Here is a 71,267-nt window from a genome sequence, read left to right on the forward strand (position 1 = left end):
AGGCTTGGCTATTTTAGAGAAATCGGGGATGAAGCGACGATAATAGCTAGCCAACCCCAGAAAACTCCAAACCTCGTGCACCGAGATTGGAGCCTTCTAGTTCAACACTTCTTGCACCTTGGTGGGATCAACCATAATTCCACCATCGGACAACACGTGTCCAAGAAAAGGTACCTCATGAAGCCAGAATTCACATTTGCTGAACTTTGCATAAAGTTGGTGTTCTCGCAACCTAGTGAGAACCACTCGCAAATGTTAAACATGGTCTTCTTCATTTTCTGAATAAACCAGGATATCATCTATAAATACCACCACAAATTTGTCCAACTCGGGCATAAACACCGAATTCATCAGATACATAAAATGTGCGGGGGCATTGGTCAATCCAAAAGACATAACAAGGTACTCATACAGACCATATCTTGTAGAGAATGCAGTTTTTGGGACATCCTTAGGCCGAATCTTGATTTGATGATAACCAGATCTCAAATCAATCTTGGAAAAGACTTTCGCTTTAGACAACTGATCAAATAAGATATCTATACATGGCAGAGGGTATTTATTCTTGATTGGAACCGCATTCAAGGGTCTATAATCTACGCACATGCGTAGGGATTGATCCTTCTTCTTCACAAAGATAGCTGGGCACCCCCACGAAGATGAACTAGGATGGATAAGGCCTTTCTTTAGAAGTTCATTCAACTGGGTCTTAAGTTTGGCTAGTTCATTGAGAGGCATTCTATAAGGCCTTCTAGAGATGGGCGCTGTACCAGGAAGCAACTCTATCTTGAACTCCACTTCTCGATCTGGGGGCAATCCAGGCAAATCGTCGGGAAAAACATCCGGAAAGTCACATACGGCAGGGATATCTGCCAGCGACTTTGCTTGCACCGCATTAGTCATGCAAGAAAGATTGATGTCCCTAGGTAACTATACTAGAAAACCCTCCTGATTACCCGGATCTCTGAGCATAACTACTCTAGTCGATGTATCAATAAGCACTCCATGACTTCTCATCCAGTTCATTCCCAATATCACATCGATACCCAACCCCGGCAAAACTACCAGATCAACCTGATAACTTCGCCCCTCTATCACAAATTATACGTCCCCAACTACAAGCTTGGTTGGGATAATACCACTGGTAGCCCTAATGCATTAGCCCTCACCCTCAACAGTGTATATTTTCTGCATAAACTTGGATGCAAATGCTGGACTAATAAAAGAATGCGAAGCACCCGAATCAAATAGTACAACTATGGGGTGTTGATCAACTAGGAACTTACCAGCAGTTACTACCTCTCCTGAAGGAATATTAGTAATATTAGTGTGGTTCACCTGCCCCTGACGACCACCTTGGTAGTTATTCTTCTTAGGGTAAGGACACTTCCTCGACCAGTGGCCTAGCTTGTTGTAGTTCCAGTACGACATGTTGCTTGGCGGAACATTGGAACTACCTTGACTGGTAGTACCCTTGGGAAGAGCAACCGTAAACACCTTGTGAAACCTAGTCTTGCCTGGATTTTTCTTCTTCGGTGGGCGGAACTTAGCGGCTGATGCTGGAGGGTGGACTAGAGCCCTCGGTGCGACAGGAGCCTTGGATTGTGAGGCGCCCACCTCATAGGCCCTCTTACAACTTTTTGAAGCAGCATACACAGCATTGTTGTTCTTTTGCGATAAAGCATCACTCACAAACTCATTAAAATGAGCACACTTGTAATTTTCCATGGTCTTCATCAATTTGGGGCTAAGTCCCCGCTTGAAACTAGTAATCTTTTTGGCATCAGTGTCAATAAACTTGGTAGCATACCTTGCAAGGTTATTGAAAGCCTGCAAGTATTCATTCAAGCTCTTGTTCCCCTGGGTCGGCTTCATGAACTCAGTATGCTTGCTTGCCATGAGACCAGGAGGAATGTAATTTCCCCTGAAAGCAGACTTGAACTGATCCCAAGTGATTTGGGCATTAGCGGGCATAGTGGACCGATGATGACTTCACCAAATGCTGGCTGGCCCATGCAGTTGGTGAGATGCATACTCAGTCTTTAGCACCTCAGTCAAGCGAAGCAGCCAGAACTTCTATTCGAGAGTGTTCAACCACTCATCAGCTTGTAGGGGCTCCTCAGCCTCCTTGAAGATCGAGGGTTTCGTGTCAAGGAAATCTTTGAAGTCACTGTATTGATTTGGTTTCGGTCCTTGGCGTGCACCACGGCCATCACGATTCATAATCGTACAGAGAGCCTCAGCCATAGTGCGCTGTCCTTCCGCAAGAATTGCCATCAATTCCGTTGGTGTGGGTGGTGGTGGCGGTGGAAGATCATCATCATCACCAGCCGCACCGGTGGAACGAGTACGAGGCATCTGCAACAATGCGCAACCAGTAATTATTGATGATGTTAGCACATTGGAGAGAAACAATGTAATTGTGCCAAACTGAATTTACTGACGAGAATGAAAACTTCATACAATAAATAGAGGCAATAATTCATTCTCCAATCGCCACATCATCAATTAGCTTACTAGCGCCATACGCAGTGCATTCCAACATGACAAGTTTTAAACTTAACCATCAAGGTACGCATCTTTAAGGGAGCAAATTAAAGTACATTACATGCCAAGTTCAAATTAAAAAGGTACATCCAACATCAGTCATCATACTTAAGTCCATTACATCAATGACTGCAAAAGCTTAAACTAGTGAGACTTGCTAACTAACTACTCATCGAAGTGATCGCTGTCCACATCGGAGACACCTTGGACTTCTTCTAGGTCTTCCTCTTCTTCTTCATCTGCAGGCTCAGTTGCATTGTCATCCATCTGCACGTCCTCTTCTTCCTCATCGGCCTCAATCACTTGAGGTCCACCCACATTAGGATACCTCAGTATGGGGTGAGGAATAGGAAATAGACGGTTGTTCAGTTGATGGTGCTCAACCTGAAGCTCTTCAAGCTGTTCTTGGAGTGCTTGCTCCCTATGGAAAGCATTTTGGTTAGCCATAATCCAACCCCGACGTCTTTCTTCTACTAACTCAAAAGCTACATCTCTGTGATAGGTCACATGATCCAACTCTTGTGCTGGGCTTCCACTTGCCTTGCTGGCTTCATCTAGCACACTGGAAAGGGTGTTTTGCCTGACTCGACAAAGCTTCAAGACTGCCATCATAGCACTCATTCCAGCATTGTCGCTCTACACACGTTCGCCACAGCCTCGAACCAAGGCCTGGCCAACGTCCTAAGTCCACTCAGCCTCAGTAGGAGACACTCGGGGAATGGATGAAGCTAGTCCACCCACTAACTCATCCCCAAAGCTCTATGCTATATCCATCAGCACATCAAGGGCAGCAACCTAAGTGGCTTCCCATGGGCTTTGCCCATCAGTCTCAATGCTCCACCCATGCCACAACGGTCTTGTGGGGTTTTGCGGCACTATAAAGGTCATGACGTACCATGGTACATCTCCCAATGGTACCGCCTGCCTCCACATATAGCTGGGTGCCTCTGGGTACCCACCTGAACTGAGCACCCTCCAGAGCAAGGTGGGAGTACCGAACTGGTCCAAAAAGGTGCTGCTACCAGAAGGAAACACGGGCGCGGCCATCTGTATCAAAAAGGGTTGCAACTCATGTGAGAGGATTATTTTGCTGAGAGATTGCACTTAATACTTGGGATAAGCAATTATAAGGGAGGGAGTAATGCAATATGAATGCCATGAGTGAATATGATGCATGCTCGTTCTGTACGTCCTCACAAACCTAAGAAAATTCAAGTTTTAGCGGAATATACGGTGGCATACATACGTTCTCTCAATTAGCGGTAACTAGTCGATCTACATGGTGCGTTGTTAGCATACCTGCAGAAAACTTCATTGCAGCCCAACCCAACAAGATATAATGCTAATTAACACAAGTAGTAACTAAGATACTCTCCATATATACATCCCCAGATATATATACTTTGGTATCCAAACTACCCGACAGATGTACCCACAATTAAGTACCTTCATATATACATGTATGCAACATGTAAATACTCCAGTAACCACAATTAGCTCTACCCTAGACCGACGGTTGGACGATCATGCTCTCGCAACTCACACTTACCTTGGCGTAGAGGCAATTGATCCATATATTACCATTCAAACGAATGGCACCCATGCAATATCACGCCGCATGGTCGACGAAATAGAAACAATCAATTTCCCCCAAGTTAGTAATTATATATAAGCCACCTAGAAGTCCTTAAGTGGGCTAGAAGGGATGTGATTACCAGTACACCATAAATTTTTTGATTTTTGAACACTTATATATAACTATAAGTTGGAAAACCGTTTTCACAACAAAAGCTTTTGTTTTTAAATAGCCGTAAGACATGTTTAATGTTGAATCTAGCTCTAATGCCAGTTGTCATAGAACCGACTAATTTATAAGAGCACAAGTACAAAAACAATCGCCGAAACGATCAAATTCTCGAACTTGAGCCCATATAAACCCGGTAGTCAACTAAAATCTTGAAGGATTTCAAACCAACTTGCATACAACCAAGATCACAGTAATTCAACATAACATATCGTACGTTACAACATTTCGCAGACATTTGCAAATAGATTACATCATCACAGAGTCATCATTATTACAAAACAAGTCTTATAAAGTATGTAGAAGCAAATAGTTTAACTTGCACACCCAAGTTCAAATACAAGTACTGGTTCGTTGATCACAACCCGCAAAAGCATTCAGATAAGAGAAATGGAGATCATGCCCATGATCTAGTCTTCATCATCCACCGGGTGGAGACAATACTTCAGAATCCCTGATATAGAAGGTCATCTGCAACAAGAGGGAATAAACCCTAAGTATGAGAATGTACTCAGCTAGACTTACCCATCGGAAACCAAAACAAATGACACCAAGGATTATGCATAGCTTAATTTAGTGGATCTGACTGACACTTTCTTTTTGTGGAAAAGCATAAGTAATAATGATCAACTCTTAACCTGAACTAGCAGTGACTTTTAGCCATTAACCTGTCATCTATATTAGCACCTATACTAAGCAATCATTTTATTAGGATGCAAACATTAATAACCATATCAGGTATACACTGTGGCAACATTATCATCATCATCCATTTAACCATATCGTTAAATTAATTGAATCTACATTGCCGCTGCTCAGTCAAGTTCTCACTATCCGGGAGAGACGGCGATTCAAATCGATTCCTATCTAGCTGGAGGAGTATTCCTAACACAAACCTTGGTTCCCCCGTCAGGGTTGCAAACAAGTCACCGTTGGTACAATTTAGGAGTCGTGAGTCCGAACAGATCAACATTCTCAGAGAACCACTCTGCCAAGGTTGTTCGGGACTCTAACCCGCCTTGGACTTATGCCAATGGCTCTCCGCACATCCTTACTACCTCCAGAATACATGCCACTACTCGCGTCCCCGGCCTGAGTCGAGCTACTAGGCTTCACGGTCGAAACGACTTATCCGGCCAGCTAAGTGTTAGGCTGCATTCAACATGACATAAGGACGTATAGCGTATCGGTCCTTAAATGACTCAGACGGAGTCACTATGTCCAAACCTACACAAGACTCAGCCCGATCTTAATTCATTATTAACATGGTTCTTTTCCACGATAGCAAATATAGCCAGCCATGATCCACCTCATCCTAAAGCTCACAGGTGACAGGAAATCACCAGACTTCTACCGCACTAAGCCTGACTAAGCATTTAACTTGTTCCTGAACTTAAATAGGATTCCAGTGCAATATCTGGACAAGGAGGGATATATAATGCAACAATTGGTTCCAACCAATTCCTATACTTAATGCATCATCAACGAATAAAAGATACTCAATGTATTTGTAAAAACATGGGAGGCTTAATATGCTCCGGGGCTTGCCTTTCAGGAAAGAGGAAGGCTGGTGGTCAGGGCACTCGGGCAACTCCTCCGTGGCGGCTGCTTCGTCGGCTTCCTGCACCTCGGGCTCCTCCTCCTGGTTGGCTCCCTCGAACTCCAGCAATGTCACTCCCTCTGGCACACCTATTGCATGAATGCGCAAGATAAATATCATTGATGCACATGAATGAAGTCAGGGATGCTCGGGGAATGCACATGTTCACTGTAGTCCGCACATTCCAACTTAAGCCCTATTCAAATTACATTAACTTACCAAGTTTATACAACCTAATGTATAATTGCTCATCTTCAGTTAAGGACCTAGCACCTGCACCTAAGCATGTTCTCAAGTTAGGCTAGCTCCTAAACAATCAACGAGAACATTGCAACAAGGTATACACTCAAGGATTTGTATTTCAGCAAAGTAGAGACTATATAATGGTACAGTAATTCGATAATAACTGAAGATCTACAATTCCAAATGACATGCAACAAGACAATTTGGAAAGCTCATGAAATTGTCTACAATTCATTTTTAGACCTCAAAGCATGATTCGAACCTTTACTAGGTTGAATTCTTTAATCAACAGAACTGTGTCCTCACAAGACAGGGAGTAGGCAAAACTGGAGCCTAACTTTAAACAGCTATAGTTCCTAAACTACTGAGCCAAATGCCATCAAGTTTTGACAGGAGCTAGATACATAATTTATCTACAACTTTTGTGTTCACCACATTCACATCCAACCAAATTATCATGGGGAACTTTATAAAGTCCCCAGATCTGTCCAGAGGGACATAATGCCAACAAAATAATTATTAACTTATGATGTAAACACATAATTGGACAAAACTAACTTTACTCACTTATTACACATATCACAAGAACACCAGAAAGTAGAGTGTTCCTCACCAAAACATTTCTTTTAATATCTTTCATAATTTATTTAATTAATTAGAGGAAATGGTAAACTTATATGAAAACTACACCATTAAATCTACAAAAATTATAGTAAATACTAAATGCTCTAAGTAGACCCCCATAAAAAGGTTACACCATTTGCACAAGTATCACAGCCTACACAAAAATGATAAGACATAATGGCTTAAAATGACATAATTAGTAAACCTTAGTGAAAAGTGTCAAGCAACAGATTTCATATTTTTCCTAGAATCCTTAAGGTACTAGGATACTACCCACAAAGTTTCATGGTCATAGGATTCCTAGATAATTTACAAAAATTTACACAAGTATCAATCAATGATAAAAGGAAAATCTATAACTCAAAAACCATACGTGTAATGACTCAAATTTTTACCAGAGCTTCTACTAAGCAAGAATAGCTTACCCACAAAATTTCATAATTTTTGGATCATAGAAACTCAAGATATAATTTAAACAAGTTTGCATGCATTTAAAAACATATTTCAAGTTCCTATTTAATTCATCCAAAATTTCTACATCATGTGCTCATGTCATATTTTTCTTAAATACTAGACTTCACTATGAGTCTACCAAAATTTGAATCACACCATTTAGATCTACACATTTGGAGTTACAAAATTCACAAAACAACATCCAAACAGGAATTAAATGAACTGGCTTTTGAATCTATAGTCACTGACGCGTGGGACCCGTGTGTCAGCAGGGCCCGCTGGTCAGTGAGACAGAATAGGGGAGACGACATGCGATGGCGCGGCGATGGTCTAGCTCGCCGACGGTGAGGACTCCAGCGACATCGAGGACACCTATGTGATCTACGTGATGAGGTGAGTCGATTGGTGCTACCGGCAAGACCCAAGGTTCATCGAAGGTGGCACGACAGAGCTCCGGCGCGAGGCGCCGATGACGGTGAGCCTTTGCTGCCTCATCTGAGCTTGGTATGAGCTCCACGAGGTCACTACGGAGCTATCCAAGCAGAGAGAGGAGGACGAGAAGGTCTCGATGGTGGTTGGCCGCGGTGAGCTCCGCTCCAGCGAGGCGCGGCCATGGAGACGGTGGCAGGAAAACGGCCAATGGCCCTCACCTAAGGCACGGATGGCTCGGCTAGATGGTCGACGAGGTAGAGGGAAACACGGCGGAGCTATGGTCGAGCTGGGGTTCACGTTTTTGCGGTGGCGATGGAGCTAGGCGACGGCGGAGCTACTCGACAATGGCAGAGCCGGTGGTGCTCTGTTGCTGCGCGCGGTGGAGGCAAAGGAAAACGAAAATGGACTGGCGAGCTGGTCGGGCAGGCGCGTGGGGGGTTCAAGCAATGGCCTGCAACGCCAGGACGGCCGCGGCGCGTGGCTACACGGTCAGGCGGTTGGCGACGGGTGGCGCCACGCGGCGGTTGTTTTCTAAAACCGGTCAACACTGTAGCAAGTCTGAAAATTCGATTCAGTGATCAATGAGCCGACTAATAGGCACTTTTCAACGCTACACAGTTCCTAAACCATGAAGAATTAGTGGAAGCAATGTATATGAAAGTTGTAGAGCTATGATAGGGCTACAACAATGCTTCAGAAATCACCAGCTAAAACTCAACGGATCACGAGTTATATCAAGCCAAAGTCTGCTCGATCAAACTGACATTGCATTTAGGACTTAGAATTTTTTTCTAAGTGTTGAATCAGCCCTCAACACTGACTTGTGGGACCTTTTTGAGCATGTTGTGCACATTTTCATGACTTGGCTTCTAAACAAAGTTTGTTCCTTATAAAATTTGCTACAACTTTGTTTTAGGTTGCTCAGACATGCAAACACTCTAAGCTACACTTTTTAAACAGTCAAACAAAAGGGTTTAGGAGTCAAAACAAGTCAAACCACTATTTGAAATCATAATTAGGCAACATGATCAATATGAACAATGTTCCAAATGACATTCTAGGTGTCACTAAGTGGTTTAAGAGAATTATTAGCCACACCACACATTGGTCACACAAGAATCAAGCATTGTATGTACTGAAACAATGAAAAACCCATAAAATATTACATTTGTTTCATAGTCATGTTCACATGTTTCATTATCTTGTTGCATGGTACTAACTAGCTTTGTTTCACTAAAGTGAGTTGCACATGTTGCACTTAAGTGTTGCACACTATTCATTTCATAAAAACAACACACATGAAATATGCAACATGTTGCAATGTTTCGAAAACATGTTTCATGTGTAAGTTCATGAATGGATGCATGATGCTCATGTTCATGAAATGCAAGTGCAAATGTGGAAGCCAAACACCTAGGGTGTTACAGGCAAGCATGTGAACCTTGGGAGAAAAATCACCATGTCAACTTTGTTCTTCCCGTTGATTTGCATCCTCGTTACACAAGCTTGTAATTACTTTCATATACATTGTGCTTGTGTAGTTGCTTTTGTAATTAGTTAGCTTGTGTAGCTCACTAGTTACCTTCTTATTTATGTAGCATAGAAGTAGCTCCCTTGCGTGGCTAATTTAGTTTGTGTGACCTTGTTAGTCACATTACTTAGTTTGTGTAGCTAAGTATTTGCGCTCTCTAATTTAGCATTGGTTGCCTTGTTATTGAGCATTGCTAGTAAGCTTAGGTGGTTTTGTGCTTTTGCTTACTAGCATGTGTAGAAGCTCCCTTGTTGCTTGAAGTACTAGTGGCATAGGTTGTGTGACCTTGCTTCTAGAATTGGTTAGGTGAGCTCTAGCTAGCCCGATATCTTTGTTACTTAATTAGTATCTTTGGAAGGTGCTAGAGAACATTGATAGAGGGGTGTAGTCTTGGCTAGACCGATAGTTTTAATTCCACACTTGTTTCGGTTAGCCAACGCGATTAATTTTAGAAAGGACTATTCACCCCTCTCTAGTCCGCCATCTCGACCTTACACTTGTACACCCACTTTAGGCCTATCAGACGACATCCTAAAGGTGGATCGATGAGCTCCCAAGTCTCATTTTCCTCGATCACCTTCATCTCCTCTAGCATCGCCCGTCCCTAATTTGCATCGTGCTCGGCCAGTGCGAACGTGGGTGGTTCCTCTGCACTAACGAGAAGCAGCTCTGGGTCATTGAGCTACCGACCCGCTAGGCCTGAGGGCCCTGTGCCACCGATGATATCATCCAGCCTGCGGAACCGCACCTCCTCACCATTGTGGAAGGCATCCACGAACTCAGTGATGTCGCTTGGAGGTGAGGCAAACTTGATCAATGTCGATGGAGTTCCCTATTCCATCAGAGTCAGCACAGCACCTAGAGTGCTCGGCACCCTAGTTGCAGTGCTCGACACTACTCCTGGAGTGGTTGGCACACTGCAAGAGTGATCGGCACCAGTCTTAGAGTGGTCGGCACCACTGCAAGGCCTCTCAGCTCCGCTACGAGAGCGTTCAGCACCCGTCCTGTAGTGGTCTGCACCACTATAGGACCGCTCGGCACTACTCCTAGAGTGCTCGCCACCCCTCCTAGAGTGCTTAGCACCACCCTAGGAGTGCTTAGCTTTGTTGCTAGAGTGGTTGGCACCTTCTCTCCAGCATCTCCACCACTGTGGATGACCAAGTGCTCGACGACAAAGGTGCTGATGAAGCCGCCAGCTTCCCCCATGCTCGGATTGTCCCAGTCTCAGGCCGCCTTCTCATCGAACATGATGTTGCATAAGACAACCACCTTGCCTCCACGTGGGTCGTAGAGCTGGTATGCCTTGGTACCTTCCTCGTAGCCTAGGAGCACCATCAATGTGCTCCTGTCCTTCAGCTTGGTGAGGACCGGCTTTGTCTTCCTGACGTGGCTGATGCAGCCGAATGTTCGAAGGAAGGACACGCTCGGCTTGCGCCCATACCAAGCTTCAAATAACGTCTTACCCTTTAGGGCCTTGGTGGGCGCACGGTTGAGGATGAACACCGCCGTGGTCACCATCTCACCTAGAACCTTGCTGCATGCCCTTGGCCTTCATCATGGATCGAGCTATGCCGACCACCGTCTGGTTCTGCCGCTCCACCATGCCATTCGCACGACACCCTGATCCACATAGTATGCAGCGAACTCCACTAAAGTGAATTCACCACCACGATTAGTCCTTAGCACGCACAGCTTCTTGCCGATCTCCGCCTTCGCGCGCTCTTTGAACTTCTTGATCACCGTCGCCGCCTTGTCCTTGCTCGTCAAGAGTTGCAGCCACATATAGCAACTGTAATCATCCATGAGCAGGAGGAAGTACCGCTGATCACCATTTGTGGCTAGCATGATTGGCCCGCAGAGAACGCCGTGGATGAGCTCGAGAGCATCCGCTGTGCGGTACTTCATCGTCTTTGGGAACGGTAGCCTCCTCTGCTTCCTGGCCAGGTAGCTGTGAAAGGTCCTTGTGTGGTTTTGGTAATTGAGTGACAACCTAGGTGGACTAATTGTGTTTATGTGAGAGACATAGGTGATTAGTCCACAAGTACATATGTGTGAGCAACATATGCCATGAAGGTGAAAATGGCCTGGAGATATTGCAAAGCTCACACATGTGATGATGAAGGAGCTCATTACACATGAGACATAACATTGAGTCATGTGATCAAGGTGGAGAAGATCAAGACAAGACTTGGCTTGATGGACCGGTTGCAAGCGTGAAGGGCAAGTCGGAGGCTTTGGAGCGATGGACCATGTGGCGGTGAAACTTGAGCAAGACTTGGCGCCGATGGATGAAGGCAACGGTGAAAAGCAAGTGATGTCAAGATCGATGAACCAATATGATCACATGATGATATGAAGTGGATCATATCATTGTTGATCGTGTTGGTGCATGTGTTGCAATCAACATTGGAGGAGATGGAATGGAATGCGCAAGGCAAAGGTATAACCTAGGGCATTTCATTTCACCGGTCATAGGTGTGTAGAGAAGGTGATGACCGGGTTTAAGATAGATGGCCGTACTATCAAGAGGAGCAAACTTGTTTGCATATCGGTCATCTATGTGCCACTCGAGTGATCTAACTTTGCACCGTCGCTAGGATTGAGCGACGTGACAAGTTGAGTGGCTAACCCTTTGGGAAATGATTGTGAAAAGCTAACACACATACACATGGTGGTGCACACTTGGTGGTGTTGGCACATTTATAAAGGAGATGAAGTTGGAGTTGATGTGGATCAACTCGGTGAAGAAACGGAGATGAGAAAGGTCCCACAGAGTGGACCGGACTCTGGTCACGCAGTGACCGGATGCTCAGTGGTGGCAGTCAGCGTGCAGCATCAGTCAGTCGACCGGACGCTGGCTCTGAAAGTGACCGGACGTTGGAGGCAGTGTCCGGTCCTGTTGTCGGACAAAGCAGTGTCACTGGAGAGTGACTGGACGCTGGGGCTGCATCCGATCACGTCCGACCGGACGCGTCCGGTCGGGGTCGGTACCTTACTGTAAATGACCAGACGTTGAGGGTCCAGCGTTCGGTCAGTTGAAGCTGCTACGTCTGGTCAGAAGATGACCATTGAGATCAGAAGAATGCCATTGAATGCAGGTGACACGTGGCTGTCATCGGGTGACTGGACGCTGAGGTCCAGCGTCCGGTCGGCTTGACTTTGCCCAGTGAAGGGGTAATGGCTAGTTTAGCCCTTGGGGCTATAAATAGAAGTGGCCTTCGGCCATGGCTGAAGCTGAGCACCTTGGGGGACTTTGTGTCCATGCTTGAGAGTGCTTGGGAGCCCTCCATCTCACACATACTTGATAGTGATCATCCAATTGTGTGAGTAAGCGATTCTAGTGCGATTGCATCATGAGGTTGCATCGAGTGGCACTAGGTGATCGAGTTGCAAGCTGGTGGTGCTTATTACTCTTGGAGGTTGCCACCTCCTAGATGGCTTGGTGGTGGTCTCCGTTGAAGCCCACAAGAAGCTTGTGCGGCGCTCCAGAGAAGTGCTTTGTGAGGGGCATTGTGCTCACCCCGCGGGAGCCGCGAAGAGCAACTTTAGTAAAGCGTGTCATTGAGCTATCCTCACTTCCAGGGTAGGTTCTTGCGGTGCCCGACGTGTGGGCTTGGCGGGTGATGCCAATTAGCCGCTGAACCACCAAGTGAGCAGTCGACACAATGGGGACTAGCGTGTTGGCAAGCACGTGAATATCGGGAGAAAAATCATCGTGTCAACCTTGTTCTTCCCGTTGGTTTGCATCCCCATTACACAAGCTTGCAATTACTTTCATATACATTGAGCTTGTGTTGTTGCTTTTGTAATTAGTTAGTTTGTGTAGCTTGCTAGTTACCTTCTTGCTTGTGTAGCATAGAAGTAGCTCCCTTGCGTGGCTAATTTGGTTTCTGTAACCTTGTTAGTCATATTACTTAGTTTGTGTAGCTAAGTAATTGCACTCTCTAATTTGGCATTGGTTGCCTTGTTATTGAGCATTGCTAGTGAGCTTAGTTGGCTTTGTGCTTTTGCTTACTAGCATGTGTAGAAGCTCCCTTGTTGCTTAAAGTACTAGTGGCATAGGTTTGTGTGACCTTGCTCCTAGAATTGGTTAGGTGAGCTCTAGCTAGCCCGGCACCTTTGTTGCTTAATTAGTATCTTTGAAAGGTGCTAGAGAATATAGATAGAGGGGTGTAGTCTTGGCTAGACCGATAGTTCTAATTCCGTACTTGTTTCGGTTAGCCGACGTGATTAATTTTAGAAAGGACTATTCACCCCCTCTAGTCCGCCATCTCGACCCTTTCAAGCTGTCACATAGCTCGCCTCCGTGCTTGATATGGGGCAGCCTTTGGACCATCTTCTCTAGCCGACCAAGCGCGTCGAAGCTGAGATGGTGGAACCAAGCATGCCACAGCCATGGCTCCTCAGTGTGCCATGCTGCTAGGCACACCGACTGCTCCACCTTCAAGTCGAGTAGGTACAACCAATTCTAGGACCTCTTCACCTTGGCAAGAAGCCGCTGCTCCCGGTCCCTGATCCTAAGGACGCCGTCCTTGATCATTACCTCGCTGCCGTGCTCATCTAGCTGGCCAATGCTGATGATGCTTGAACGCAGTTGCGGAATGTAATATACATATGTTAGCGCGCTGTGCTCATCGTTCTGGCACCTGAAGATGATGGTGCTGTGCCCTTGGATCGTCACCCTTGAGCCGTCATCGAACTTCACTGTGTCGGTCATGTCGTCGTCGATCTCGGAGATGGCTGCCTTGGAGTCCATCATGTGGTTGCTGACGCCGGAGTCTAGATACCACCGCTTCTTCTGTCCGCCGCCCACACATCTGAGGTGGACTTGGGCGTGTGGTTCATCGAGGTTGACAGCCTTCAGAGCCTTCCTAGGCTCTTCCACTGCCATCCCCTCTCCCTTCTCTTTGGCCTCAACATCGTGCAGTGCACAGAACATCGCCATTAGGAGAGTGGCCTCATCATCCTCATCAGCCTATGCTAAATGAGCCTCAGCCTTCTTCTCTTGCTTGCGATTTAGACAATTCTTTACTCAATGACCCATCTTCCCATAGCGCCAGCAGGCGTTGGGGTCGACCTTCTTCTTCTTCTCTGAAGAAGTCTTGCCGCGGCGCTTGCCATCGCCACCGTGGCTGTAGGAGGCTTCTCCGGACTTCTTCCTCTAGGTAGCCTACTCCTCCTCTATCAGCAGCAGCTTGCCACTGTTCGTCGTTGTTGTTGCTAGCTCTAGGCGCTCGTCCATCACCCGCAATCGACCAGTCACATTCTCAATGGTGAGTCTAGACAGATCCAGCATCGTCTCTATGGAGAGAGCGATCTGGATGTACTTCATCGGCACATAGTGGAGGTACTTGGAGACCGCTTCTTCTTTGTCGATGGTGACGCCGTGGCTCCTCAGCTTGCTAATGAGCGTCTGTAGGCAGAGGGAGAAGTCCTCCACCGATTCACCATCCTTGAACTTGAGGTTGGCGTACTCCTGCTTCAGCAGCTGGGCTGTCGCCTTCTTTGCGTGGTCGGAACCGACGCGCATCGTCGTAATGGCCTCCCACGCCTCCTTAGCAGAGCTCTTCGCCCCCAATGGCACTATGGGGGTATGGCCCCCGGTATCCACAAGACAAGACATGGGCCGCACCATCAGAGGTGGCCCAGCCCATAAGATCAAGACGTGCATGGCGCTGCTCGGCGTGCACCGCAAGCTATTGTATAGTACCAAATATGATACTTTCCTTGTAACCCTACCCCTCCAGACTATATAAGGAGAGGCAGGGGCCCCTAGTGGACAATGATCCATACATCTCAATGCAATATATCAGAACACAGGATGTAGATATTACATCATACTGACGGCCGAACCTGTCTAAATCTTGTGTCTTGGTGCTTGTATTACCATCTCGCTCCTGATCTCGCTCACCTCTATGACAAATCTACCATCGTGGGATACCCCTCGGTGGACTACCAAGCATCTTTTATCGATAGTTGGCGCGCCAAGTAGGGGTGTGCGCTTGATCCCATGGCGAGCCAGATGGACCTCAAATCAACAACGTGTTCTCGTCGTCAATCTCATGGAGATCCATGTCGGTCCATGACGATGATTCATCGCTGGCTACACTAGCCCCCGCGACAGCAGATCTGATCTCGGAACCACCTCCGAGGTCGTCTTCACCAACAACTCACCACTCGCTAGGTGCTCGCCGTCAACACCAACCAGATAACGTCATACGTCGCCGACCAGACTTTCTGTCTAAAGCTAAGTCACATTTAAATATTATTCTAAATATTCTCCAATCTCCGTATATCACCATGATGTTTCTCTGAGCTATTTTCTCCATGTTTGCTCTCCAAATGATTTTCTGAACCCCCGAATAGTCCCGTTGATGCTCGGACGCCTCTAGAGACGGCCCTGTCTCCGGCTCCTCCCTACACATGCACGAGCATCAGCCCTTTGCGTTATGGGTGGTCGGCAATGGCTTCTTAGCGACGCTTGTTCCTCCTACACGTGCATAGGCTCCGTGCTCTGTGTTATGGTTAACAAGCTAGCTAGGGCTGGAGACTCAGCTACACACTAACTGTTCGGGTGGTTTATATTTAATACATCTTTGCTCCAACTGATCGCCAAGCTACATACGCTATTTTTTTCTCCGGAGTTCATATATTTTTACATCATGTACTACCCGTTCTACATGTTTGTATTGCAGGATCATCGTCCAGGTGATCGGACCACCTGGTGCTTGGACTTCTCCACCGATCAACTGGTTGGACCGCTAGGTTCATGGACTTCGTCGCCGATAAGTTGATCGGACTGTTCGCCGGTTGCTTCTATTCAATGTTCACTTCGCCGCCGACCAGTTGACCAGACTGTTCATCACTCATGCTTCATCGCCAGCTACGCTGGTTACTCCTCGGTGCTTGGATTCTTCGTGCTCGAGGACTAAGTGGGCACACTTCACCGCACGGACATCGCCAGCTACGCCGGGGACTCCTCGGTGCTTGGACCTCGCTAGCTACGCCGGGGACTCCTCGCTCCTCGGTGCTCGGACATCATCAGTGACGTCGGGGACTCCTCACTCCTCGGTGCTCGGTCATCGCCAACGACGCCAGGGACTCCTCGCTCCTCAATGCTCGGACATCGCTAGCGACGCCAGGGACTCCTCGCTCCTCGGTGCTCGGACATCACCAGCGACGCCGGAGACTCCTCGCTCCTTGGTGCTTGGTCATCGCCAGTGACACTGGGAACTCCTCGCTGCTAGGATGTTGCCAGCTGCGTCGAGGACTCCTTAGTGGTCGGACATCGCCAGCTGCGCCGGGAACTTCTCGCTGCTCGGACGTCGCAAGCTGTATCGAGGACTCCTCGGTGGTCGGACGTCGCCAGCTACGCCGGGAACTCCTCGCTGCTCGGACGTCACCAGCTGCACCGAAGACTCCTCGGTGCTCATACCTCGCCAGCGACATCGGGGACTCCTCGCTCCTCGGTGCTCGGCCATTGCCAGCGACGCCGAGGACTCCTCGCTCCTCGGTGCTCAGTCATCGCCAGCGATGCCGGGGACTCCTCGCTCCTCGGTGCTCGGACATCGCCAGCAACGCCGAAGACTCCTCGCTCCTCGGTGCTCGCCAGCGACACCGGGACTCCTCGCTCCTTGATGCTCGGACATCGCCAGCGACGTCAGGGACTCCTCGCTCCTTAGTGCTCGAATATCGCCAGCGACGTCGGGGACTCCTCGCTCCTTGGTGCTCGAACATCGCCAGCAACGCCGGGGACTCCTCGCTCCTCAGTGCTCGCATATCACCAGTGACGCCGGGGACTCCTCGCTCCTCGGTGCTCGGTCATCGCCAGTGACGTCGGGGACTCCTCGCTCCTCGTTGCTCGGTCATCGCCAGTGACGTCGGGGACTCCTCGCTCCTCGGTGCTCAGATATCATCAGCGACGCCGGGGACTCCTCGGTGCTCCCTTGGTGGTCGAATCTTGCTATGTCTCGTCGATGTGCTATCAAGCTGCTCCATGCTGTTCGGATCAGGGTGCTGATATTGGGCAGTACGTCTGGGGTCTTGATACGCGCATGTCAGACGACGTCAACAAGCTTTTAGACTTCTTTTTCTTTGACCCTGCTACAAGATTCATTCTTCATCTTCCAGCAGGCTCAGGGACTAAGTGGCCACACTTCACCTTGCGGTGAATGTGCTTGTTCTCATCTTAAGGCTATGCCCGGGGACTGGCTGCCTGCTTGGCTAGTCTTCTACTTTCTGACCCTGGCACCACGTGACTACGTCACCCACTGTCAAGCTCGGGGACTAGCTGTAGGGGTATGGCCCTCGGTATCCACAAGACAAGACATGGGCCGCACCATCAGAGGTGGCCCAGCCCACAAGATCAAGGCGTGCACGGCGCTGCTCGGCATGCACTGTAAGCTATTGTATAGTACCAAATATGATACTTTCTTTGTAACCCTGCCCCTCCAGACTATATAAGGAGAGGCAGGAGTCCCCTAGCGGACAACGACCTATACATCTCAATGCAATACATTAGAACACAGGATGTTGGTATTATGTCATACTGACGGCCGAACCTATCTAAATCTTGTGTCTTAGTGCTTGTATTACCATCTCGCTCCTGATCTCGCTCACCTCTACGACAGATCTATCATCGTGGGATACCCCTCGATGGACTGCCGAGCATCTTTTGTCGACAGACACCCTGCACTCTGCTGGCACAGCAGCGAGGATAGCTTCCAACGCTGACATGTCGTCTTTTTCGTTGTCGGTGCCCTTGTCAATAGCATTCCAGAGCCTTCGGGCTCCGAGCTTGACCTTCATGCTCACCGCCCATTCGTCATAGTTGGTGCGAGTCAGCGTCGGCCAACTGATGTCGCTAACCTCCCACACCGTGCGCACAACGACCTCCTATCGTGGCTGGGCAGCCACAACAGCGCCGCTGCTGTCGCCCATCTTCAAACCGTCCGTCATCGCCAGCGGTTAGTCCGGCGACTGCGCTTATACGGCTCTGATACCACTTGTTGGCCTCTAGATCTTCGGAACGGATGAGCCGACCACTCACCAGCGTTGCCGACCACACACTATGGCTAGAGGTAGAAGAAGGGAGGGGAAACGGAGCGCACACACATACATCACAAGCACCAGCGTTGGTCGGAGCAGGAGATGGCAAAACTAAACTGGCTCTCTTTACTGAGTTACAGTGAAAAACTATATATACAACTCTACCTATCTAATCCTAGTGCACAAACATGTTAGGCTGTCATGCTGCTACAGTGACTAGATGTGACAGTACGACTGATTTTGACGCCTGCCCCTGCTGTGAATACAGTGAGGCAGGGAGCCTTTCGACGTCTGTTCCTGCAGCGGCTATAATGTAACCGCAGGAAGCTTTTCAACAACTATCCCTACCGCACGTTGATACAGGGAGCAGCAGATTACTTAACAAAGTCACAGCACTCAGCCGTATCTGTTTTCCTCATTCAAGCAGCCACAACCACGAAACCAACACGACGAACCTAATAGTCCTTAATTTAGCCAAGGCATCAGCTTTCTCACTACCTTAATTTAGTCAAGTCGAGCAAGATAATACGGAAATCACTTATGGCCCCCAAAAAATGGTTGAGGCAGCGCAAAGGAAAGGACAAGAGAGAGCGGGCCAAATATGGCTTCGGAAACGTCCTACGCCGCCGTCGGCGTCGGCGTCATCCTCTCCGTCTTCGTCCTCGCCGCGGCGTCCGCAGACCCCACGGCGGCACCTACGGCCGCGCCGTCGTCAAGCAAGCACTCGCTCGAGGAGGTGTGCAAGCAGACCACGGGGCACCAGGACTTGTGCGTGGCGACGCTGTCCGCGGACCCGTCGTCCAAGACGGCCGACACTGCGGGGCTGGCCCAGTTGGCCATCCAGGCGGCGCAGCGGAACGCGTCGGAGACGGTGACCTACCTCTCCAGCATCTACGACGACGACAGCCTCGAGAACAAGACGGCGCAGCTGCAGCAGTGCCTCGAGGACTGCGGCGAGAGGTCAGTGCGTCATGTCTGTCTCTGCCTGCTGGCTGCCTTCCTCGAGTGCTATGTGTGGCTGACAAGCACTCCCGGTCGAGTGCATGCAGGTACGAGTCGGCGGTGGAGCAGCTGTCGGACGCGACGTCGGCGGTGGACACGGGGGCGTACAGCGAGTCGGAGGCGCTGGTGGTGGCGAACCAGGCGGAGGTGAAGCTGTGCCAGCGGGGGTGCCAGGGCGTGCCGGACCACCGCAACGTCCTCACGGCGCGCAACCGCGACGTCGACCAGCTCTGCAGCATCGCTCTCACCATCACCAAGCTCATCCGCGGACCGCCATCGTGATACTGGACGTGATCAACATATATATATATATATATATATATATATATATATATGTATATGTATATGCATCGTAGGCCCTTGAACTTTCTCGTGATGCCACTTAGGTCCATAACTCATCGGATCAAGATTTTTGCTGACGTGGCGGGGACAGAGCGCACTGCAACAACAGCGGGCACCGAGGGTCGCCGGCGTGGAGCGCAAGCTGCCCCGTGACCACCTCCAGCATTAGCGCACCGAACACGAACACGTCCGTCTCCCGCGACGCCTTGTGGCCGACGGAGTACTCGGGCGCGATGAAGCCGCACGTGCCGGCGACGTGCAGCTGCCCCGAGTCCTGCGCGCGGCAGACGGTGCAGAGCAACGAGAAGATGACGAGGCAGCCCAGCAGAGGCGACAGAGGAGAGCGACCACGTCCGCCGCCGCCGCATGCAGCAGGCGCCATGGTCACGGCACGACCACACGGGTGCTGGAGCCTAGAGAAAAATCATCTCCTGGTTCTCGTCGCAGTAGCCGATGAGGGACACCAGGTGGCGGTGCCGCAGCTTGGACAACATCTGGATCTCGGAGAACGAGAAGAACCGCCCCAGGCCCATGGTGGAGGAGAAGGTGTTGCCGCTCTTGTGGGACCCGTACCCGCCCTTGCCGCTGGCGGTGAAGGACTGGCCCCGTGTGGATGGGGGAGCAGCCACAACGAGAAGCCCATGTCCACGCCGAACTCGCCGTCCAGGCTGCCCACGGAGTTGCTCATCTTGAGCACCTCTATGCCGTTGAGCAGCGCGTCGATCCGCCCCGTGTCCTGCCCCATGGGCCCGACCTAGACACTCAGCTTCCCCTTGCCGTCCGCGCCCTCCAGCGATGACGAGTTCACCACGAAGTCCTTGTAGTAGGGCGCCGCCAGCTCGCCGCCGGTCACCGTGGACAGGTCCAGCCCAGACACGGCCTTGCGCCCGCTGATGTACACATCGAAGTAGAGGTCGTTGGTGGCCTTGCTCATGATGTCGGAGAAGAAGAGGCGGACCAGGTAGCTAAAGGACGGGTCCACGTCCACCTTCCACGTCAGGTTGAAGTTGGGGCTCCCCACGTCAGCGTCCGCCATCTTGGCGGCGCTCGCGTACACCAGCGTCGGCGCCACCAGCCGGGATGTCCCGTCGGGGAACTTGATGGTGCTGGTGGGCACCGACACGTCCTTCACCGCCTCCTTGGTCTGCACGTACGCCGCGTCGGTCTCCCACCGCCGACCCAGCGTGTCGTTGGCGGGGCCGATGGCGGGGCCGTCGACGTTGATCCGGTATAGGACTTGGTACGCGTCGTGCATGATGCCGGTGATCTCGCCCAGCGGCGCGACGGCCAGCGCCGAGTCAGTGATGAGCTCGTCGGGCGTGTTCACCACCTCGATGGCGTTCACGAAGGCGGCGGAGCCCTTGAGCGGCTGGAACTTGAGCACGAGGTGGTTCTCGATGGCGTTGATCACGTACTCCTTCATCACCGGCTTGTTCTCCAAGGTGAAGCTGTGCAGCAGGACGTTGTCATCGGTGACGACGCTGAAGGTGGTCGACGTGAGGTCCACGTCGCCGCCCTTGATCGGGAAGAGGTAGATGCGGATGAAGTGCCACCCCGGCACGGTGAGCGGGAAGCTGTAGACGGCCTCCTCCTTGAAGACCCGCGCGGTGGCGTACAACGGTGACGGCACGTCGGCCTTGTCGTTGGCGGCGACGCGGATGGCGTCGTTGGCGGAGAGTAGGTGGTTGGCCTGCGCATCCGTCTTGTACGACTTGACGTCGGCGGTCACGGGCGCCGTCCCGCCACAGTCTATCAGGAAGCTGTCCTTGGGCGTGAAGCTGGACGGCGTGGGAGGCGTCTCCGCGCCGCCGTGGTGCTGCCGGGCGCTATTTGTATTGCCATGGCCCATGGCGGCGTTGAACGGTGCCTGGAGGAGGTGGGAGACACCCAACGGGTCAACACCCAAGAGGGGGAGGGGTGCTGGGTTGGTGGCGGTGCGCGCGCACCACGTGAACTTGCCGGGCACCTGCGGCCGTCTCGGCGAGGCACGAAACGTAGCGACCACGACGGCGTACGGACGGACGGACGGTTGGACAGCGACGTGATACTGCTAGAAGTAGAACACACGTAGGGACGGGACGGCACATGCACCTTCCGTGCCATTTCTGCCGGCCGGTCGTAGCGGTCAATGCGAGCGGAAACCTTGATCCGATGAGTTATGGATTTAAGTGGCATATTTAAACAACATTAGAGTGCCAGAAGTATGATTAGAGAGTTTGTGGATCTAAGTGGCATATATATATATATATATATATATATATATATATATATATATATATATATATATATTGATGGATTACTCAGCTCTCGATCATGGCACCTTGCTAGTTTGTTGTACAACCATGTCGCGGCCTGTAGCTATCAACTTCCACTGTAAGCAGATCGGGTAGTCGGTGGTTAATCAGATTAAATTACCTGAAAGTTTTCTGATCCATATATATTCTGTGAGGAGAATGCACCGTACCATAGCGATGGCATAGTGGAATGCATTAGATTAGATGATCTTCAACCGTGAATAAAACGTGCTTCACTAAGGGCATCCGCGTGGCGTCGGCCAATGCCGTTTTGACACCTGCCAATTTTTACCGTCTACCGGCCGCTATTTGGTCAACGAGTACCGGCTAATCCAGTTCTGTGTGCGCCGCTCGGTGCATATCCCCCAGCCACACACGCTTGGTCTCACGCAGCCTGCGACTGGGACCACCAGTCCGCCATTAACAAATCGACCAACTCAGCCACTCAGCCTTCTCCACGTCGTCATTTCTCCCTCGCTCGCTCCGTCGCCTCGCCATGGATCCGCGCCAACGCCGCCCGTCTCACCCGGCCGGGAGCGTCGCCCCCTTCCTTCCTGATGCAGCTGCAGGCCCTGCTGGCTCTTGCGTGCGTGGATGCAGTGACTGTCCTTGATGGCGGCTGCGTCCGGGGATCGACTATGGAGACGCGGCCATGGCGTCCTCTCCCCCGGCGGCAGCACCGGCAGATACGGCGGCCGGCTTTGCTGGTGGCTGCGTGCACAGATCCATGATGGAGACGCGGCCACAGTTTTGAGCTTACACGCTTACTGCCTTCCCCTTCATCAGAGTCGTAAGGATCTGGTGCATTCATCCACGAAATCTTCCTCCTTTTCCCGATTCGTTTTCTTATTCCACTATTTGTTTGAGCCTATGATGCGAACGCGATCAATATGGTAGTCCTCTCCATCAGTTTCCAATCTCCCAATCCTTGCTTCTGTTCTCTGCGTCTGTGAGAATGAGAATGAGGAGCTGTTGCCAGTGAACTGTGCACGATGCAGTCACTATTTGGAGCACAGCTGATGCCTCTGATCTGATATGGACCCACTGCTTATTTCAATTCTGCTCAGTTGTGTTGCCCTCCATTAACATGGTTTAGATCATGGCTACAGGATGAAGCGTCCAGTACTTGCCTGCAACCTGTTCGATGGAATGTGGAACACTAGGTCGGGGCATCGTGTGGTATGTTTTGGGGCAAATAATTTCATTTTTAGTTCAAAATTGTTGTTCCATGGAGTCTGAGTGGATTCAAGTGCTAGCTCCCAAATAAATATGATCTTAGTTATCACCAAGGGACAAAGGAAAGTGACATTTCAGGTTGTTCTTTTTAACTATCATGCTATTTTGTTGGGCCTCCGCTATAAAGATTCATGTCTTATAGTGATTTGCAACAGTGCTCTACTCTGAGACATCAACATTAGGTAGCAAAGGTGAATTAGCAGTTTTAGTTGTCTTAGACGGCTGCTGCTGCCACCTTTTTATGCAGGTATCGCTTGACACAATTTCTGACACAGGTTGTCTTCCTTCATCTTATTTATACTTTCAGATTCCAAGAAAACCATCTGACCATGGAGGTAAAAATGGAACTCGCCACCGCACACCCTGCCTCTATATCGATCGAGAGTTCCAGCGAGGAGAGGCTCCAGTCGTTCTACAACCACCCCCAACTGTTTCTGCGCTTCCTCCAAATAACAAAGAAACTTCCTTTATAGATTATTATTCTTTCTCGACATAACTAATGTGGCATCTACATGCAGCATCAATTGCAAGCTATTTCAATTCTACTCAGGTGTGTTGCCCTCCATTAACATGGTTTTAGATCATGTGTTTGGTCTATGATTTTTTAGGCCACCAAACTAATTTGGTAACAGCTGCTGTTAATCTGTACAATATGCTCCACTGAATACATCCAGAAGCTTATTGACAAGCTCAACAAGGCATTCTGGAATGGTAAGGACTGCTACTGTCTAAATGGATGTAATATTCATGCTTTCTACTTGTGTTGTTACATTTTCAAACCGTGGTGAAACACTACATAAATATTCTTGCCATACCAATTTTAGTTACCTGCTGTAGCTTTGCCTAGGTTCACATCTTAAGAAGGAACCCCTGTTTACTAAAATCTTAATAGGGAACGATGTAGGCTTACTAGAAAATTCTCACTGCAAAGATTTGTTGTTTCTTTCTTTGGTCTTTGGGGGATATAACCTTACTCTGATTGTATTGCTTTTGATATGAGCTTCTTTTGTAGTATCGAATATGCTGAACCAAGTTATATTCTCTCTCGTTCAGAGTTAAGGTTTAGTCTACTTTCTTTGTACATGCGTTCATCACCAAGTGAAGTTCATATAGGACCTAGATTAGCTGACCATTATTGGAAAACTGCTTCCCATGGTGCTCCTTCCCACTTTATGGAATTTAGTTCCTTCGCAGCCAGAATATCGAAACCACCCATTCTGATCGATGTGTGCATATTTGCCTTTGCTTCCTTTGGTCAACCAAAAGGAAGCAACTGTCAGTCCAAAAACCTTCCCATTCTCAGTTGCCTCATTTTTCTATATCATAAGAATTTAGGTGTAGGCATTCATGTTTCGTCCTTATTCTGCTTGCCTTTGCTTTTGTATAATTCCCTCCTTTTCAGGTTTATAAGATCAAATATGATCTTATTGCTTTTGCAGTGTGTAACATCAACATCATGTCTATTTCAGTACCCATATGCCTATTATTTACCTATACTGTATTCACCTTTTTTCTTTTGGAATTTTCCAGCAAGTCAACTATGAGTGGGTGTGTACTTGCAGCCTTACAGGCTCGACAATGGACGTAGAGGAGATTACTACCGGTGGACATGGATATGTAAATAGAGAATATACTACTAAGGACGTCCTATGCTTTTTTTAAGATGATCCTTTGTAGTTATTATTTTCATGAACCGAATTAACATGTATGTTTAGATGTCTCAATAGGACGTGTATTGTTTACAGACGAATACATGGTTTTTTAATTCTATTTGCATTTTTTTGCATTGGGTCTGTCTACTCAACAACCATGTGTTTTATGCAGTTTGAACACATGATTTTTTTTGCACCATAGAATTAAGATCCAACAGCCTCCACCCTCCTTCTACCTCCAGTTTTCTTCTACCTCTAGACAATCATAAATCACAAGATCATGGATCTATAGATCACAAGAAATAATTTTTTTCTATGGAAGGACAAATCACAGATACCTGGAGCCAAATCCGTTCTGAGTCACTGCGCGCCATGTACACATCGGAACTGCTGCCGAGTGACTGCACTGTGCGACGCCCTGCACCAGGCCCGAGGCGCTCACCTGGTACCCGCCTGAGGCCGTAGTGGCGTGGCGTCCACGCCCTGCAGCTCCGACAAGATGGCTTGGCGGGACACTGATTGGCAAGGGAAAAAATCCATGCGTATTTTTGTGTTAAAACACATGTGTGTTGTATAGCATTTCTGTTTTACATTTCTTTGGCATGTATGGCTGGCTACGCCGTGGGTTTCCAAATTTTTTGGTCCACTGCACATAAAACAATTTCGGCTTGGACTGGAGCGGGCGCAGCGGAGCTCGCCTCCCATCCTAGTATATATAGACGATAGACCCATACTATAAGGAATCCTTGGCTTTGCTGAAATAGTGGCTACTTCAGAACCATTTGAGGCATCCTTAAGATCGAGGGTGTGTGTAAAAATCGTTAGATCATCATGCATTAAGATACCTTTAAGACGTGGATGATTATCATAAGAAAATTCTCACCATATCATATTCGGGTTCTTGAAAATTTTCACTCTTCCAAACCCAGAAGGGGACTCTAGGATTATCCTTTTGTCAAAAGAAGACTTTCATGCATACCGCTTCTAGGTATCTATACCATACTATATTCTCATAAGATAATACACGCTAGCTAAAGATCTACCGGCTGCTACGTCTTTAACACATTGGAAACATAAATAACCATAACGATTTTGAAATTTATGACGAAGGTGGAATCTTCCATGGATCCATACAGGAACGAGTCAGATAGAAAATAGTAGCTTCGATTTACATTATCCTTGTGACACCTTATATTTATCAAAATTGATGTAAAAAAAAGATGTACAATCCAATTTCTCAATTTAATAGAAGCCCAAAAGATGCATATGGTACCCAAATAAGGATAGGATGCATATGTCACAAGGACAAGACCCATCGCACGTACTCCCCTGTTAAAAAATATAGGGATCTAGAGTTCAAAATTTATACCAAAATACAAGTTATTTTGGGTCCGTAACCCCCTCTCTCCTCTGTCTTTTTTTTTTTTTTGCAAGAATGAGGTTCCTTTTAAACTTGGGGTCACCCAAAACAGACAACCAACGACTAAGGAAAATAACAATCTCCATCCTAATTAGTGAGAGGTAAGATGTAGTTTTGCCGAGCTTCTTATTTTATCTGAAAATCACTTAAATACTTTATATTTTAGGACCGAGAAACTACTATCGTGAATCATCTTTCCTAGCCTTTCCTTTTTTTCATTTGGTTTATGATATGGAATGTGCTAAATTACTACCACTTCATCTCTAAAAGCAAGTAATTGGTATACACATTATGAATGAAATATTTTCACTAAAATTCATGGAATGAACTACTGATAGACCACCTCGTCTAGAGAAGATTAGTCTTTGTCACATGGTTCCATTTTAGATTCTCTTAATGCCATTAGAATTTTTATGGTTTCCCTCACTGCCATCAAAATTCTTCGTTTCCTCTATGTGCCATTATTTGACATTTTACAGTTTTCTAATTCTCATTGTCGTCACAGAACTATGAAATTGTTGTTATGTTCATATCGAGATGACAATTTCGCCCCTCCCAACAAATTTTTGCTGCTACCATCATTAATAATAAACACATTCAAGCTATCTTTTTATGCAGTTTTCATCTCATTCTTTTTGTTGTGGAAAGTTCTTAAAACACATTTAGTAGTCAATTCGAATGTTTTAAGTTTTTTCTAGATTTTTTATTTTTTTTTCATTTTTCTAGAGCTAAATCTATTTTAGAAAGCGTCTAGAGATATTTTCACGAGTTCTAAATATTTTATTTGAGTTTTTTGTGTCCTACCCTATCTCTAGGATTTTCTCAGAATTTTTAGAAGCTAAGAGACATTTTTTATAGTTTAAAAAATATTGTCATGTACTCCCTCCGTCACAATAGAAGTCGTTATAGAATGCGTGCAGGTCAAACTTTCTCAACTTTATTATGAAAGTATATTTAATAATTTATCTAATGATACTAATTATGTGTTATAAATATTAATATTCTTTTATATATAATTGGTCAAAGTTAAAAAAAACTTACTTTTTGGGAAGCGAGGGCGACTTCTATTTTGGGATAGAGAGAGTATTTACCAGTTTTTTTTTTATAAAAAGGATGAAACTGCCCTCAAAACTATTGTTAGTTTACCGGAGGTGATATAAATAGTTTCGAAATTAATGAAGTAATATTTGGGTTAGAGTTCAAGGAAAAAAATTAGTCAATAAATTAGTTAAAAAAAGCTTATGGAGGTAAGAAGACCCTTGCTATTTCTTGCTTGTGGGCCACAATTCCAGATGTGAAATCGCTTGAAAGTAAGCATGGCACGATAGCATAGACTCCTACACATTGGCACACTCGACGTGGTTGACATACAGCGAGAGGCCATTTTTAGCTCCTTGTGCTCTTGGGCACCAGGTTTTCTTTATCCGCCGATATATCGTACTCCCTCCATTTGAATTTATGGTACATCGATCTTGTTACGTCTCTAGACATATTGTAATATCTAGTGTCCTGTTTGCTTGGCTGATAAGCTATGGTTGAAAGTACTGTTGACTGATTTGTTATGAGAGAAAAATATTGTTCATTGGCTGAAAAAGTACGGCTTATAAGCCAAGCAAACAAGGCGTATATATATAGCAAAATAAATATACCCAAAAAAATCTAAGTAACTTATAATTTCGAATGGAAAGAGTATTTATCTGTAATATAGGAAATAACTACTTTTATTAGTATTTTATTTAAATTTATTGAATTCAACTTGAACCTTATTTGGATTTGTCCGATATTTCTAATTTATCCCAAATTATCTTTGACCTCCATGAATTTTATTTATGGATAAATAAGGCGCTACTGATATTATTTATAATTTCTAGACTATATCGTTTTTAATGAATTTCTTTTTTTGATAGGGTATAATTTGGACGCACACTACTCGCACACTCCACACCACACGCGCGTGCGCCACACGCAGAGAAGAGATTGGGATGCAATAGCAACGCCTCCATGCGCAGGAAACAGGCAGGGCCAATGTGTAGGACCCTGATGAGTAGAACCCTGATGAGTAGCATCCACTGGACTAAACCCTGATGAGTAGCATCTCCAGGACTAAAGATGGCAAAGGTAATTTCCGCATGGATACTGGTAGCACAAACCCGCACACGCGAGAAAATTTCTGTGCCCGCGCCCGCCATGGGCAGCACTTTGCCCCCTCACCCGCTATCCACTGGGATGTTTTGCCCGCGGGCATGCCCGCATACTCGCGAGTGGAGGAGCCGCCGAGCGACACCGCAAGAGGAGCGTCGCGGCGGGTACGACGCCGGGGAGGCGGGTGCCGGGGTCGTGGCCTCACGAGGTGCCGGGGTGGCTTGCTGCCTCCCCGATGGATCCACGGCGCCGAGCGGGGATTACAGAACAAAAAATACAAAAAAAAACGCATCTTGCAAGCTCCAATCAATAATCCAAAAGCATGAAAATACAAAAAAAAACGCATCTTGCAAGAGCGCTGATTGAGGACCACACAAGTTATAGACTCCTTTTACAGGTCACAACTCTCTATGCCGCCAAAAGAACAAAGCAGATCCACAGATCAATAATGGGAATAAGTACCTAGATGTTGCACTCTTGCAGATCGAGCACACAGAGAGAGAGGAGATCCTACAGATCGAGCAATGAGAGACACATAGAGAGAAGGGAGATCCACAGCAAGCCTACAGCTTGCCATCCTACTCTCGTCAGGCGTCAGCTTTGCTCTGCTAGAGGAGTCGCACAACAGGGGATGGAGGAGCCCGTGTTGGCCTTGCACTGGTTGACGAGAAACGGAGAAATGAGATGAGTGGAGGAGCCCGGTGTGGACCGCAGGAAGCTAGAAGCCAGGAAGGCAGCGGCGGCGGCAGGAGGGAACGGGTGGGGTGGCCGGGTGGGGATGGAATGAAACTAGGGTTCCAAACTTTCAATATATACTTGGTTGGCTGTGACCCCAGCTGTCAGGTAACTAAGACGGGTTTGCGGATATGGATAGGCTATTTTCTTACCCATTAACGAATACTCGTTGGGTTTATACCTCTATCTGCACCCGTGCCCGCGGATGCACTTTGACGCCCGTATCCACCCCTGCCGTGTTTGACACTGACGGAGCTATGTGGAGGCCATCCTGGGCGATGGCCCCCCTTGCTACGTGCAATTTGTAGAAATTCTGTCGATGTGATCACTGGCTAGTAGTAAAAGTCTGCACTCCCTATTTTCTTCCTTCCCTCTCCCTCCTCTCTCCCACGCGTCAACGGCAAGAAGCGAAGAAACTCCACGCGCTCTCCGCCGCATCACCTCGCAGCGTGGAGGCCGCCGGCGATGGACCTCTTCCCCGACGGGACGCACGTGCGGCTGCAGAGCCGCGAGCTCAGCACGTACCTCTACGCCGACAAGGACGGGGTCAGCGTCTCCCTAAGCCAGTGCCACGTGTCGCTGAATGCGGCGTGGCAGGTGCACCAGATCATGCACGAGGGGGTCGCCTACGTCCTCCTCCACGGCGCCGCCTACGGCCGCTACCTCGCGGTCTCGCCCAACGCGGCGGCGCCACGCGGCCACCGCGGCCGACGCGTCGTCCAGAGCGACCATAGCTATTTTGACCCGCGCGCCATCATGTGGAGGGTCATCAGGGCATGGGACGGCGGCAACCCCGACGACATCATCGCGCGCCACGATTTGCACCGCAACCTCCGCTCCAACGGCAGGTACCGCCGCTGGCACACATGCGTCACCGTCGATGACACCTTTGCCGAGTGGATCACGATGATGCGTTGGACGGTCCAGGCCATCCCCCGAGAGCGACGCCACCGGAAATTCAACTTCCAGTTGCAACTCCAGTGAGCAAGAAGTCCCCATTCCTCGCATTGATTTGGGCGGAGCAGGGTTCTTGGAACCTCTAATTTTTTATTTGTGAAACTTGGTACTTGGAGCGCCAGCCCAGAATGCTTTCTGTCTGCGTCCATTTTTTGCAACAACCGCTAAATGTTATTATTGCCTTCTCTTCATCTCTTGGGATCAACTTTTGCAACGACCCCACTTCTTTCGCTCTGCTTGATCCAAGAACCTATAGATGGCCATCGGGCCGTGTCGGCCCGGCCCGGTGGCACGGCGGGCCGTGCCGGCCCAACGCGGCGTCGTGCCTCACCAGGCCACCGTGCCGTGCCTATGGCGTGCTCGTGCCCGGCCTCCGGCCCAAGGCACAGCCCATGGGCCGTTTGGCCGTGCCGTGCCGCCCGTTGGGCACGACCATTTTCACCAGGCCTTGCCGGCCCATAGCCCGGCTCACAACTCAGAACACAAGGACAAGAGACAAAAGACTAGATTATATCATTATATGAATATGAGCTGTTTTATGCAATGCTGCCCCATTAAAAACCTTTCTAGGTAAAACTCACCCTTGTGAGAAATCCTAGAAAGGAAAAAAGAGTACAGCCAGCTCTAAAGTGTCAAAGTCTTAGTTCTTCTATCCTATTACAATAGCCAACATCAGTGGCAAAGTCATTGTGACAATGTGACTTAGTGAGTTCACAGCAGCAAAAGTTCTATCCTATTACAATAGCCAACTGCCAACATCAATGGCAAGGCAACAGTGACTCACTGTCTCACTCTATCGTCTGTCACACCAAAAGTACCTATAAAATTGTACAGAAGCAAGCAATGTTAGTGAACTTGAATGTAAAGAAGCAATATGGAACTTGAAAGTTTCAGTGGAGTGAGTGACTACCTCTCCTCTTCTTCTTCTTCTATCCACCACCAGCAGTACCGCCGCTACCGCTGTTGGTGCCGCTGCCACTGCCTTCGCCTTGTTCATCGAGGAAGAGGTTCTTGAATGCTTCCTCTAGGTCCAGGTCCTCAGGTGTATGTTGTTCCCTTCTTGCACCTTGCTCCCAGTCCTTGATGCAGGTGAGCATCTCCAGATGCTCAGGCAACAAGCACTGCCACCGGTCTTCAAGTATCCTGGATGTACAGCTGAAACAAGACTCGGAAGAGACAGTAGATACAGGGACAAACATGATATTTCGAGCCATAATAGATAGGATTGGATAGGTTAGCTTGTGGTCACGCCACCAGAGGAGTATGTCAAAGGATTCCTCATAACATGTGATAGGGTCACTGTCCAAGTAAGCTTTGAGCTCACTGACAGCAGATGGAGTAGATGAAGATGAGGGGGAACCGACAGGGGATTCACTAGGACCTCCAAAGATCCTTCCCCATGCCTGTTTTGTCTTACCAGTATGAGCTGAAGGCACTAGAACCTTCTGAGACCTAACTGTACCAAATTTCTGTTCATACTTGGCAAACAATCTATACAATTCATCTTTCACATCACCATAGTATACACTATAAATGCATCCAGTTGCCTTACCAAGCAATTCAAGCACATTAAAGAACCCTTTCATCTTAGCTCTAGGATCAAGAATGAATGCATATGAATAAATCAGTGGAATTTTCTCCCAATATTTAAGGAATTTAAGCTTCATGGGAGTAGCAATCATTCTAAAATTAGCATCTCTTTTAGCATTTTGCAAATGCTTAGCCATGTCAAGCATATGGTGCAAAACAAGTGGAGCTATGGGATAATAAACACCAGATAGGACAACAGTGGAATTATAGAAGAGTTCCAGGAATATCATTATTTGTTCAGCAACATACCAATGCTGTGCAGTCAACAAAGTAGAACCATAATTAGAGGTAATGAACACATGAAAGACTTCCTTGTATGGCAGCAAGTGTTTGAGCATCAAATAAGTAGAATTCCATCTAACATCCATATCCAAGCCAAACTTTCTAGGTCTAAGACCCTGAGCAGTGCAGTAGTTCTTAAACAATACAATTCTTTGATTAGAGGAATTTAAAAAACTTATTGCAGTTCTGAAATCTTCAGTATAAGGTTTCAACCTCTTCATGACAGATTTAATAATCAGATTAATGATATGGCATGCACAGCGCTGATGCACAAGCAAGTACTGCACCTTGTTAGGATCATCTCTTGTAGGTGCAGGATAAGAACCCAAATAACCAAAGAACATAGGTTGCAAAATCTCATAAGCCCTAGAATTAGCAGAAGCATTGTCTAGAGACACCGAAAAAACCTTGTCAATCAAACCAAACTCCTCAACCACACTAGAAATCCTATCAGCAATGTTTTCACCAGAATGTGAAACATCAATCAGCCTAAGACCAACAATTTTTTTTTCTGTAACTCCCAATCTGCACTAACATAATGAGCAACAACAGAAATATAATCCTCCTTAGCATTACCAGACCAAATATCAGATGTCAAAGAAACATAAGATGCAGCAGGCAACATAGATTTCATAAGCATAGCACGTTGTTCATCAAAAAGTTTACACATATCTCTAGTGGTGGTCTGCCTAGAAACCTTCTCGAACAGAGGATTATGAGCATGCTTAATGTAATCCTCCCAAGCCTGTGTCTCACCTATCCCTAAAGGAAGGTCTAGCCTAGCAATCAAACAACACAACTCAGTGCGAGCAAGCATAGGATCATACACCCAATTTTTCAAACCATTAGGATTCAGAGCAAGCTTAGACTAGACCATACTGGCATGATTACGTTTTCTCATATAGGAATACATGTGCCGTCTCAAATGGCCAGTGCTAGCAGACGATCTAGCAGTGTATCGCACCCGACAATGTTTACAGATGGCAGCAACTCGAATTTTATTCTCCTTAATCTCATGGAAGTAATCCCAAATAGCAGAAACTTTCTTACCAGAGGTGGTTGAGGTACCATGAGTGTCAGTGGAGACCTCAACTCCACCATCACCATCGTCGCATCGAGATCGATGGGCTGGTTGCCGTCACCGAGGTCGATGCCGAACAGACCGGCTGCATCATCACATAGGTCATCGTCGTCCTCAACTTCCAGCTCATCATCTGGGTGCGGCGCCTGGTCCTCGCCATCACCGAGGGGATGCTGATCCTCCCCCCGCGTTGCGAGGCTGGAACCACAACCACCCATGAACGAGCCGGACAGCCGTCCACGACCTCGACCTCAAGTAGCTCCAGCATCGTCCCTCAACGGGCGCTTTGGTGGCCTAGCCATGTCTACTCCAGAGGAGGAAGACACGGCGTTAGGCACCAACCTGCATGCAAAGAAGAAGAAGAGTGAGAGATGACACTTGAGAGACAGAGATCGGAGAGAGACAGAGCATAGAAGAGCAGATCAAGGGTTAGGGAAAGTGACGAACCTACTTTCCCAGAGCCCGGTGCCGGAGAAGAAGAAGAGTGAGAGATGACACTTGAGAGATAGAGATAAGAGAGAGACAGAGCAGAGAAGAGTAGATCTAGGGTTAGGGAAAGTGACGAACTTGCTTTGCCGGAGCCTGGTGCCAGAGAAGAAGAAGAGTGAGAGATGACACTTGAGAGACAGAGATCAGAGAGAGACAGAGCAGAGAAGAGCAGATCTAGGGTTAGGGAAACTGACGGACCTGCTTTCCCAGAGCCCGGTGCCAGAGATGAAGAAGCCAGCGAGCCAGCCAGAGGATGAGATAGACACTGTCATACCAATTAGAATCGACGACGAGGTGCTGAGGTGGAGGAGGAGGGAATGACATGAACACGAACTCACATGGTTCACCGATTCCGAGCGAGAGCGAGAGGAAACAGGAGAGGAAAAGGAGGGAGGAGACAGGGTTAGCGAACTCAGTGCGAGGTGGAGGAGCACCGACGAGGTCACCGGTGCCAAAGAGGATGGACGATGATGGTTGATGGAGAGTGGCGGCAGCGGTGGATCACGAATGCGAGAGCGAGAGTGAGGCAGCGAGCGAGAGCAGACGGCTCGGCGGATGGTGGGGGAGGAATGGAGATTAGGGTTAGGGATGGAGAGGGAGGCAGCGCCATGGCGGGCAGCGGCTTATATGTGTGGGCATGCAGCGGTGTGGGGGTATTAACCCCTATACCCTTATGGCTAGGTTTGGGCTGACCCAGACCAGGGGGTCTGGCCCACTAGAAGACGACGCGCGGCCTAGCCGATCTGCTCGGAGTCCCATGCAAGGAATCAAGGCAGACTTGGAGATCAAGCAAGATCCTAGTCAGTTAGAATAAGAATCCTTATCCGGCCACCTATGGCAATTATAACTGGTTAGGATTAGTTTCCAGATCTGTAACCCTGCCCCCCAGACTATATAAGGCGGGCAGGGGACCCCTCTTGAAAATCATCTCATTTACATATAGCAATACAATCAGACGCAGGACGTAGCTATTATGCCTTCACGACAGCCGAACCTAGATAAAACCTCGTGTCTGTCTTGCGTCACCATCTTGTTCGTAGCTTGCGCACCTGTCTGCTGATAATATACTACCTTGGGTATACCCCTAGGTAGACTGCCAACCATATTTCATTGATAGTGGTGCGCCAGGTAGGGGGTGTGCGTACTGCTCCCTAGACGAACAAGATGGTCATCATCCCCGGTTCCATGGCTACGTCGAACGGCCTCACGTTCACCATCGACTAGATCACCTGGACCACTGGCTCCGACAACTTCATCGCCATGACCACGAAGGAGGCACAGATCCAATCTGCGTTGACCACTACTTCACCAGCATCAGCTACGGCTCCGACCACGTTGGATCTGGCTCCGGCCACACCAGCATCGTCTTTAGCCACGCCAACAACCCATCGTTTGCTTCCTCGCTACAAAGGGAGGCAGATCAACAACACCGACCTGCTCGACTCCATCGATCAGGTCAGCACCAAGCTTGCTGAAACCCTAGCTCTGGTAGATTCGATTCAAAATCAACCTACCGAGCAGGTAAGCACTACCCACAATAGATCTACCCGACCAGCTCGGGCCAGTCGTCCTGCACGACTCGGTATGGATCTCGTGGTCACATCTACTCCTGAAGGGCGCTCTGTTCATCGCCGACCAGCCCCCGCAATGGGTCTCTGGCTCTCCGAGTGTGAAGCCTTGATGGAGAATTACTAGGCTCAGCCCTATGGCCTACGAAACACTACTTCTAACTACGCGTACAATATACAATGCTGCTCAGATCTATGTTTTATACATCGACCTCGACCAAAGCCACACAACTTCATCAACATGGTTCGGATTGAGGAGTATCAAGAAGGATCAATCCACACAGTTCAAGAGGGCGGCTCAAGCTCCCCGTCCGACATCGCATCTAATGGCTCCGTCCACACTGAGCTCTAGCATCGTGACAATGAAGAAGTTGAATACGATCTAGATATCCCAGACCACTCCTCAAGGTTCCCACGATTCCCATCCTTCCCACCAAGGCGAGGAGACTTGGGTAGTGTAGGTACTAGGCTTTCATTCCTCGATCTGCTCTGTTACCCTCAACGCTGAGGTGTTGCCCTTAGCAGGTTTAGCGCTCGGAGCACTTGTGCCTGGCTCGGCTGGTCCCTCGACCACCTGCTCGGGGACTGTTGTCTGACTGCTTGCTTGCTGAGGCCCCGATGGATCTTCTACTATGGCTTCCTCGGTGGTCGGCTGCTGGATAGTCTGCTCTGTACTTATTGGTGGCGCCACGCCACTTCCGGCTAGCTGGTCCGGACTTTCTGTGGACGCCGAGCTAGTACATCTGAGATAAGTTCAGAAAGCAATCATATTAAATGCAAATTGCTAACTTATATCAAGGTTACAAATACTTACATGTTGGAAGCATGGAATGATATGGAGAAGGCGCGTCTCTTCGGCCGTACTTGCTCCACGTGCTGTGTGGATGACTCCTGGTCTCCCTCTACATCCAGCACAGTCGCTGGGCCTTGGTGCTCGACCTCTCTACCGCTTGTCCTTCATGTTGCAGTGGTCGGTGGCATGCTCAGTTGAGTTGTCGCTCCCGTCGCCGGTCGCGTTCCTTGCCCAGGTACTCCCGAGGTCGACCCGGCTGCATCCTTCACCGCCATCGGCGATGTGGGTCCCACAGGTGCAGAGGACCCACCTTGCTCCATCGACTCTAGTTGCTTCCTCCTTTTTTGAGGGACAAGTTGAAAGGTGTCTGCATCTTTTCCCTCCTATACGCCATCGTCCGGCCAGGCAAAAATCGCATGCCGACGCTTGCCAGCTGGGTTCTCCTCCGGGCCCCCTCGGGCTCATTGATATTTAGCACTCCCCCGGTGAGCAGGGTGGTTACTGATCTCTTCTTTGACTATTTGGGGGCAGCCGGCCGCTTACCAACGGCTTTGACCACTGCCTCCTCTCTAGCTCCGAGCTCCGCCCAGTCGACGTCCTCGTCCTCGATCTCGATGCTGGTCTGGGTGGTGGGATCAGCTCCTTGTGGCCACTCTACTCCAGGGGGTGGCGACACAAACACTGTCGCTCTATCCTGACCATTAACCTAGGTAACAAAAGGGAGTGAACACAGTAAGTTTCCACTTATCCTACCACAATATAAGACTACGGGTACGCAGCAAGACGAATTACCTTTGGGGGAGGTCGGGCAAGCTTGAAAGCATGCTCGATGTCGCTCAGTCTGGCATAATTTGGATTGGCTAAGTTAAATAGCTTGCCAATTCTAGCTTTGACTTCGATTTTGTCAAGCGCCCTCTGCCTCGTCCTCGTTGGGTCTGTACTCCCTTGATACTCATAGCCAGGATGTACCCTCCTCTGGCAGGGCTGGACCCGTCGGCTGATGAAACTCCCGACTACGCTCGGACCATCTAGTTTTTTCCATGGGATCATTCCAAATATTTCTGGGATCTGTCCCAGATGCTCGGGCTTTTCCGACCAGCTCGTCTTCTTCTCCGGAATGTAGCCCGCGTCGCACAGCGTGATCGTGTTCGGCTCTTCGCGGATGTAGAACCATTTTTTGTACCAGTCATCGAGCGACGTGTTCCATGAGCAGTGTAGGTACTGGGCTTTCATGCCATCACAGAGGTTGAGGTATACACCCCCGACTATCTTCGAACCACCGCTTCCTTTCTTCCGTAGACAGAAAAGATGGCGGAAAAAATCAAAATGGGACTGGAAGCCGCCATACGCTTTGCACAGATGAATAAAAGTGGCGACAAGGAGGATCGAGTTGGGATGCAGATTGCAAATCCCAATCTCATAGTAAAGACAGAGCCCCCTAAAGAAACGGATGCCACATAACTCCATATCCCTGTTTAAAGAAATCCTCAAACACCACGATCTCACCTGGTTGTGGATTAGGGTACCTCTCGCCCTCCGGCGCACGCCATCCTGCGAGCTCCTTGTTGTGGAGTACCCCCATGGTAATGAGGTCTTCAATGGTCTGCTCATTGCTTTTTGACTTCCACCATTCCTTCGCCATGACCCCTGTTGTGTTCTGCGCATCACTTTTTGCCATTTCCTTTCGTTTTCCACCTCAGACTCTGGCCTTGCTAGTGAACGGGGAGTGTTATGATCTTCAACAGCAGCGGGGGATTAGCAGAGGCGGCAGTCGAAGCGGCGGCGGATTGATTGGTGGCGATTTCAGATGTGTTAGGGTTGGTTAGCGAGAGGAAGATGAAAGCTGTGGTTGCGAATGGCAATGAGGTTCAGTAAATAGTAACTGACCTATCATATATACCGTATTTAACCCAAGAGTTATGCCGTTTCGTCTGCCCGGGATTCTTGGGGGACGTGCGCACGCGCCGCAGACAGTTGTTTTCACGTTTGTAGTATTACTCAGCCTCGAGATCTACGCCAATATATGCGCCTCTTCGTTGCCAGTATGGGAGGGCCCACGCTGACGCACCTACTGATAGGTGCCACGCAACTGTTTGCTTGACAAGATAAAAAGGCAGTATGACATGCTATACCCGTCTACTTTTTTGACCAGACGTGTCAGACTGGACTTGTCAGAACAAATAAATAAATAAATACATAAAATAATAGTACAAGTGGCATATGATTTTTTTGCCACACTTTTTGTGCTTGGGGATTGTCCCGACCACCCTCGTGCTCGGGGACTGTCCCGACCACCATCGTGCTCGGGGACTGTCCCGACCACCATCGTGCTCGGGGACTATTTCGACCACTCTCGTGCTTGGGACTGTCTCGACCACCCTCGTGCTCGGGGACTAAACCGACTACGGTTATTCTCGGGGATTCGTCGTTTTCCCCATGCTGTGCTCGGGGACTGCCCCGACTACTCTCCGACCATTGCTCGGAGACCGCTCTCCTCGGCTACATGTGATTTGTACTCACATACAGTTGAGAGGCATTTATTTTTTCTCACTTAGACCTTGGTACAAGGCTGATACCTCGCCTTCCAGCAAGCTCGGGGACTACATCGGTACGATGCACCTGCCGGTGCAGCTCGTATCGCTTGTACGACGATTGGATTCTCAACTTAACTGTGAATTCTTTTTAGACCCTGGCACCATGTGCCTACGTCACCTACTACTAGGCTCGGGGACTAAGTGGGCACAATTCACCTTGTGGTGAATGTGCTTATTTTATCGACCCCTACGCACTGACTGTTGGCCATAACTACTACTGTACAAGGGCCACTTACATTTCTTTTCAGAAATACAAGTGGGCACATTTGATCAGGAAAGAAATCTTTTTCTTTTTTCTTTAGAACACCATGCATTCTTCGGACAACCTGAATCTTCGGCTATAATCGTGATCTACTACTCTCTGTGCTGACCAGAATACTGACACATTTGCTTGGTCAATGTTTCAACTAGTTGGAGATGACATGAAGACAGACCGCATTAGTCAAAGAAGATCAAACGGCGTGTCGCAACATAATACATGGTGCTCGGGGACTAGCTGTGGGGGTATTAACCCCTATACCCTTACGGCTAGGTTTGGGCCGGCCCGGACCAGGGGGTCCGGCCCACTAGAAGACGACGCACGGCCCAGCCGATCTGCTCGGAGTCCCGCGCAAGGAATCAAGGCAGACTTGGAGATCAAGTAAGATCCTAGTCGGTTAGAATATGAATCCTTATCCGGCCACCTATGACAATTGTAACTGGTTAGGATTAGTTTCCAGATCTGTAACCCTGCCTCCCAGACTATATAAGGCGGGCAGGGGACCCCTCTCGAAAATCATCTCATTTACATACAACAATACAATGAGACGCAGGACGTAGGTATTACGCCTTCACGGCGGCCGAACCTGGATAAAACTTCGTGTCTGTCTTGCGTCACCATCTCGTTTGTAGCTTTCACACCTGTTTGCCGATAATCTACTACCTTGGGCATACCCCTAGATAGACTGCCGACCATATTTCGTCGACATGCGGGGTGGGCTGGCTGCCTGGCTTCGTGGGCTGCCTTGCTGGGCCAAATGCACCGGGCCGCCTCTTTGCACCGGGCCGTGCCCGTGCCGTGCCACGGGCCGGGGTGGCGGCCCAGGCACGGCCTGGTGCCTCGGGCCGTGCCGGCCCGGGCCCGCTGTCTAACGGGCCGTGCCGTGCCCGTGCCGGGCCACGGTCCGGGCCGGCGGGCCGCGGGCTGCATGGCCAACTATACAAGAACCTAATTTATTTTGGATTTCTTCGTGAGAAAACGACCCAACAGTTAAAAGATTAGGATTGCTCTGTCTATCGTTCGTTGATCCGCGTCAGATCAAAGTGTCCAGTAAGCATGAGATTCATGATGGCGTGAGAAATTCAGTTCATGTTACCGTCTGCCACATCACCGTTGCAGTTCTTTACTTGTATCTGACGATGCATGTCTGAATCATAATTTAGAGCTGTTTTTCCTTTTTATGCATAGTTCATTTTTGCTAGTCCAGACTTAACAATGTCTGTTTTCTCTGAAGTCTGAAAATCTCTCTCCCAGTCCCATGAAGATGTGTGATGTGTCATCAGATTTGTTCATTTGTCTGCCTTGCTAGTGATGTCCAGTCGCTGCAGTTTCCTAAACACCAGTGTTTTCATTGCAAAAAGAATGTAGGAACCCGGCACGGCCTGTTCCGCCGGCGTACCGTGCTCGCCAGCGAGCCTCAGTGGATGATCTGGTACGTGCTGGCGGACGACGACGGGAACGTCGACGAGCACAACTGGGACAACTTCATGTTCTCCGGCCGGTCGGTGTTCAGCCTGATGGCCCGGGTGGCGTTCCGTGAGGGCCATAGGGATGCCAACCACTTCGTGTTGTGCGTGAAGGCCGGCCACGACGCGCGGCGAACCCCTCTGGTCATCGACCTGCTGCCTTCTCAAGTGCAGCCCATGAATATCGTCGCTCTCCCCAGCGGGTCACCAGGTGAGAACTGACTTTGTAGTTTCGCTTTCTCCAGGTGAGAACATTGCAAATGGTCCGTGCGGTAAAGTTGGTATTCGCAATAGATCATACCTTGCATACTTTGCAACTGGATTGTAACTCACAGTAGTTCTGAATTTGCTATGCACAGCCATCAGTAAAAATATCTCCACACTGATGACAACAAGAAAGAAACATACTGATGACAACAGAAAATGTAACTTGCACACTGTGTGTCCATAGCTCACATGCTCAAACTACTTCTGCAATTTTGTTTCTTTTTAGTTTCTGTATGTACTATCCTCAATTGCAGACTGGTGAGTGAGAAAATGGTTTACTTGTTTGGATACAACTAGTAGGAAACATGGTAAAGATGATCAGAAGCAATTGAATGGAAACAATCTCAGATCTGATCTTTATTTCAGAAAATTCATTAGCTCCAATGATACTATCTTTAGTTCAGAAAATTCAGTTGTTAGCCAATACGGAGTAGAGCTAATCTTGTAACTGATTGCCGGCCTCCTTTTTCATTTCGTTTCTTTCTTGTTTGTTTGGTTGACAAAAGTGAAAGTGTTAGAATACTACCCATAACATTGTTCCTAATTATAACTGGTGTTTTGCTTGTTCCTTTGATAATTCAGGTGCTGCAGCGCTAGTGTACCCAGATGTTGATGCAGAAGCACCAGCTGCTGATGCAGAAGCACCTTAGAGGACTACGAGGGTAGAACTTCTCACAACAACTTCGCAGTTCATCTCTTCAGAAATCAGAAGGCCCAGTACTCCGGATAAAAGAAAATTGAAATCAGTTTATCTTCTTTTGTTCAGAAAGCCCAGCAACCCTTTTGAATTTGGTCGTTGGATTTGACAGTCTTCTGCTGACCGGAAGCGGTTTGAGTTGGCCTTTCAGTTTCAGAACTTACAAACCGCTGAAATCATTACGTGGAATGGAAATATGGTGAACGATTTTGCAAAGCAACATTGCTCGTGCTGCTGCTTTGAACTGTACCTTGCTCATGGAGTCCTGCTACGTAAAAAAAAAAACAGAGTCCATGTTTGTTGGAAATATAGACTTCACTGAGAATCATGGTTAAACCGCATTTCTGTAACTGTTATGGTCAACGATTCAGCACAGAAATGAATATAACTGTTACTGACATCCGAAAACAGAAAGTCCACGAAGAACGGCAGGTTTGAATTTGCTCTTGCTTGTGTCAGGCGGGGCAGTAGGACAAGCTGTTCATTCCACTGAATGTTTAGGGCTTGCCAGCACCTTCTAGGAAAGGTGCAGGTGAAGAACAGGTGCTATATATCCTCTACTGTCCCTTGTGAACAAAGGACATAGAGATCATATCTTGGGTACTGCAGTGACGTCTTCTGAGCATATCTTTAGTGTTCAGTCTATCCACTAGTACCAGCCAAGCAAAGAATTTTATTCTTGGTTTGCACTTGGCCTTCCAAATCCATCCAAAGGCTGGGTGAGCATAAGCGTTGGCAAATACTAGCTTATACAGTCGTTGGGATGTGTAGGTGCCATTGCTCCAAATGTAACTCCAGACATCATCCTCATATTGAGGCCCTGGCAAACCGATCAAGTGTTCCTGAAGGTCTTCGAATTCAACAAAGGCTGCCTTGAGATAGCGGGAGATAAAAGAGGTCCTCAAAATCTTCAGCATTCATTACCTCCTTGACTGAAATCCTAGAATCCTTGGAAAAAGAGAGCAGCCTTGGGTACTGCTCAGATAGTGGATGGCCCGTCCAGATGTCATTCCAGAAAAGGACAGTGGATCCATCTCCAATAGTTCAGCGGGCTATCCGTCGAAAAATGTTGCTTAGCCTGAGGATATCTTTCCACCAGAAAGATCCGATTTCCCTAGCTGCATGGGGAACTTTTTCTTGATAATATTTCCACCATATGAGTTGGACCCAGGGTATGTCTCTCCTGTTATAAAACTCGTCCAAGTGTTTGAGAAGCAATGCATCATTTTGTAGACGTAAATTTAGCACACCAAGGCCTCCTTTGTCTTTGGGCGTAGTGACTACTGGCCATGCTACCAAGTTGCCTCCCCTTTGCTGATTTGAATTGCCTCGCCAAAGGCACTGCTTTCTAGCTCGGTCAATGTTGTCAATGATCCCTTTAGGCAACTTAATTACACAGGAAGCGTAGGTGGTGATTGGCGTGATGGCAGACTTGATCATCTCCAGACGTCCTGAGTATGACAGTAGGGAAGAGCAGGCTGAGAGTTGACGTTCAACTCGATCCATGATTGAAGTAAGATCCTCAAAACGTGGTTTTATGGTTCCCATTGGGAGACCCAAGTAAGTGAAGGGGAGGGAACCAATTTGGCAGCCAAAGGTGTTCGCCAGAACTTCTATCTTTTTAGGCAGCACATTTATCGAGATAATCTGGGATTTTCGGTAATTCACGTTGAGCCCAGTAGACTGTGAGAAAGATTCGAATATGCCTTTTAAGAAGAAGAGCTACATGGCATCTGCTTCTAAGATCAAAAGTGTGGGGTGTACGACCCTAGATACCCACGGCAGACCACATGGGCTGCACCCCTAGGGGTGGCCCAGCCCATAAGAAGAAGCCTTGCGAGGCACGACTCTGGTCGACGCCTCTCGCAAGACATTGGGAAGATATCCTGAAGATATTACGAGTTCTGTTAGGATATGTATGATCCCAGGATTCCTGTAATCAGTTATTACTTTCCGGTTATCTCTTAGATCTAACTGACTTATAACCCTGCCTCCCGGACTATATAAGGCGGGCAGGGACCCCCTCTAAAATCATGGCATATCATACGATAGCTAATACAAACCAACAGACCACAGGAGTAGGGTATTACGTCATACTGACGGCATGAACCTGTCTAACTCGTGTGTCTCTGTTGCCTTCTTGTTCTTGATCTCACGCTCCTCTGCCGATCAATCTACCTTCGTGGGATACCCCTCGAAGGACTGCCGACGATTAACTGTCGACAGTTGGCGCGCCAGGTAGGGGTGTACGTGCTGTTTCCTTATCGAACAAGATGGCTTTTCCGCAGGCTCTTCGTCCCTTCCGTAGCCCGGCCAGATCTTCACGGTCGGATCCATCTCCTGGGTCATCAACGCTGATGGAGTCGGAGAGCTCCTCGAGCCGGGGCAGATCGGTTCTGCGCCGGTCACCACCACTCCTGCAACTGCAGATCCGATCTCGGAGCCTATTCCGAGGTCTCCCTCGGCAACGACTCGCCGTCCGCTTCCTCACTACCAGAGGAGGCCGATCAACAATGACGATCTGATCGAATCTATCGATCGGGTCGGACTAAAGCTCGCCGATTGTCTCTCCATCGCCGAATCGGCACTGGACACTCTAGTTCAGCGCCGACCACCCTCCGATCCAGATCTATCGGATGGTGCTCGAGAAACTGCAGGGGCTACGGCCCTACCCTTCGTATTGTCCAACGCCGCCGCCGCTTACCAGCATGCCCTAAGGGGCAAACTCGCCGACCAGGTCGTCGTCCAGCTCCCGCCGACCGTCAACACGCTACACTTAGGCCGGAGCCCCGGGGTGCACCTCCAGACCATCCCGGAAGAAACTCTGGGCTCTGAGTCTCAGGGCTCTACGGAGACCCTCGCCGAAACCTTCTCCGATCAGTTTCTCCTTCCACCCTTCCGGGGTGGTGCGATCTTCAACGTCAGCATCGATAGCCCTCCTTGGAACGGGGAAACCGAGGAGGAGCGCGTTGCTCGGGAGAACCAAAACGTCAACCGCGCGCAACGGCGAGAAAACGAGGCAGCCATCGCGAGGGCCGAGGCTGCTCGAAATAATCGGCTTGACTCTCAAGGAAGACCGCTCCCGCTCTACCGCGACCTCGACGAAGAATTCCTCCGCGTCGACGGCCACGACGTCTTCAAGACTCCAAGCGCCAATTTGGCAGTAGCCGCCAACGAGCTCGCCTGTTTCCCTCAAACGCCCGAGCTCGACAAGATCGCCGCCATGCTTAAAGCGGCTCACTGTCAGGTCAATGAGATCCGCGAGGATCAGAGACCTTCGTGCTCTACGAGCACGATTCACCGATCAGCTGTGCCGAGGTCCAATCGCCGCCCAAGTCAAAGCCGTTTCGCCGACCAATCGCTACCTCTCTAGGGGGGACCTGGGGGGCATCGCGACGAACACCATCGCCAACACGACCAGGAGGTCGAGCAGGATGCTAGAGTACATCTTAGCAACCTCCAAGATGCGCGGCGGCATATCGAGCAACGTCATTTTGGTCACCATGAAGACAAAGTACATCGCCGCCAGGATTACGAAAGGGAGTACGGCAACCCGGACTCAGCCCTCGAGCCTATCCCCGACCACAACGCCACAGACTACAGTGTCGACAACCCTGAGGGGCCTCCGGCTTTCACAAGGGCACTCCGAACGCTTTGATGGCCCCGTGGTTTTAAGAGCACCGGGGTCGAGCCCTACGAAGGAAGAATGAACCCAACTCAGTGGTTGCAGGCTTACGCCACTACCGTCTGTGCCGCGGGAGGAGACACCAGCGTCATGGCAAATTACCTCCCTGTCATGCTCACGCCACCCGCCATGAGCTGGTTCATCAGCCTTGCGCCAGACTCCATTGGCTCATGGAAAGAGTTGAAGAAAGTCTTCACCGACAACTATATGGCCACGTGTACTCGACCCGGCACAAAGCATGATCTCAGCCGCATCAACCAGAAGCCATCCGAGCTCCTCCGCAGCTACATCTGGCGTTTCTCCGAGATGAGGAACTCTATCCCCAACATCACGGAAGTTGAAGTCATCACCACCTTTATCCGTGGACTCCACCATCGCGAGCTTCGCTCCAAATTCAACCGTAAGCCGCCGACCGGTATCGGCGAAATGATAACTACCGCCAACCAGTATGCCGATGCAGAGGAAGCCGAGGTGTGCTTCAACGAGGACACAGGTACTCAGTGACCACCTCACTGATACGATGATCGCCCCGACGACCGATGTCACAGCGACCGCCGTCCCGACGATCGTAGCTATCATCACGATAGCGGCCGTGATCGAACAGGAGGACACAGGCCTAGCCAAAATCGCCTCCGCCGCCCAGAACACATCTTTGCCGCTGCTAGTCAACCTCGCGCCAAGCGTAACTACGACGAGTAGTACCAAAAGATCCTCGACGGCCCGTGCCCTCTTCATAAGAACGCCAAACACAAGATGAAGGACTGCATTGGTCTCGCCAGGGAATTCCAGGACAAGAGGCTCGATGATGATGCCAGCGATGGAGCGGAAGGTTGCCGACTGCCTGGGAACAACAACAACGCCTTTCAGGACCACGATAAGGTGGTCGCCACCATCTTCGGGGGCCTCGCCTCCATTGAGAGTCAAAGGGAACGAAAGCTTGCCGCCCAACGAGTGCTCGCCGTCGCTTCAGAAGAAACTACCGCCGACCCCAGCTATCGCCCATGGTCTGAGATCCCCATCACCTTTAGTAGGGCTGACTAGTGGGCAGATATACCATATATAGGGCGTTTTCCCCTCGTCCTCGATGCAACCGTCCAGAAGGTGCTCTTCAGAAAAGTCCTCGTTGATGGTGGCAGTGCTTTGAACCTACTCTTCACCAAAGCCCTAAGGGAGTTGGGCCTCGCGATATCAGATCTCACACCCTCGGACTCCTTCTAGGGTGTGGTACCTAGAAGGGCATCCAGACCACTTGGAGAGATTACCCTACCAGTTCAGTTCAGCATGACAAGCAACTACCGCGTCGAGCATATCAACTTCTATGTCGCCGACTTCGACACCGCCTACCATGCCATACTTGGCCGGCCAGCTCTGGCCAAATTCATGGCCATACCACACTACGCGTATCTGGTGTTGAAGATGCCTTCGCCTGCAAGAGTCCTGGCTCTGCGGGCCAACCTGTCCATTGCCTACGCCTGTGAGACAGAGAGTCTCGCTCTCGCTCTCGCCGAAGCCACCGGCCTCTCCATCCAGATGGCTAGCGTGGTCGCCGAAGCCAAGACAGTACTCGCCGATGTCATGGAGATTCCAGAGCTCGAGCTTCCCTGTGACTCCGCCAAGTCCAAGGAAATCAAGGAGGTCGGCCTCGGCCTCGACGAGGCCTCGAAGACCAAGAAGATTGGGGCTCACCTTGAACCCAAATAGGAAGGCGCACTCGTCTCCTTCCTACATGCAAACGGCGATGTGTTTGCTTGGAAACCTGCAGACATGCTGGGGATACCATGGGAGAAGATCGAGCACTCCTTGAATGTCTTGCCGACCACCAAACCGATCAAGCAGAAACTCCGCTGATTCATGCCAAACAAGAAGGAGGCTATTAGGGTAGAAATAAAATGGCTCTTAGCTGCTGGGTTTATAAAAGAAGTGTATCATCCGGATTGGTTAGCAAACACTATTCTCGTTCGAAAAAAGAATAAAGAATGGAGAATGTGCATCGATTATACTGATCTTAACAAACACTGCCCTAAAGACCCCTTCGGCTTGCCTCGGATAGACGAGGTTGTAGACTCTACCACCGGCTGCGAACTACTCTCTTTCCTTGACTATTACTTCGGCTATCATCAGATTTCCCTCAAGGAAGAAGGCCAGATAAAGACGTCGTTCATTACACCTTTCGGTGCATACTGCTATAAAACTATGTCCTTCGGACTCAAGAACACCGAGGCTACCTATCAAAGGGCCATTCAGATGTGCCTCGACCAGCAGATCGGCCGCAATGTCGAAGCCTACATCGATGATGTGGTCGTCAAAACCAAGACAGCCGACAACCTTATCGCCGACCTCGAAGAAACTTTCGCCAACCTAAACAAGTACCAATGGAAGCTGAACCCTTCAAAGTGCATCTTTGGAGTTCCATCCGATATACTGTTGGGCTACATAGTCAGTGCTCGAGGTATCAAGCCTAATCCTGACAAGGTCTCCATCATCACCAATATGAAACGGCCAACATGTGTCAAGGATATACAAAAGCTTACACGTGCATGGCTGCTTTAAGCCACTTCATATCACGCCTCGGCGAAAAAGGGCTGCCTTTCTTCAAGCTCCTCAAGGCCTCCAAGCACTTTTCCTAGTCGAAGGAGGCAGACTCAGCTTTCGAGTAGCTCAAGTTGTTTTTGATAAAGCCGCCGATCATGACAGTGCCAAGGCCAGACGAGACTTTGCTCATATACATCGCCGCCACTTCTCGCGTCGTGAGCACAGCTATCGTCGTCGAACGTGAGGAAGCTGGGCACGCTTACAATGTACAACATCCGGTCTACTTTATTAGTGAAGTACTTAATGAGCCAAAAACTCGTTATCCTCAGGTACAAAAGCTGTTATATGCAATTTTGATTACGTCGCGCAAGCTCCGACATTACTTCGAATACTACAATATCGCCGTGGTCACTGAGTTTCCCTTGGGGGACATTCTTCGCAATAAAGAAGCCAATGGCCACATCATTAAATGGGCTGTTGAGCTCGGCACCTATTCCATTGAATTCAGAAGCAGACCTACCATTAAGTCACAGGCGCTCGCTGACTTTGTCATTGAATGGACCGAGATCCAAGAGCCCATCGTCGCTGCTTGCCCCGAACACTAGGTAATGTACTTCGACGACGCCCTTAATATCAACGGTGCCGGTGCGGGCATTCTGTTCATTACGCCGACCAAGGATAAGCTATGTTATATTCTTTGGATACACTTCCCGACCTCAAACAATGCCGTGGAATACGAAGCATGTCTCCATGGTCTTCATATAGCCGTCGCGCTCAGCGTCAAATGCCTCATGGTGTACGAGGACTCTGCACTGGTTATCAACTAGCTCAACAAAGACTGGTCCTGTTCCAGCGAGAAGATGGACACTTACTGCGCTAAAATTAGGAAGCTTGAAGGAAAATTCTATGGCATCGAGTATCACCACGTGGTACGTGATCAAAATCAACTCACCGACCAACTATCCAAGCTCGGTTCTTCTTGCACCGTGATTTTGCTAGGGGTTTTTGTTCAAGATCTCCTGGCGTCATCCATCAAAGAAGATAAGGAAGTTGAAGAAGTTCCCCCTGTCGAGCAGTTGGTACTTGCAGTACCTTTGCCGGTCGCCGATTGGAGGGATCAATTCATCAAGTACCGCACCAGCGCCGAGGTACCTACAGACAAGACTGAAACTGAATGCCTAGTTCATAAAAGCAAGCTTTATGTGTTGGTGGACGGTAGCTTGATGAGGAAAAGTGCCAAGGAAGGGATACTACAGAAGTGCATCACCCAAGAGGAGGGAGTGAAGTTGCTTCTTGAAATTCACTCTGGTTCCTACGGCAACCATGCGGCCTCGAGAACATTGGTCGGCAAGGCCTTCTGAGCTGGTTTTTATTGGCCCACAGCCATCACTGATGCAGAAGATCTCGTCCGACATTGTGAAGATGCCAATTCTTCGCTAAGCAAATACACGTGCCGACGCAAGAGCTGCAAACCATCCCAGCTTCCTGGCCCTTTGCATGCTTGGGACTAGACATGATTGGGCCTTTTAAGCCAGCACCAGGTGGTTTCCGGTACGTATATGTCACCATTGACAAGTTCTCCAAGTGGATTGAATATAAACCGCTCGCCTCGGCTACTGCAAAGAAGGCAGTTGAGCTCTTTGAAGATATCATCCATAGATTTGGTCTACCAAACAGCATCATCACCGATCTCGGAACTACATTTACTAGACATCACTTCTGGGATTTCTGCAAAGACCGTTGCATCTCCATCAAATATGTTTCCATTGCCCATCCAAGAGCCAATGGCCAGGTCGAACGAGCGAACGGCATGATCCTTGATGCCCTAAAAAAGCGATTGTATCAGAAAGAAGAAAAGCACTCGGGCAGATGGCTCAAGGAGCTTCCAGCTGTAGTCTGGGGACTATGTACTCAAGCTAGTCATAGCACTGGTGTAACTCCATATTTTTTGGTCTACGGCTCAGAAGCCATACTACTAGCGGACGTTACTTTTCGAGCACCTAGAGTGGAAAACTATGATGAAGAGCAGGCCGAGGCTGTTCGGTCTGAGGACGTCGACAGAGTCGAAGAAGAGCGCCTAATCACCTGTGTCCGTATAGCTAAATATCTGGAGGGCTTGCGAAGGTACTACAACCAAAACATCAAAGGTCGTTCATTCTCTGTCGACGACCTCATTCTCCGCAGGAAACAAAGGACTGAAGGTTTGCACAAGCTCTCTTTCCCTTGGGAAGGGCCTTATGTTGTCAAGGAGGTTACTCGACCAGGTTCTTATCGCCTAAGTGACTTAGAAGGAGTCGATGTTCCCAACTCGTGGCACATCGAGCACCTTATATGTTTCTATCCTTGAAACACTACATATATATACTCTACAAATTTATATTTAGCAATGTTTTTTGGTCTTCATAACTTGTCTCCATTTTGTCTCTATTGTGGATTAACAACCACTTGTGGTCGCCGAGCTATATGCTACTTCATAACGAACTCCAATACGTAATCACCGTAACTACGCCGAACACGGTTTCTTCAAATGGCCGAACTCATTTTTCTCCAAAACGCCGAACTCATTTTCTCCAAAACGCCGAACTCATTTTCTCCAAAACGCCGAACTCGTTTTCTCCAAAACGCCGAACACGATGTCTCCAAAATCGCTGAACTCGTTTCTCCAAATTGCCGAACACGATTTTCTCCATATCGCCGAACATGATTTCTCCATATCGTCGAACTCGATTTCTCCAAATCGCCAAACTCGATGTCTCCAAATCGCAGAGCATGTTTTCCATATAGTGGAAACATTTTTTGATCGGAGAGCAATATTTTTTCTTTTCTGTTCTCTTCGGAGACGACCCAATCTCCGACTTCTCCCTACACGTGCTACAGGCTCCGCGCTCTACGTTATGGGTGGTCGGCTGCGGTTCTTTGGTCACCTCTATTTTTCCTATATGTCTATGGGCTCCGCGCTCGGTGTTATGGATTATGGGTTAGCCAAGGCCGAGAGTTCAACATAGAATACATTGCTCGGACGCCGCTTGTGTTGTTTTTATCTCCAAGTTTGTATAACAGCTGCCGACCAGAACACGTTTAGCGTTGTTTTTTATGGAAAAGACTCATCCACCAATTTTTCCCTACACGTGCCACGGGCTCTGCGCTCTACATCATGGGTGGTCGGTTGCGGTTCCTGGGTCATGTCTATTACTCCTACACGTGCACGGGCTCCACGCTCGATGTTATGGACTATGGGCTAGCCAAGGCCATAGGGAACAGCAGCAGACCAACTGGTCGGACGTTAGTTGAACTACGCATAACCGCGTCATGTTTGAAACTTCAAAGATTATTTCGCCAAAATATAAGCAAACTGCATATATTACATATACAAGCACCTTATGACAAATATTTGATAAGTACTTGTTTTCTTGCGCTATCGCATTTTCTAATACACAGTCAAGGTTTTATAGATGGTCTTCTATAATCAGATTAATGAGCTCTGCCATCACCATCCATCTCGCCAAATAGATCTATGTCGCTGGCCAGCATTTTTGCTGCATCCTCCACTTCATCCTCCAGCTGCTGGGTCTCCACGTTGCTCAGCCCTTCTGCGAACCCACCCTCTATGGACTGAAGGTTGATGGTCGGATAATGGGACCAAACAACCGCAAGGACATGGGTAGCGACGGTAGTAATGGCATCGCGGTTGAAGGTTTTGAAGTTTTCCCATGTTGCCTTGCACCTCTGGATGACGGTGTCAGGGTGTTGCCGCCGGCCGTTGTGCTGAGTGGCCGTTTTTGGGTTGATGCAGTCAAGAACCAACTTAATTGCGGTGACTACAGTATCAAAGTTCTCCTTCTAGACCTTGGCCTCCTGCATCAGCACGTCGAATTGTGCCTTGGCTTTATGACGATAATCTGCAAGAGTTACAATGATCCGTTATATGAGGAGCTACTACAACAATGATACCGACCAGAAGGAATTCACCTTTCAGCTCCTCAACAAGTTTGGTCGCCCGCTCTGCTTCCTTTGCTTTTTCCTGGCGAAGTTGATCGATGGTCTGGCGCATCTGGCTGAGCTCAGCATCTTGCTCTACAAGCACAGCAGTTGTTAACGGAAATGAGGCTGTTCAGCAATACTAAAGTACATTCATTGATGTACCATACCTGCTTTCTATTTGGATACACTGTTGAGCTATTCGCTTTTCCTCTCCAGCCGCTCCGAAGCACATTTTAGTTGGTCGGAGATAGCGGCCAACTGCTCGGACTGGCTCCGCACTTGCTCGGACGCAGCCGCCAGCTTTTCGGTAAGGACCCCCTTTTGGTATTCTAGGTCCCGCACGTTGGACTCAGCAAGGTCTCGTTCGCGTTGGGCTCGCTGGATATTCTTCTCCGAGAGGTTTCTGGCCTCTTTGAGTTTTTCGTTCTCCGTTGCAAGGGGCTCCATTCGCTTTATTAGCTGGCGGCGCTGCTCGGCAACTCGAGATATTTCCTGCAACAAATATGATGACATTATTGTTAACCACTGCCAACAAACGACTATGACTTTTCTAGAAAAAGTATTCACCTTGATCTGTTTCATCACACCAGTAAGGGAAGTCTCCAATCTCTTGAACTCCTTGGTGGTGTCCTCCTCTTCAACAATAACTATTTCTTCACCGCGCTTTCGGAGGATCCAGACTGCTTGAGGTCGAGGTTCATCGCGCATGATCTCCTCCACCTTGTCCTCTTCCATCGCAGCCGGAGGGACCACCTTGGGGCTCGGTGGTCGGATAGTAGTTCCGACCATGCCCTCTAGAGAATCGGGGACTGTCGTCTGTTCATTTGACTCTGAGATCTTTTCCGCCCCCATTTCCACTGTCATAGAAGGAGCTATCGCCTATTCACTCGCCATTGTAGGCAGTCGCTCGCCGCCAGGAAGATCACCAGGGGCAGCAATTGGTTCCCCAGTGTGCTCCCGAGCACTCGGGGACTCCAGGATGTGGTCTGCTATCGTCTCCACCGCTCCAGGACAAGTTTCTAGTCGCCGATCAGTCTGAGCGGGTGGGGCTAGATCTGTTGCTCGCCTTGCACTGTGTCAAATCAGTTATTCAGTAACAACATAAGTAAAGAAAATACAGCAAATTAACTGCAGCACAAGAATACTTACGGTTTGGTCTGACGGTTCAATTTCTTAAACCGACGGTGCCGGCCAGAGCCTCCAGGCGTAGCCACGGGGTTAACTCCAGTGATTGGCGGGGGAATTCTCATCTCTTCCTCGGACAGCCTTGGTTCAGTTGGCTGCTCTAGGGCTGCTGTCGTTTGTTGGCCTAGGATCTCCGTTACCCGCTCCGCGGGGATTTCCGACGTCTGCTGCGCAGCAGTTCCCTCCGCTCGATGCTCGGGGACTCTCCTTGTCGTAGCCTCAGGGACTTCTTCACCTACACCGGTTTGTTGCTCCATGCGTGGGTAGAGCGGAGGCCCTTTTGTGCTCGAGGGAGGGTTCGTGCGAATTTCATCGTCGTCAGACCAATCGAACACCGTGGTTCTTCATGTTTGATTGGTCTGGTCATCATCTAGAGAGATCCTGCCTGGTTTGCGGGGAGCAGTCGCTGCTGTTTTCCTCTTCTTCTGTGCCGGCTCATCTTCTGCCGGCCTCTTTCCCTTATTTTTTGCAGGCACCGGGGGAGGACTCTCCGTCCGACCAGTGTCCATTCCTCTGGATTCCGAGGAGACACCGATGGAGCTCTCCTCAATTTGAATAGGTCGACGTGCATCCACTGACGGCGGCCAATCGTTTCTCAGTACGCCCGAGAAATACACTGCCCTGTCCTGCGAATGGATCTTCACATGAGTAGGATCAGTTTATTGCTCAGCAGTATAAATAAAATTCTCAGAAACATAAAGTAAAGACTTTTACCTGAGGGGGCAGATTCTTGTAATTGAAGGGCTTCGTGTACCCTGACAGCCTGAAGGAAGATAGCGGAGCAAACAGCTCGGCAGTTCGCTCTTCGACGTCGCTCCTGGAAAGGATTTTGGGCCTCTCTCGAGTCCCGTCGGTCTCCCCTTTGAATTCAAAACCTGGGTGCGCCCTCTCCTTATAGGGTTGTATACGACGTACTATGAAACTCGCCGCTACCAATTTGCCATTGGTCTTCACGCCCTTTATCAAGCCGAGGAGTTCATTCACTTGATCCATGTCGTCCTTGCTCGGCAGCTCCGACCAACTCCTCTGGCTTTTTGGGATGTGGTTGGCGTTACAACGCACCGCTAGGTGGCTTTGTCTCATGTAGAACCATCTGGTGTTCCACCCCTTCAGCGAAGTGTTTAGTGGTATGATAAGATATTCACTCGCCATCCCATCCCGAAGCTGGAGATACACCCCACCGACCACCTTCGAACTAGCCCCGCCTCTCTTCTTCGGCCAGAATAGGTGACGGAAGAGATTGAAGTGGGGTAGGATGCCAAGGTATGCCTCACAAAAGTGGATGAAGACAAAGATGTGCAGAATGGTGTTGGGATGAAGGTTGCACAGAGTAACCCCCTAGAACTCCAACAGATCCCTCAAAAATGGGTGTACAGGAAACCCTAACCCACACCAGAAATAGTCTTCGAATACTACCGCTTCGTCAGTGTGAGGCGTGGGAAAGGACTCACCGAGAGCTGGCCGCCATCCGGCGGTCGCACGATCTAGGAGAACGCCGGCTTCCACCAATCGGTTCAGCTGAGCTTCTCCTGTTCATGACGGCACCCACTCCTCGTCGCGTCGGGCCACGGCATTCGCCTTCTTGGGACTCGTCTTCTTCGGTTTCGCAGTTCCTCTCTTCAGCGCCATCTCTCAGATCTAGTTAGGGTTCGGCGGTGGAGGCAGCTGTGGTTGCGAATTTGGCGGCGCAAGAAGTGAGGAGGAAGATGAAGTGGAAAAGGTGGGAACAGGGACTGCGGAGGCACTATTATATAGGATCCTTCCCACCATTCCACATTCAAGGGTTTTTTGGGAACCGTTCCTGCGATCTACGCCGCTGTGATTTCTCCGATGCGGCAAATGGGCCGTTACTTGGGCTTTCGCGCAAACCGCAGCCCATGGCATTCATTTATCATTGCCTTCAGTTGCTCCACGCCGACATATCGTTGAAATCTCTGCCATTTATTGAGGCTAAGTAACTGATGCTGTCCAGCCGTTACTCCAGTTTTTCCTCCACGATTGGATTTCTCCGATAACTCCGCCTGCAGCTCGGGGACTGCTAGTCTTTTCCGTTGGTTTTTGGTTGTATCTCTGTTTCTGACCCTGGCACCACATGACTACATCATCTGCTGTCAGGCTCGGGGACTAAGTGGGCACACTTCACCTCACGGTGAGTGTGCGGATTTTTTCTCGAAGACTACACGCCTATAGAGGAAGATTGACTCAAACAAGTTTGTTCGGATTCTAAGTGGGCACACTTGGTCCACTACGGATAAATTTTCGATTCTAAACTTGAGCTCCTTACACCCTTATGGCAAGCCGTACTTTGGTCACTCTACTCGACGATGATTCACGGTGCTCGGCGATAGATTGTGCTGCTCGGCAACGGTTCACACTGCTCGGCGACGGCTCACAAGCTCGGCAGTTCAGCATGATGGTGAGACCATAAGCTTGACTGCTCGGCGCTGTTCGCACCTGCTCGGACAAGCTTAAGATGACGTTGCACAACGGGTACAAGGTGCTCGGGGACTAGCTGTGGGGTGTACGACCCCGGATACCCACGACAGACCACATGGGCTGCGCCCCTAGGGGTGGCCCAGCCCACAAGAAGAAGCCTTGCGAGGCACGACTCTGGTCGGCGCCTCCCGCAAGACATTGGGAAGATATCCTGAAGATATTACGAGTTCTGTTAGGATATGTATGACCCCAAGATTCCTGTAATCAGTTATTACTTTCCGGTTATCTCTTAGATCTAACTGACTTGTAACCCTACCTCCCGGACTATATAAGGCGGGCAGGGACCCCCTCTAAAATCACGGCATATCATACGATAGCTAATACAAACCAACAGACCACAGGAGTAGGGTATTACGTCATATTGACGGCCTGAACCTGTCTAACTCGTGTGTCTCTGTTGCCTTCTTGTTCTTGATCTCACGCTCCTCTGCCGATCGATCTACCTTCGTGGGTTACCCCTCGGAGGACTGCCGACGATATTCTGTCGACAAAAAGTGTATTGTCCGTAGGGGCGGATCCAACGGTGGGACGGGTGGGGGGGGGGGGCTCGAGCCCTCCTACCCATACTGGAGGAGTGGAACCCCCTGTGGAGCCCCCATAAATTTTTAGGCAAAATTCTATAGTGTAGGGGGGGGGACTGAGACTTAATATCGAGCAACAGTGTTGTTCAGCCCCCCTGAAATATTTCCTGGATCCGCCGCTGATCGTCCGCGTATTGAATTATTGGGAACTCTTCTCACGGCTGGGGGATTGGTCTTCTCAACAAACCAAGGGAGGCTGCTTTATTTATAATAGCTTGGAGTAGGTCTACCGCTAAGACAAACAACAACGGGGAGAGAGAATCACCCTGTCATACACCTCTTTTGCAACAAATTTTTTTCCCCAGGACTCCATTGAGTAGCACTGCCGACGTGCCTGAGGAGAAGATTATCCTAATGCAATGGATCCAAGTGTCTGAGAAACCCATATGCTGCATCACTGACAATATAGTGTTGTGCTTCACCGTATCGAAGGCCTTTTCGAAATGGAGCTTTAGAATCACTGTCTCCCTCCTTGACTGGTGACATTGGTGGATGAATTCAAAGCACCAAGCTAAGCAATCCTGTATAGTCCTTGATCTAATAAAGTCATACTGATATCTATGAATGAGCTGGAGGATGACTTGTTGTAGCTTATCTGTAAGAATGTTGGTCAATAGTTTCAGACTTGAGTTGAGCAACGAGATCGGCCTGAAGTCGTTAACTGATTCAGGGCTGTTATGCTTTGGCGCAGGGGTGATGAAGGAACTATTCATACTTTCCAAATTTACATTCCCTCCAAAGAAACTATCACACAGTCTATAAAAATCCTCCTTAATGATGTGCCAGGACTTCTTGAGGAACAACCCATTAAAATCGTCTGGCCCCGGGGCTTTATCAACAGGCATTCTTCTAACAATATTGAGCCCGTTCGCTGGTTGGTTTCTAGGCTGATAAGCCGGGCTGGTGCTGGTTTGTTGTGAGAGAAAAACACTGTTGGCTGGCTGATAAGCCCTGGCTGAAACCAACAAGCGAACGGGCTGTCTATTTCTTCAAGGGTGAAGGGTTCCACTAGGCAGCTTAAGTCCTCGTGTCGGGTGAAGAGAGAAGCTAAGTTGTATAACATTGTTGCTTCTTCTGCCACTCCAATTCGGTTTCTGAAGGTGTTCCATATAATTCTAGCTTTACCTTCATGATCTTGTATATATGTACCTTGCTCATCTGAGTTAGTATCCATCTCCACAACAATGTTTCAAGAAATCTTTTGAAAGGAAGAGGCATCCCATTAGCATCAGAGCATCATGATCTTCAATTTCTTCAGAAAGGATGTTATCCAGAGTTCCAGACTAAGCTAGAAACAATACGAACAATTAGCACTATCCAAGACAAAGCATGCAAAAAAAATGTAATCCAGAAGGTAAACATTGCAATTTTGTCAGGTGCTGTGGTGTTCAATGAATAAATTCAACCTGTAGCCATCTACATATGTAAATCTTTCGAAATTCTTCGCGTCCGAATGGGCGGACGGCAGACGTCCGCCGAACAGCCTTCTCGCCGCCAAGCCGCTCCCTCCTATTCCCGCCAAACAGCCGCTCGATCCCTCCTATTCTTTTATGGGTTTTTTTTATTATTTCTTTTGGCCCAATAACAATACACCGCTGGAGGGAGGTCCAAAAGAGTTACGTGTCCACATCAACGCTGGATCTTTTTAGTTTTCATTTTTCTTTTTTCTCTGCTGGATATTTTTCATTTTTATTTTATTTTATTTTCTTTCTTTTTATTTTTTGTTTTTTCTTATTCTTTTCTTATTTATTTTTCCTTCCTTTCTTTTTTTATTTTGTTTTCTTTTTATTGTTTTATTTCCTTGCTCTATTTATTCTTCCTTTTTTTTCTTTTCTTTTTAGTTTTCTAATTATGTTTTTCTTCGATTCATGTTTTTTATTTTTTTTATCTTTCTTTATTTTATCTTTATCTTTTTCTTTTCGTGCATCATTCATTTTTTATCTTTTTTTTCTGTTTTATGTGTTTATTATTACTTTTAATTTTATATTTCCCTTTTATTTCTTTTTTCTTTTTTTATTATTTTTTATGATGTTCTATGTTGTTTTTCATAATGTTTATGTAGTATACATGTGATATTTTATGTTTTTTTTTATGTTCACGTGTTATACATGTGATGTTATGTGATATTTTTTTTTTATATACACGTGGTCTACATGTAATGTTCTATGATGTATTTTGTGATGTTAGTGTAACATACATGTGATGTTCTCGTAGTATATATATAATGTTTCGTGTAACATACATGTGATGTTCTATGGTGTAACATACGTCGAGTCTGCTGACTAGTTGATTACATAATCCTGCTCTGCGAAGAGCTAGCCGTTACCAGTTTGCATATCATATGTTGCAACTCTGCAAAAAAAGATTTGTACCATTATTGTACTGGCCATAAAACTACATTAAATCCTGACTAACTAAATTGTACGACACTGACGGTAACTGAATGCTACTCCTGGCCTTACCATTCCACAAATGATTAGACATGTTTATTAAATGGCTCAGGTTGCAACACTAGCTAATGTCCCTGGCTATCATATGTTGAAATAGTACTAAACAAAGATGTGCCCTCCATTAATACTTACAGCTTACTGTACTCATCCTCCTCCAGTCCATGACCATGGCAAATAAACTGGAGATGGCCAGCCGCACCATCAAGATCACCTTCTGCAACAAGTGTCTTCACGGCGTCCAAATGGGCAATCTGCACGTCCCGCCGCAGCCATTCTAATATATCAAAGTAGTTTGCTTTGGCCCATGCTCAGAGTGTCCACGTCAGTGAAAAAATTTTACAGCGTCCAATCGTCTTTCCACGGTCCAAAAACTACGAATTGCGTTACCTCATCGCCCAACAAATATATACCGCGGCTCCAACTTCTCCATCCAGCTCCTTCCCCTTCCTGATGGTTCCCGACCCCGACGCCCTCCTCCTCTCCGCTCTTTCTCTCTCTCTCTCTCTCTCTCTCTCTCTCTCTCTCTCTCTATATATATATATATATATATATATATATATATATATATATATATATATATATATATATATATCCATGCGACCATGGCGAGCGCACGGGCAGGGCGGCCCACCTGTGGCCGCCCTCCTCCTCCCCCTCCACCCTAGCGTGCCCTCCCCCCCTCTCTCCTCTCCGCTCGCTCCCTCTCTCTCCCGATGCGGCCAGGGCGACGCGGCTATGGCTGCAATCCCCCCCCCCCATGTCGGCCGGCCAAGCGCCGCCGGCATGGCTGCCTCCCCGGCGCCGCCTCCTCCCTCTGCTTCGTGTGTGGTGTTGTGCTACAGGAAACCCTAGGTTCCTGTTGTGGTCTGAGCGGCGCCTCCATGGTTGCAGCGACACGAACAGAAAAGGTTCGACTTTTTTGCATTCATCTACTAAGAGATTTATTAGTTTTACAATAGGATATTGGCCTTCCCTGATTTAGTACTTCACCAAGTAGGATATTGGTCTTCTCTGATTTGCAGTTCTAAAGCGAAGTGTATTGCTCACATGCATCGTTTGCTTTAGTTTCATCATGTACATATGTTAATTCAGACAAATAGGATATTGGTCTTCCCTGATTTGCAGTTCTGAAGCGAAGTAGATTGCTCACATGCATCGTTTGGTTTAGTTTCAGCATGTACATATGTTAATTCAGTTCGTACCATCAGTGCTGAGATGTAATCTTTCCCCTCACGCTGTTGTGGTCATATGTGTTTACCATAGTACGATTCATGCTGGACCACGAGGGATTTTTCTCAGCAAGCTTTCTACGAAATTAAACCCCTTTAAATTCGTTCCTAGATTCATGCAGGTTGTCACTGAGTTCTGAATCATTTTTTTGTTTAGTAAATAAAGCCCTTGGCTCGGGCTCTATGTGTGGTACTCTACCCTTTCTTGGCTTGCTAATTTCTATTCTGGATCTTTCTTGTAATGGCATAGTTGAATCTATCAGGATAATTTTTTGGGCCTTTTGTCTCCTCCCTCTAATTATTCATGTACTGAGCTCCCTGTAGCTTTGTTCCGCCTTCCTTAGTGAAACAGAAGCAAACCTTCTGCTAAAAATGCACCTCATTAAAAAAATATACTGTTTAATCTCCTATTTATTTTTGAATTTTGGTATATTAGAGGAGACCTCAATGAGAGTTTCTACATTGGCCCTATTGATGATGGCGATACGCATAGCGATGTAAACCAGCGGCCTTTAGAAGGTACTTATCTACTTTGTCATCTCTTAACAACTGATAGGTTTGCTACCTCTATCAAGATAATTTTTTGGACTTTTTGTCTCACTCCTTGTAATTTTGTTCTGCCTTCCTTGATGAAACAGAAACGGATCTTTTGCTAAAAATACGCCTCATAAAACCACTGTTTAATCTCCTATTTACCTTCTGAATCTCGATATATTATAGGAGACCTCAACGAGAGCTTGTACATTGGGCCTATTGATGATGGCGAAATGATAACGATGTAAACTAGTGGCCTTCAGAAGGTAATTATCTGCTTTGTCATCTCTTAATAGCTGATAAATTTGCTACCTCTTATCATGCATTATCTAATTGTCTAGGGATATGATCAAATTCCATTTTTTTCTTTGAACAATTGATTCTTTTTCTGTCTATCTTTAGAGCACTTGCCATCTTCTAAGGACACAATGAAGCTATACATTGCAGCTGTTATGTAAGTATTAGAAGAACATTGATCCCATAACAGGAATGAACTTGAGATTTCCTTGCGCAGGTTACATTGAGTGATTCTACCTGCGAGCAATGAAATACATAGAGCTAAAATGCATCAAGGTATTTATTTCTTGTGCCTATTATTCGAATCAGTAATATTTCACGTTTTGAAGCCCTGATGTCCGTTATCTACTTGCTGTTTTTGTGTTCTTTGCGCTTAAAGGAACAGGGGTGGCACTATGCAAAACATATCTTTCCAACACAGGTTGCTGCCTATTCTTGACTGATGTTACTTACCTTCCCTCTATTTTTCCAATTTCGTTGTGTGCTTCTGTTGTGTAGGCATACCTACCTTTTCTGGTAACACTTACCCTGATTGGTGCAATTTTACATTTCCAGAGGACCATGTCTTTTTTAACTGTGTTGTCCTTCATCGGTTCACAACGGTCGGTTGGTACGCTGATTCTAGGTTGGCCATCCCAGTCAGCCCCCAAAACTCTTAGGTACTTCTTTCAATTCACTTCTTCTTCACTTGCAGCTTCTGTGTAGGTCCATGTGCTGATTATCTATATTGAGTGTGTTATGAAATATTGCTGCTTAGCGGTTTAGAGTCCCATGTTTTCTTTTCGTCCAAATTCTAAGAGAGCTTCCATCGAGCAACGGGTGTTTGGGCAGGCCGACATTCTTTCCATTATCCCCTACTTTTCATACTTTGTCACTTTTGTTTACTTAGGTGTACGCATGTTGTTTGGGCAGCGGACGTTGTTGGCATTTCCCCCTCTTTGGTATCTTTCTTTAGGTTGGCACTAATCTGAGTTTTCGCACTCATCTGAGTCTTCGCTAGGCAATACGTGTTGCAATCGGATGTTCTGAGATGCGACCCCGACAGGTAATACTTCAGCTATTTTTCTTCAGATATAAAAAAGTGTTCATTCTAAATCACTATTTACAGCTACAGTCAACGAGATGATTACAAAGGGCACATACTTACAGTCAATGAGATATACTACTACTACTAACTTTAAAATCAGCATATAGTTCTACATAACTTCTTCAAAGTTCCTACGCTTCAATTGATTACAAACTCTTCTTGATCTTCATGTTTCCGATTTTTTAGACCTCACTTTTTAAGGTATAAAACTATTCGTTTCTTTCAACAATGTCTCCGAGATGACCTGCCTGTGCCAAATGCCATCTTGAAATTCCTAGATCCTCATATGTACTATTTTTCTTTTGTTGCGTCGGTGACCAAAGGTCTAAAATATCAGCCTAGATGTTTGTGTGTAGATTTTCGTCTTTTTGCTGTGTGTGTGCACATGTGCCTTTTAATTTTGTCATTCTGTTGGTTTACAACTAAGATAAAATGTCTCGCCACTTCAGAATCAAACTGCATCTTAAAGTCTGGTGTACAATGGGGGAGGGTGCTAGCCTGGCTTGGCGCTTTACAATTATGGCGGCGGCTTCTGCCTTGACCCAATAGAAAATCACACGCTAACGACTGCTTCTTCCTTGGAGGTATGCTAAATTTTTCACTGTTCTTCCATTTGTCCTTTCTTTACTATCCTAAATGTGATTGAAGGTATGTTTGCAAAATATTTATGGTCTAAGAAAGTAATATTTTAATCTAATATAGCTTTGGTTTTCTCTCTCCGTGTCACTTCATTGAGAAAGTTCATGTCTCGGGATGATTAGTATAGCTGTAGCCTACCTTATTTGTAGAAGACCGGAAAATCTAGATTTTAGCATCCCATTGATTTCAAAAGTTGAAGGTCCAATTCAAGATTTGCTATATCACTTACAGTAAACAAAAAACAACAGAATTTTGCTTTTCTCTAAAGCTATTTTGAGCTACAGAGGAGTGCCTCCATCCTCATGATAGAATATTGAAATCTCAAACATGTTCAAATTTGTAATAGTTGCTACCAATAATTTTGTATTGACATTTTTGTATGCCACTAATGGATTTTGAGAAGAAACAAAGGAGAGTGGGTTCCTTTGTTTTCGCTTTGTATAAATGTGACTGACATGCCAATGATTCTTTTTCCCTCCTAGGGCGCTCTTGCTCTTGTGCTGTCTTTATAGCACACCATTTTAGATAGGATATATGAAACTAAACTTATTTCTGATCGGCAGGATGGGTAAAATGTGATTGACATTATACTACGAGCAGGATGGCTATTATAATGTCAAATATGTGTCTATATTTAAAAAAAGTTATATTTCAGCTTCTCTATACTGCATAATTCTATGCTCCGATCTTGAAAAAAAATATAGATACATTTAGATCTGTGATTGCATTTCCAACCAACTGGCGACGCGCGAGGGCGCGCATGATGGACTAGTAGAGTGTGACCCTGTTTGGTTTCTACAGGCGCTCCTAAAATTCCTGTCACATCGAATGTTTAGACACGTGCATGGAGTATTAAATATAGACTAATGATGAAACTAATTACACAACTTGGGGCTAATTTGCGAGACGAATCTTTTAATCCTAATTAGTCCATGATTTGACAACGCGGTGCTACAGTAAACATGTGCTAATGACAAATTAATTAGGCTTAAAAAATCATCTTACAAATTAACCTTCATCTATGTAATTAGTTTTATAATTAATTTATATTTAATGCTCTTTATTAATATCTAAACATTCGATGTGACGTAAATTTAAAGAACCAAACACCTCCTACATCAGCACCGAAACCCCCGTCTAAGGCGATCTGCCTCGAGTCGCCTATGCACAACGCGTCGAACACAAGGGCGTTGCCGAGAAACACACTCCAGGCCTTGTTTAGATGATGGTTGGGAATCAGTATTTGGCATTATAGCACTTTTGTTTGTATTTGATAAATATTGTCCAATCATGGCCTAACTAGGCTCAAAAGATTCGTCTCATAATTTACAATCAAACTGTGTAATTAGTTATTTTTTTTATCTACATTTAATACTCCATGCATATGTCTAAAGATTTGATGTGATGAAGAGAGAGTGAAAAAACTTAGAATCTAAATAAGGCCCCAGTCTCCAGAGCTCCCTCATATCCTTCTCGGAAACTGGGGCCTCCTCGGCACTAGCGCCTGCCTCCCCTCCACTTTCGACCTCGCGCTTCAGCCTCGTGACCCCAAATCCAGCAGCCTCGTGAGGATTTCATTGGCCTCAGCGCCAAATTTTGAGTTAAGGTCACACGGTATCTGTTACAACCGATCTCATTAATTGGATATGTCATTCATTGACAGCGATTTTACAACTATTTGGAACAACCAGACTTTCCAACTATTTCAAGGCAAAATTTGCTCAGGACACCGCACAATCGTCTAGTATGTCACTGGACACCGTCAACTTCAAAATATGCCTAGTACCGCTATGAAATCGTAATTCTTTATCACAGAACACCGCACTAATTAAAATTTTTATTTTCGTAGTTCGGGAGAGGGAAAGGGAAGCGAATAGACCAAATTGCCCCTGCGAGTTATCTTCCACCTCCGCACGTCAGCCATGGCTGAGGGCTATGCACGTGGTGGGGGGGGGGGGGGGGGGGGGGGGGGGTGGCTCCGGCCAGGCTGAGCCGGCAGCACGACAACATCGGGCGCTCACCGGCCCGCGGAGCTGCAAGCTGCCACGCACAGCCGCTCCCTCCGTTCCTGTTGCGCCGCCCTGCGTGTAGCGGGGAGCTCTGTCCAGGCCGCGCACGCCGGCGAGCCCCACATCGACTGCGGCGGTGCGAGCTCCCTGGCCTCACGCGGCGGTGGCTCGGCGAGGTTGGCTCTTGCGCGGATCTAGGTGACCACTGGAGCGAGGAAGGGGCTCGACGTCGTGAGGTAGGCCGACGTGAGTGCTGGTTGTGAAGCTCCGTGGATGGCGGCGCAGGGGACTACGAGGCAGGCAGGAGGGAAGGCACCCCAGCAGCGACAACGATATCCCGGCCGCGGCTGTGGCTTGTCAAGGCGGCGCCACGGTGGCGTGAGGGGCACCACCAGTGTGCGTCAAGGCGAGGGAGGTAGCCAAGCAGATGTGGCGGCGGTTGCACAGGAGAAGCGGCGCCCACCATTTGCCAAAGGTTGAAGATGAGAGCATTTTAGATATTTCCCCGCCTTCTCTCTAAACAATGAATAAAAATAATCGGTGCGGTGTTTTTCGGCAAAGAACCATGAAATTATAATGTCCGCCAGCAAATTTCGACGTTGGCGGTGTTCAGTGGCCAATTACACGTTTCTCCAGCGTTTCTCAAGTGTCCCACGGCAAACAACTATGGATAAGCATCACCAGCATGTTTTTACCATGCACACAAATACACAATACATGAAGACAGCATGACACCCCTAAGGCCCTAACTCCAGACAATAGCCACAGGGAATCTGTTCCAATAAATTTAGGTGTCATATCTGTAATGTGTCAGCTCCTTTCATGATTGCAACAGTTTAACTGTTTTTTTGCTTTGGTCCTGCATCAAGCTGCTTGAGTCATTGCTAAGTTGCCATCTGAGCTTCTTTCATGCCAAACCACAGTATGAAGACTGCAATAAATAAGTCCCTAAGTACTCTATCCACCTTCTGTGTGCCACTCTGGAAGAATAATCTGGTTGCCCACTTTATAAAAGCTACAATATATAACTTTTACCAACTGGGTTCCCTCCGGATCACTATTCATCTCTTGGTTGACATGCTATGCAAATGGGACCAGTGGAAGAGTTAAACATCTTATGGACAACAACAACCAGGAGCAATGCTCATGTCATCGAAGAAATACAAGGGCCGTTCAGCTTTAAAGGGAAAAGATTAAACTAGTGAAAGCATCAGCAAGGAATTAGGCCCTGTTTAGATCCCACCCAAAAACAAAAAAATTTTCAAGATTCTCTGTCACATCAAATCTTGCGACACATGCATGGAACATTAAATGTAGGTAAAAAGAGTAACTAATTGCACAGTTTGTCTATAATTGACGAGACGAATCTTTTAAGCCTAAATAGTCCATAATTAGATAATTTTTGCCAAATACAAACGAAAGTGCTACAGTAGTCAAAAGCCAAAAATTTTCGGAAGTAAACACGGCCTTAGCTACTGCATGATAGAACTCGAATTTTGAGGCATTGCACCTCAACTTGGATATTGGTCGACAGACTGCGGAACAGGAAACCAACAGTCAAAGCCTGAAGAAGTCTGACACATCCATTGAAGTTTCACGAAATGGTCATGTTATTTATTAGTGGATCTCAATCTCATGACTATGGTTACACGTGAAAAATCAGAAAATCTACACATACTTTAGTACCTAACATTAGTGACATGCAGTAAGGCCTTGTTTAGTTCGCGAAATTTGGATTTTGGGACTACTGTAGCACCTTCGTTTTTATTTGGCAAATAGTGTCCAAACATTGACTAATTAGGCTTAAAACGTTCGTCTCGCAATTTCCCACCAAACTGTGCAATTAGTTTTTCTTTTCGTCTACATTTAATGCTCCATGCATGAGCCGCAAACATTCGATGTGACAGGTACTGTAGCAACTTTTTGGATTTTGGGGTGGAACTAAACAAGGGCTAAGTCCACATTTTATAAAAAATGAACTCACCCATTTGACCAGACTTTCATCTCCCAATGGCTGAGAAGCATCAACCGGTTTTCTTCCTATAATAAGCTCCAAAAGAACTACCCCAAAAGAATACACATCAGACTTGCTGTTAACTTGCTTGACAATGCATAATCTGGAGCCAAATACCTGGAGAGGATAAATCATGTAAGTTCTTGTCGGTGTTTCGAATCACCAACTAGTAAATTTGTGATTTACGTGTCTGATCCGGATGATGTGGTCGGAGGACACAAGAATTTATACTGGTTCGGGCGAAATATCCCTACGTCCAGTCTGCTGCTGCTCGTGTTACCGGCACTGGTTTGTAGTAAGGGTTATAAACAGGCGAGAGAAGGAGCATGTCGTACCCGGTTTTAATAACAAAACCAGATACACACCATATGTGAGCCCAGGAAGTCAAATCTCACATATAGCTACAAATAAGGGTAATATCAAAAGACAATGCTTAAATACATAGAGTATTAGTATAAAGATTATAACCTCAGAGTATAGACAGCGGAAAAACAACTCCGATCTTCAGGCGAAGACTCCAAATCCACAGGGACAACTGACTGGTTGATCACACGCCTAATTCCTCCAAACTCTAGCAATCTGGTACCCATCCTGGATTTTTATCCAAACATTTGAAAAATAAAGCAAGCATAAGTACATGTCGTACTCAACAAATATAACATGGGGTTCATGAGGCTCAAAAGGCTGACACTGGTTTAACTGAGATTAGCTTTTAATGGTCATAATTTTAGCATAGGAGTAGCAACAAGTTTATCTCAAGCCCATATAAACACATGATCAGGTAAACATGAATAATGAATAGCATAAACAGTAATCATTAGTGAGCATCTTCATCATCAGTATCATCTGTGTTCATCATCTATTCCGTCAGGATTCTAAGGCCGCTCGTGACCGTGAGCACAACTGATATACCAGTTTTACACTCTGCAGAGGTTGTACACTTTCACTATGAGTCGTGATTTATCCTTTCGCCCGAGGTGATCAGCCTCTTGACCCACTACCAAAGAAGGTCGGCAGGGTTCACTATGAAGCCTTTCAAAGGTTCGTCTAACAAATTAGGGCCATTAGATTCACTCGGCAAACAGATATAGGAACCCCCTGTCGAATGGCACAATTCCATCACGGCTATACACATAATAGTAGAGGCTGTCCTATACCTGATTCGACAAGCCATTCTTACGCCAATAAAGGTAACCTCTAACAAGCTAGAAAAAGATTCTCATACTGAGCTAAAGCCAGAGCCATATAGCCCCCACAGCTGTACTGTAAGTCCCGAATGATCACTTACAGATAAGTCCTTAGAGAGAGGAATCTAGAGCACCATAAACAGCCCAATGCTCTAGCCCCTGATTCCGTGTTGCTAAAAACCATCTTTTAGTGTTTATTGCATATACCATTAGTCAAGCTACACAATTATGGTTTCAGTTGAGCACAAGCATCATACTACCCAATGCAATACCCCATAGGAGTCAAGGTACAAGATATCAAATATCTAGGATATCCTTATCGGCAACAAGGTAGACACATGCAATATAAATTAAGTGATTAAAGGTGAATAGGTAACACGGATGGTCCCATGCTATAATTTCCTTAAACACCGATCCTTCGGTAAGCTTTAATCTTCAACGTTCTTCTTCTTCTTCTTGATTACCACGTATATCTCACCGACTAGACGTAATCATAAAGCACCACACAAGCATTCAGGCAGTCATACACGAAGCAAACAATAGATGTAAATTAGAATAGTATACCAAATATAAAATCAAGATGAAAAGTTTGTAAAACGAATCTACATCTCGCTACAAACACACATACGCGAAAAGCACGCTAATCGGAGCTACGGTGAAAAAGATACATCTACCGAAAGATTTGCTCATAGGAGAAAATATAAAACTATTAGCTTCATGTGTTTTAATTATATAAAACATATATAAGATCTTTTATAGGTAATATAAATTAAGTCAAATTTAAGTTTGAATTATAAAACTAAAATAAAACAAGTCATATTTATTTATAAAATCTAGTTGCATAATCATTAATCAAGATATGATCTAAACCATGAAATTTTAGAAATAGTAATATGATAAACACTGTTACTGACGCATAGATCTCATCGATATGAATCTAACCCAACTTGAACAGGTCAATTCGGAGCTAAAACGTAGAAGATATGAATTAAACAAGATTTCCTTTAATAAATTAATAGATTAAATCTAACCTCAAATTTTAAAAATTGAAAACATACTTAACAGTAGTATGAACATGTAGATTATGAAATTATGAACCTAACGCAATTTGAACGGATCAAATCGGAGTTAAATCGGAGAAGTTATGGCTAAAACAAAATCAGTGACAAATCTGCAAATAAGTGAAAACGTATTTTTGTAGTCAACCGAACAAAATACACATTTAAAAGAAGAAGACGCATTCTATCTAATACGTAATGGACCACGGGTTATATTTTAAAGAAACCGAGGGGCTCTTTATAAAGATGGCATGCGAAGGGGTATCTTTCATCTGAGGCCGTCCGATTAGAAACTGACGGCCATGATTGGATCGACGGTGAAAGCATCTAGGCCCCTAATTGGGTTTCGGTGATTAATGATAATACATGATTACTATGACTAACGTGTGTTTTGCAGAGGTAATTAAGTTAGGTCATGGTAATGGAGATCGATTGGGCTATCATGGTGGTCATGCCCCTACGATGGAAATCATTTTGGTTTTCAAAGGATGGACGACAAGGTTAAGGATGGACTAGTTCTAAGTGTCGTTTGGTGTTGAAGAGACACTTAGAGTAGTTTAGGACTTTGTTTTTCCTTTGGCCGTACTATTAAGGGTGGTATGGATGGGTAGCTTGACCTAGGTGAGTCTAGTGGGTTAGGTGTGGTGCACACTTGCTAAACCTAGCACTAGGTAGCTCCTAAAAAGCCCTTAGATCCATTGGAGCAAACTTCATTCACATACGTTCAAAAGTTGGAAATGAATGGAGGGTCAAATACTGACCGGACGCTGGCTTCGGTGTGACCGGACGCTGGCGTAGAGTCCGGTTAGTTCATTTGATCAAGGTGAAGTTGTCTGGAAGTGACCGGACGCTGAGAGGTGAAGTGACCAGACGCTGAGGGCCAGCATCCGATCGACTCCAGTAAGGTTCCAAAGAGGGAAAATCACGACTGGACATTGGCCAACGTCCGGTCACACTTTAAACATTAGAGTTTGGGGTGAACTGACCGGTGCGTCCGATCAACATGACCGGAGCGTCCGGTCACCCCGCAGAGGTACATAATGGTTCATTTTTTAGCCCATGTTATAAGTACTTCATCCATTCGTGTGTGGGGGTACTTTTGCTCATTTCAACAACTGAGAAACACCTTTGAGAGTGCCAAGAAGAGCAAGGTCCTAGTGAGGTGATTAAGATTTGAGAATCCCAAAGAGAGCCCTTATTAGTGAGATCAAGAGTAGCAAAGTGTGCATCCACCCTTCTCATTAGGCTTGTTGTGGTCAAGTGAGAGTGCTTGTTACTCTTGGTGATCGCCATCACCTAGACGGCTTGGTGGTGATTGGGAGCTTGGTGATCATCCGGCGGAGCTTGTGGATGACCCAACTCATGTTGTGAGCGGTTGTGGGTGATTTACCGTGATGGAGTGTCGAAGAATCAACCCGTAAAGAGCACTTGATCCTTGCGCGGATCAAGGGGGAGCTACACCCTTACGCGGGTGCTCCAACGAGGACCAGTGGGGAGTGGTGACTCTCCGATACCTCAACAAAACATCGCCGCATTCCTCCTTCTCTCTTTACTTTGAGCATTTACTTTGAGCAATTCAATACTTATCTTTACATTCATAGAATTGCCATGCTAGAGTAGGATTGGAACTTAGGTTGCAAGACTTTTTGTGTGTTAGAACATTAGAAACACTTTCTAGGCACAAGGGGTTAATTGGGCTAACAATAGGATTTAATTATTGCAAAGAAATTTAGAATTAGCCCAATTCACCCCCTCTTGGGCATCTTGATCCTTTCAGGCGGAGGCGAAAGAGAGCTGGCTGCCGGAACAGTGGCTGAGCGGCGGCGATTTTGCCGGCAATGGGGATTTCTCATCGGAGAAATTTGGGAGAAACATGACGGAGCTAAATTAGACTCGGGGTTGGCTCTAGGAGCTAGATAGGGCTAAGGCAAACTCAGCTATGCGATATGTTGCAACTATTGGAGAGTAAAGCTAGCTAGCAGCGTGCCATGGTGGCGGTGGAGTGACGATGTAGTGATGCAAGGTGACACAGAGTGGGAGAGAGGGAGTTGAGGGGGTCTACGGGTTCGTGAAAGTCCATGAAAACTAGGAGATCATCTTACCATGACGGATGAACTGCTAATTGGCTCGGCGACATCTTCTTCTTCTTGGCGGAATTGGAGGGGCGGCGCTAGGTTGCAGTGCGGCTACAATGGCTTAGCGAGGGTGGCTACGGCACTGGAGGGCGGAGTAGGGAGGTGACGTGTCTTGGCTGACTATTTATGAGCCAGACAGCCTTAGGGCGCAAGCTTCCGAGCGGGAGGTGTAATGGAGCTAGACATGGACACCGGCAAAGGAGTCCGGTCCGTTACGAGTATAGGAGACGAACCTGATAGGGTGGCCCCACCTGTTGGCGCAAGAGATAGGGAGGGGACGTGTGGAGCGGGCAACTAGGCCATGACATGGGCGGCTTGGCTGGAAACTAGATAGAAGAACACCTAGGCCGACTCGGGATCGGGCCGCTGGGAACAGGGACGGGCGACGCAGTGCTGTAGGTGTTGGGCCACGGCTTGATAGGGCACTGGCCCAAGCGAGAGAAGGAGAGGGAAAAGGCCAAGCGGCCAGCTAGGCCGGTGGAGAGGCAAGGCCGGTGCGTGCGGCTACTGAGGAAAAGGAAGCTGGGCCTGAGCGGGAGAAGAAAAAGAGAAAATGGGCCAATGGCCTACTAGGCTGAAATAGAGAGAGGAGAGAGGAGTAAAGAAACTCTTTTGCTCACACTCCTTTTTCAATCCAAATGCAAATTTGATCCTCATCAAATTCAAATGAAGTTTTGAATATACTTTTCAATTCAAATAAAAGCGAGCAATTTTGGTAGGTTTCTAAAAATAAATTTTCACAACTTTTTAAATCCTTTTATTTTTAAATTCTCTTTTCTTTTATTTCAAAGTAAATTTTAATTTTATTTGCAAAAGCAATTTAGACCATTTTAAATTTTTAATCAAAACCACTCAACCAAATACATCAAATGCAAGGGCATGTATGCACAATCAGGTTGCTAAACTTGAGATGAATTTTAATTTAATGAAAAATTCTATTTTCCTATATTTCATGAGCACAAAATTCAGAAATAAATCATTTTATACCTATTTTCAAAAGAGGCAAATTTTAGGGTGTTA

At 47.5% G+C, this 71,267-nt stretch overlaps 5 protein-coding genes, 1 long non-coding RNA gene and 1 pseudogene across 7 annotated transcripts; 3 read left to right on the forward strand and 4 right to left on the reverse strand.

Annotated features, from left to right (window-relative positions):
* Window positions 1-13,702: 13,702 nt before the first annotated feature.
* LOC136454585 (uncharacterized) lies at window positions 13,703-14,179 on the reverse strand. Its single transcript, XM_066454960.1, has one exon. It carries the CDS (start codon window positions 14,177-14,179, stop codon window positions 13,703-13,705), a length of 477 nt encoding a protein of 158 aa, XP_066311057.1.
* A 4,688-nt stretch (window positions 14,180-18,867) lies between these two features.
* On the forward strand, window positions 18,868-19,590 carry LOC136449899 (cell wall / vacuolar inhibitor of fructosidase 2-like). Its single transcript, XM_066450132.1, has 2 exons — window positions 18,868-19,242; window positions 19,332-19,590. The coding sequence occupies exons 1-2, from the start codon at window positions 18,884-18,886 to the stop codon at window positions 19,564-19,566; spliced, it is 594 nt and encodes a 197-aa protein (XP_066306229.1). The 5' UTR covers window positions 18,868-18,883; the 3' UTR covers window positions 19,567-19,590.
* Window positions 19,591-20,367: 777 nt separating this feature from the next.
* On the reverse strand, window positions 20,368-21,789 carry LOC136449896 (probable receptor-like protein kinase At2g21480). Its single transcript, XM_066450130.1, has one exon. It carries the CDS (start codon window positions 21,473-21,475, stop codon window positions 20,381-20,383), a length of 1,095 nt encoding a protein of 364 aa, XP_066306227.1. The 5' UTR covers window positions 21,476-21,789; the 3' UTR covers window positions 20,368-20,380.
* Window positions 21,790-22,306: 517 nt separating this feature from the next.
* LOC136452092 (uncharacterized) lies at window positions 22,307-24,993 on the forward strand. Of its 2 annotated transcripts, none has more exons than XR_010758745.1 (3): window positions 22,307-23,234; window positions 23,464-23,867; window positions 24,687-24,993. It is a non-coding gene; the product is annotated as an uncharacterized lncRNA (long non-coding RNA). The 2 variants fall into 2 exon arrangements; XR_010758746.1 differs by having other exon boundaries at window positions 22,307-23,099; window positions 24,687-24,980.
* A 4,577-nt stretch (window positions 24,994-29,570) lies between these two features.
* On the forward strand, window positions 29,571-41,101 carry LOC136455620 (uncharacterized; annotated as a pseudogene).
* On the reverse strand, window positions 30,992-32,155 carry LOC136451180 (zinc finger BED domain-containing protein RICESLEEPER 2-like). Its single transcript, XM_066451930.1, has one exon. It carries the CDS (start codon window positions 32,153-32,155, stop codon window positions 30,992-30,994), a length of 1,164 nt encoding a protein of 387 aa, XP_066308027.1.
* Window positions 41,102-50,836: 9,735 nt separating the features above from the next.
* Window positions 50,837-52,198, reverse strand: LOC136454586 (uncharacterized). Its single transcript, XM_066454961.1, has 5 exons — window positions 51,914-52,198; window positions 51,550-51,838; window positions 51,335-51,439; window positions 51,212-51,264; window positions 50,837-51,130 (listed from the first exon to the last, which is right to left on the reverse strand). The coding sequence occupies exons 1-5, from the start codon at window positions 52,196-52,198 to the stop codon at window positions 50,837-50,839; spliced, it is 1,026 nt and encodes a 341-aa protein (XP_066311058.1).
* Between the last annotated feature and the right edge of the window lie 19,069 nt (window positions 52,199-71,267).

The sequence above is a fragment of the Miscanthus floridulus genome, chromosome 5, assembly GCF_019320115.1.
Source record: "Miscanthus floridulus cultivar M001 chromosome 5, ASM1932011v1, whole genome shotgun sequence".
Classification (NCBI taxonomy): domain Eukaryota; kingdom Viridiplantae; phylum Streptophyta; class Magnoliopsida; order Poales; family Poaceae; genus Miscanthus; species Miscanthus floridulus.

What these genes read in the sequence shown, in the direction of transcription:
- LOC136454585 (XM_066454960.1), bottom strand. Translation starts at nt 14,179, where the DNA reads ATGGCGATGTTCTGTGCACTGCACGATGTTGAGGCCAAAGAGAAGGGA.
- LOC136449899 (XM_066450132.1), top strand. Translation starts at nt 18,884, where the DNA reads ATGGCTTCGGAAACGTCCTACGCCGCCGTCGGCGTCGGCGTCATCCTC. An exon ending in CTCGAGGACTGCGGCGAGAG is followed by an intron (nt 19,243 to 19,331) that starts GTCAGTGCGTCA and finishes GAGTGCATGCAG; the next exon opens with GTACGAGTCGGCGGTGGAGC.
- LOC136449896 (XM_066450130.1), bottom strand. Translation starts at nt 21,475, where the DNA reads ATGGGCCATGGCAATACAAATAGCGCCCGGCAGCACCACGGCGGCGCG.
- LOC136451180 (XM_066451930.1), bottom strand. Translation starts at nt 32,155, where the DNA reads ATGAAGAGGTTGAAACCTTATACTGAAGATTTCAGAACTGCAATAAGT.
- LOC136454586 (XM_066454961.1), bottom strand. Translation starts at nt 52,198, where the DNA reads ATGGGGGCGGAAAAGATCTCAGAGTCAAATGAACAGACGACAGTCCCC. An exon ending in GTGTGATGAAACAGATCAAG is followed by an intron (nt 51,839 to 51,913) that starts GTGAATACTTTT and finishes TATTTGTTGCAG; the next exon opens with GAAATATCTCGAGTTGCCGA. An exon ending in TGCTGATGCAGGAGGCCAAG is followed by an intron (nt 51,131 to 51,211) that starts GTCTAGAAGGAG and finishes ACGGCCACTCAG; the next exon opens with CACAACGGCCGGCGGCAACA.